Source organism: Urocitellus parryii, chromosome X, assembly GCF_045843805.1.
Source record: "Urocitellus parryii isolate mUroPar1 chromosome X, mUroPar1.hap1, whole genome shotgun sequence".
Lineage (NCBI taxonomy): Eukaryota > Metazoa > Chordata > Mammalia > Rodentia > Sciuridae > Urocitellus > Urocitellus parryii.
Genome location: NC_135547.1, coordinates 59,464,423 through 59,527,646, shown reverse-complemented (window position 1 = coordinate 59,527,646; position 63,224 = coordinate 59,464,423). Strand labels below are relative to the sequence as shown.

Here is a 63,224-nt window from a genome sequence, read left to right as displayed (position 1 = left end):
GCAAAACAAGGTGGCAACCATTTCAAGAAATCTTCCAGCAACTGTAAATCAAAAGTAGAGGCTTCCTCAAAATCGTTTGCAACCTCAGTTGCACAACTCAGTGCCTGATGTGGAAAGTTTAAAAACTGTGCTTATCTGGTCAGACCCCAATTCTTCTTTAAGGGTTCTGTGGGTATCCTGGTCCTGATGATTTTTTCAGACTCCCCAAGCAGCCATAAGGTATAATCAAAGTTGACAATCACCATAACAGTTTAAATGATGAGAATTCAGGTATTGTACAAGATTTAATTTAAAATTTTTATAATTCTATTTTGGAATAATAATGTTCCATTCACAATAAATGTAAAGGTACACTGGAAAACATGAATCAAAATTCTCATGTAGAAAAAAAATAGAGAAAAATGGCTTTTTAAAAGAGAAAGGAAATGGTAAATCACAGTGATAAAGCACAGACCAACACAGTTTGGATGTGAGGTAAAGCTAAACTGCTTGCAAGGCCAGAACAGGGTCTGGATTAAAGCCAAGTATCAACAGTTCCAGCGCAAGAGACTGTCAGAAATCAGGATCAGCAAGGAAGGGAATGGCACAAACAACAAATCCAGTGACCAATTCTGAGGGAGTAGAAAGCATGGAAAAATCTGGATGGCCTTGAGATAATATTTCCCCAGAGAGATAAAGTAATGAAAAGGTTGTAACCATTATAAAATGGTACGAACTGTCCAAGGAAGATGACTAACAAAAGCATTTACTTTCTCTCCCTACTCAAACTACACTGAAACAACCTCAAGGGTAAACAAATTATGATCTCTCCATATGATGGAATATGTCTCAGCAGTAACAAGTCCAAAGCAGGGATGACTCCAACAACATTATGCCAATTTAAGGAAGCCAGACACAAAGCAGGAGAGACTGTATGATTCCACTTACAGGAATCTCTATAACAGGAAAACTAATATATAGTAATCTAAAGCATATCAAGGTCTGCATGGAGTCACAACCTTGGCTTGTATTATTTTTTGTATACCATGATTGAGGTGGTGTTTAGCCCTAATCCTTGAGTTTTACATGTGAGGCACCTGGCATCAGAAGTTGGGTGTCTTATCCTAAGTGATGCCACTTATTTATCAGTGACAACATACTGACATATAATAATATATTGCTATTATTTTGTACAGTGGATCCATAGGAATAGTGTTGTATCCCCAAGCATCTGTCAAAACCCCTACTTGGCCATCAGCATGCTTTTATACAAGTAAATCATAGATGTGAAAGCATAATTATTCTGCATTATAATCATCCATTCATATACACAGTTGACATTCCACGTGTTCATTTTCCTAACTTCTTTATGTTTAAGTTCACACAAAAATGCTAAAAGTCTCATTAAATGCTGAAAGTCTCATTTCTCTTCTGAGAAATAATGCCATAATATACAGTTTCATAAACTAACTTTTGTCTCTGCACAAATATTACTTCTTGCTTCTTGTAGTCTGCCACTGAAACCTGAGCCATTTCTTGAACGATAATACATTTTTTGCCCAAAGATTGAAAATGGGAAGAAGGTAAGCCCCCAACTTAATCCTTTCCCATACTTGTTTCATTCTTGGTGCTTTTTATTTTGTTTCACTCAATCTATATATCAGATTATTTCCCATGAGAGCCACCATGATTTACTATTGCCATTTTGTAAAATATATTAATAGCTGACATGGCAGCCTGCCCCATTCACCCATCTGTTTTTCTTCTTGTTGCCAGGAGGACTAATATGAGCAAGTGCAGTGAGTACATATGTATCCCTCACTAAACAGCAGACGATATACCAAGTACTTGACCTAGTAATAGCTAACTTACTTTAGTGCTTATTAGGTTACAGACATTTCTCCAGGTGCCTTCCACTTATTTCCATATGTTAACTCACATACTTTTCAAAATGACCCTAAGGACAATGACAACAAAAAAATCCCAAACCGAAAAAACTTTAACACTGAAGCCAAAGTTACATGCCCTAGAGCATAGAATTACGCACCAGGATTCAAACACTGATCAATCTAACATCAGTCCCTATGTCCATAACCAATAGCATATGACTCTGTGTTTGAAATGAACACTGGACAGGACTCACTCAAAGTCTGGAGGGCAGTGATGGGTTGGTGGCTGGAGAGCTGAGATCCCCAGCTTTCTGACCACGAGACCCATCATCATTGAACATTGTTTCCCTGCAATGCCTCTCCTTTCTCAGAATGTGTGGGAACTGTTTCTCTGGGGTTCAACTTGAAGTAACAGAGACAGACAATATATGCGTGGAAAGGAAGGTTTTCGAGGAGTGCATATCTCCAGGATGAATTCACTTCCTCAGAGGCTTTCTTAGTGTGTGTTTCATGGTCTTTCCAACACTCCCCTCATCTTCCTGACCCATACATCCATCCCTTGGCTTTTTCATTCTCTATCAGGTACTCTTATTTCTTCTTTCCCATCTATACTTTGTTCCAAGAACAGTCATTTCTACTCCTCTCTCGACAATATTAGCCACTCTCTGACCTCATCATCCTTCTGTTCCAAAGAGCCTGAAAAGCACAGACATATAATCATGTGGATATATTAAGGCAGATATATTTTGCATGATAAATAAAGAACCTGAAATGTCTTCATCAAAGTATAAGTTCTGGATTGTTAAACATATTGTAGGAAATTAGTCACACATGATTAGTGGAAATGTGTCTGGGTGTAAACATCATTTAATCTCCTTGAGAAAAAAATTACTTTTAAAAATATTCATGTGCATTTCCTGGGAAACTGTAGAGTAAGGATACAAAATTCCTGAGCCCACTCTGAAGACCAGGCTGTGCTCCACTGTGTCTTTAAGCCTTCTCCAATAGGGATATTCTCTAACTCTAGCTAAACTATGGATTTTGCTCTACTATATTTTGATACAGAAAACTCTAATACTTTCTTAATTAGAAACATTCTAAATATTAAAACACCAAGATTTTAAAAACACACCAAGATTAAAGAAAATATCACTAAAAAGCACATTCACAACAAGGAACATGCTGGGCTCAGTGGCACATGCCTGTAATCTCAGTAACTTGGGAGGCTGAGGCAGGAGGTTTGCAAGTTCAAAGCCAGCCTCAGCAGATTAGCGAGGCACCTAATAACTCAGGAGGACCCTGTCTCTGTCTCTAATTAAAATATGAAAAAGGGTGGGATGTGGCTCTGTAGTTAAGTACCCCTGGGTTCAATCTCCAGTACCAAAAAAAAAAAAGAAAAGAAAAATGAAAAAAAACAAGGAACATAATTTGCCCATATATAATATGTAACACATTAAAAGAAATTCTGCAGTGAGATCCAGTTCTGTGTGGCAATGCAGTTACCAACATGATTTGAAATGTGCATATCTGTAACCTATGTATAGAAGCACATCACACAAAGCATTCATACATGCCCATGTGTCCATATGCATACACACTCATACCCACACACACATGTGCACTTTCCTTCCTCTGTGATAAGGATGGTCCTTTATGTCTGTCACGAGGCTGAGTGACCACAGACATGCCTGTGGGGCCAAAACATTCTTCCTACACATACCATGTGTTCAGAAAGCTAGTGTCTGCTGGATTCAGGGAAAGCCTCTCCTCATTTTGGTCAGCAGTATTTACAAATGCCTCCTTCTCTGACATTGTCAAAGCTACAGTTTTAGGATTAGTATATAGGGAGTTACTTAGTTCTATTTTTCACTGCAGCCCAAATTTGGGATAGACAAACAGATGGAGGTAGAAACAGGTGCGATGTATGTAGTCTTCTCAAAAGTGGTTTTGTTGATGGTCCCAAATTTACATCATGTGCTCTCATAAAATAAATATTAGTTAGGGTCCTGCCAGCCCAAAGTAACTCCTAATCTGCAAACCTATGGCCCAAATAGATTCCTCCCATCCGGTCCAAGAGGGCTTTCTCCACTTTGCCCTAATCATCTGCTTCTTACCCCAAGAGGAGCAACTAGCACAAAAACTTATCCCTCACCAGTTCCTAGAAATCTTTCTTTGAGATCTGGAAGTTCAGAACAATGCAGTTGTTGGAGAAGCGCTTAAACTGTGGAGGCAGACCAGAGGGTCCTGAGAACAATACTTGTTCTCCACTTGCTGGGTTAGAAATCCAGGTAAATGTTCCTCATGTCTGTGGGCTTCATGTTCATGATCTGAAAAGGAACTGTGGATATAATTCTTGTGGCATTTCTGTGAGGAGGTCAAATCAAACCTAGAGTCCGCACAACACTGAGAAAGTTTTGGTTGGCACTGGGCAAGTGCTAGTTTACTTCTTGCTCCATTTTTCCCTACCACACAGCAGGATGAAGTTGCCATGTATTGGGGGGAATTGGAGGGGGTGTGGTTCTAAAATGACACAGTAAGTAGCATGGGAACACATACCATGTCATAAAGGATCCTCACTAGTGTTTTGATGTGGGAGGAAACACCTGAGGGGGACCTAGGCAGACCCAGGCAGAGAGACTCTGGCTCCTTTCTCATACTCTTGTCAGGGCTTTTGGTTCTGGCAGCAGGGCCATGAGCCAGGGACTGGGCTGAGATGTGGGAGTTCAGCAAGTGGATGTGCACCTGTGTGTGTTTAGTCTTCAACATCTCTGACTGTCAGGGCCCATGGTGGCTTTCTATCACATGTTCACTGTCCCCTGTGATTCACAGCACAGGGCCTTGCCTGAGATTGTAGCTATAGGCATTTTCTAGCTCACTTTTATATTTTCCCCTCAATTCTGTTATCAATGAAGTCATATTCTCAAAATGACTCAGACTCTGCCTGAACTCCATACCTGGACAAAGTGCCCTATTAACCTTCAGTTTAATATCCAGAGTTTTCCTTTTGTTTATGAACATTCATGGAAATGGGCTGGTTTCCTGGCATTCTCCAAATATCACCAATAAGGTTCCCTTTTGTTGTCATTTTGGACTCATATCTCTTTAACATATTGATGGGCTCCAACCCTCTGTTACAGTATTTTGAGCAGAGGAATGACAAGATTTGACTTGTACTTTAAAAAAAAAAAATCACTCTGGTGGCCAGGTGTAGGGGAGCATGCCTATAATCCTAGTAGCTCAGGAGGGTGAGGCAGGAGGATTGCAAGTTCAAAGCCAGCCTCAGCAAATTAGCAAGGATCTAAGCAATTTAGGAAGACCTTGTCTCAAAAATATATAAACAAACAAAAAGGCCTGGGGATGTGGCTCAGTGGTTAAGTGCCTCTGGATTCAATCCCTGGTACAAAAAAAGAAAGGCAGGGAGGGAGGGAGGAAGAAACAACAAAGAAGAACAGGAAAATCCCCACACCTTTGGGAATTGTATTTGAAGCTACTCATTCCAGTTTGTCGTTCAGACTCTTGTTACAGAAGAGTAGAGTTTAGGAAGAGTCCTGTTCTGGGCTGAAAGCATTGCAGGCTGTGCAGAAGGAAAGCTTGCTCTGAATGTTTCAAGCTGAGTATTGTTGAAGGCGAGGGCGGAAGTGTCAGGGACAGTGTAGCAGGATGTTAGATTAGTCCCAACTTGCATTAAAACTTTTACTATACCAGCAAAGGAAGCTCAGCTAGCTGATTATTCACAGTGAGTTCTGGTGGGTGATTAGAATCAGGGTGTGTTACAGAGGTTGCCTCCCAGAAATTGGTGGTGATTGGAGAAGCCTCAGAGAAGGCAAGTGTAGAACAGCTGTCTGGTGTGCAGATGATGTCTAGCCTAACCCAAGGACAGACACATCCTTGATCCTTACCAATCCTGCTCCACTTATTAAAAGGTCCAACAGAGTTACTTCTTCGTCTATAGTATCTCCCTTGATTGTGTCACCTATGAGAGAAGGCTGTTGTATCTGGACAAAGGAGTTTGTTTTCTGGAATTTGTGTGATTGATCCTTAGGGAAAGTTGGCATTTCGCTTGCCTTAACTCACTGTTGGGCCATGACATGGTAAGTGGATAATTAATGTTTCCTTAAATTTGTATTTTTTATGTTTTTATTAGTACATTATAATGTACATAATGGTGAGGTTTATTGTGACATGTTCATATATGTACATAACATGATTTATTCTAATTCATCCCCTAGGACTTACCACTTCCATTTCTTCTCCCTCACCCTATTCTTCCTATAATTTTCTGGCCTTCATTTTATTTATTTATATATGTATATTTTTATCAGTATATTATAATTACACATGAAACTGGGATTCATTATGATATGCTCACACCTGCACATAGCATAATTTGGTTGATTTTATTCCACAAGTTCTTCCCCTTTCTCTCCCTTCCCTCCTCCCTCTTGGTCTACTGCCTTTCCTCTACTGATATCCCTTCAAATTTGCTGAAATTCCCCACATTTTTATTCCTTTAATCTCTCTAGCTTCTGCATATAAGGGAAAACATTTAACCCTTGACTTTCTGAGTCAGTTTGGCTTATTTTACTTAGCATGAAATTTCTTCTCATCCCAGTTAGAATGTCAATCATCAAGAAAATGAATAATAATGCTGGAGAGGATGGGGGGAGAAAGGAATATTCACACATTTTTGATGGGATTGAAAATTAGTACAAACACTGTGGAAATCAATATGGAGATTTCTAAAAACACTAGAAATAGAATCATCATATGACCCAGCTATTCTACCCCCTTAGTATTCATCCAAAAGAACTGAAATCAGCGTGCTATACAGTTACATGCATTCCAATGTTTATAGCAGCACAATTCACAATAGCCAAATTATGCAACCAGGCTGGTTGCCCATAAGTAGATGAATGGATAAAGAAAATATGGAATATATACACAATGAAATTCTACTCAGCAATGCAGAAAAATGAAACAATGTCATTTGCTGATAAACAGATGAAGCTGTAGAACATCAGGCTAAGTGAAATTTATACTTGCATTTTTGTTACCAGTTTCAGAAAACAGTGATGATAACAGTGCTGTTCAAGGAAAAAAGAAAGGTGGAAAAATTTCCCAGGGTAATCTTGGCAGGAAGAATCTTCATTATGAGCATACTGGGTATGAACTGCTTCCTTCAAAACTCCAGGAGGGAGATCGAAATGTGGCAATAAGGTATGTCCACAAAGACCCACAATAAGACAGGAATCAGGCAGCCTGCTTTGCAGATAGCAGCCCCTTGGACAATGCAACTCTTTTACTCTCTGTGGTCTTTTTTTTTTTTCTTCTCTCACTGGAAAACTGAACAACAGTGGAAGTGGCATACTGGTGGAGCAGTCCTCATTGTGACCCTGGTATCAGTGAGGGGAGGGGTATAGAAGGCTTTCTTAGCATTGATGGACACCCTCCTTCTCTCCATTTGCCAGCACTCAAACCACCCGCCGCAATAAGAAGAGAGGGAAATGGCGTAATAAAGAGCAAATCCATATTACTGTATGGAAAGATACAAAACCTGAAGAGAGAGAAATGGGAGAGGACACAAAAGGAGAAGCAATGGGCAACTGGTTCAAGGTTACGGTGAGTGTCATGGAAAGGTCTGCATTAAGTAGGATATTTTGGAAACTAATAGAAGGAAGATGACATTAAACACCATACATTGGTTATTTGGAGAAGAGCTTCTGAGAAGGAGGTTTCAGAAATCCATATTTGGCACAGAAACAAGAAATCATGTCAGTGGTCCCTTTAGAAGTACTTTAAAGCTAGATAGAATGTTGAAAAATAGCACTTGGCTGGGTCTGTCCTCCATCCTATTCCTTGCTGTCTCCTCCTCTCTGACTCTTTCTTTTTATCCTTAGATTCCACATGGGAGAAAGTATGACAAGGCATGGCTAATGAATACAGTCCAGAGCCATTGCATTGTCCCCTTCACCCCAGTGGATGTAAGAGAGGATGGTGAAGCCAGCTGAGTGGGCACAGGGGAGGGGGAGAGGCCTGGCTCAGCAGGGGCCATTGTCATCTGACACCATTGCTTCTGTCTTCACTGTAGTTCCACTACATCAGAAATCAGGCCCGGTTCTTTGTACAGGATGTTAAAACTGCTTCTGCATTAAAGGATATCAGCTACAAGATTTGTGATGAGGAGAACCGAAAGGTGTGTGCTAGGGGCTTTCCCTGTATCATGTTGTCTTGGAGTAGGAGGATGGTTGTTATCTTTAGGATTAGAACTCCTGGTGTTTACCCTACCTCTCCTTCCCACAGATATCTGTCTTTGTCAATACTTCTGCTGTACCCTACTCTATGCAGAATAAGTTCACGCCAGAACAAATGGAGCAGCTAAAGGTAGTGTAGACTCAAAGCAAGTTATATGCCCATTTCTTAGAAACTGCCCACTCCCCTACCCCCTGATATCACTGTCCCCATCCCTATATACTAAGAGCTGCTGTTTCCATCTCTGTCTCTGCAGCTGACTATGAGCAAACGATATGATGTCTCCCAGCAAGTTCTCAACCTCCAAAAGCTCCGTTTTGACTCAGGTATTGCTGACCACAGTAACCCTAGGGCAGGTGAGGGCAGAGGGTTCTTCCTGGGAGGAAGACATAGGGATGGAAACTTGGGGAGTGGTTTTGCTGACATTGATCTAGCTGGACCCCTCTTAGCCTTCTGATTCCCTTGTCTTGGCTTCCCAAAGACTTGGTGGGCCATGACATTCACATGATCCTGAATCGAAGAAACTGCATGTTTGCCACCTTGCAGATCATTGAAAGTAATTTCCCTGAGGTGAGACCTTAGGCCCAGGTTTGGTATTTAGGTAGAGGGGTGGAAGGGATGGTGTTCAGGGCAGATGTGTCTCCCAGGTGCTAGATAATCCCCATCACTCTAACACTTCCTCCCCAAAAGCTGTTGTCCTTGAACATGCAAAACAACAAACTGTACCAGCTGGATGGCCTGTCTGACATTATAGAGAAGGCTCCCAAAGTCAAGATACTAAACCTTTCCAAAAACGAGGTGAGAAGAGAGAGCCAGGTGAAATTTGGGTTGAGGGTGGCTGGTAGTGCACAGCAGGGTGTTGGCAAGAGGCAGACAAAGGCACTTGTGGGTGAGGATTCGAGGGGATGGCATGTAGGATCCCAGGTGTCCCTCTCTTCCCTGGGCCTCCTTAACTGGTTCCCTCCCCATCTTTCTTAGCTGAGGACCGCCAAGGAATTGGACAAGCTGAAAGGGCTGAAGCTGGAAGAGCTGTGGCTAGAAGGGAACCCCTTGTGCAGTACTTTCCCAGACCAGTCTGCCTACGTAAGGTAGATAATGCCTGGTAACACCTGTCACCCTTCATGGGGACCTTTGCTTCCTGGGAGCCGGAGCTGCCCCTGATGTCCCCGTCTGCAGGAGGATGCAGCCCTGGTCCTCTGAAAGGACCACAGGCCACACCCTATCCTCTATCTATGTCCCTCAGCTATGCTCACAGGTCTGCTTTCCTTCTTCTGACCTGCCCCTCATTTTCACCTGGGCTGGGGTGTGTTTCCCACCTCTCTGTACTGACCTCCTCCAGCAAGCCCTCCGAAGATGGACTTGGGCTTCCCTCCTCTCTCCTAAGAGTGGCTATTCTTCCCTTGCTCCAGAAAAGCCCCCCTTCCTGTCCCAGGCTGACATGGAAATTTTATGCCAGTGCTGAGGACCAGGGTGGCTACCATCTCAACATCTGTTCCTCTAAGCCATTGGTGGGAACTGTTTCCTCCTTGGGGAGAAACTTGGGTTCCCTGAGTCAAGGAGCCAGAGGTGGGCCACTGACAGCGAGCAGAGGCCTTCCCAAGACAGGAGGGGAAGGCACAGGGCAAAGGAGGGGCAGGAGGAGGAGGAGGAGAAGGCGGGAGCACAGGCCACTCAGGGGCACTGCTGCTCTCTCCCCCACTCCACATCCCACATCCAACCTGGTCCCTCAGAGCAGCCCTGGGTAGCCCAAGTCAAGATGCTTCCTTGGGCAAGACACTGACTCAGACAGGCACAGGTGCACAGGGACCACCATGAGGGAACCTAGTGCTCATAAGAGGGGGCCACAGACCCTCTGTCACATGCTGAGCTGGTGCCTGATTCTTCACTATTGGTGCTGGGAATGACACCTCTTGTGGGGGCGGCTCCTTTTCCCATACCTGGCCCCCTCTGGGCCCACACAGGAGACAGAGGCTGAACCTGCATCCTGTGGGCCCCAGCCCAACAGGTACAAGTTTGCATTCCTGCCTGAGGCTGCAGGGCCAGCCAGGGGCAGGTGAAGGAATGGGCTGCAGTAGGGCAGCTGGTTTCTTCTCACTTCTGCCTTGACCTCCAGCACCAGGGGGCAGCATCTTCCCCTTCCCTTTGCTTTGCTTCCTCTATCACCATCTCTCCCTCCCCTGCCTTCACTCCCTTTCTGTGGCCATACCCCTGCCTTCCCCTGCCTGCCTCACTCACCAAACCCCCACCCCACCCAGCATCCTATCCTGGGGGGCGAGAGTATGACCTGGTCTTGGTCTGGCCAGGCCATGCCCCACGGAAGGCTGGACACCCAGCACAGTAGCAGAACCCTGGTCTCCCACCCCATTCCCTGCTCCCTTCAGAGCCTTCCATGGGGGGACCTGGAAGAAGGTAAGGGAGGCAGGGTGGGCCCTGGAGGAGGGGGCCAGGCCAGTGTAGATGGGAGGTACCCAGGGGGAAGGAGAGGGAGGAGAGCAAGAGGGAGAGAGTGTGCACAACCCTCCACTGTCACCTCACTTCATTAGATTTTTCATTTGCACAGTGCTATCCAGGATTGTTTCCCCAATTTGTTACGCCTGGTAAGTACACACTTCCGGTCTTGTCTCCTTACTCACATGCCTGACCTCCCCGCTGGCCCCAGGCCTTGTGGGCCTTGCCTAGATTACGTGTGCACCAGACCCTCATCCATCTTAAAGGGCATGGATTCTCCCTGGCATGGACATTTTCCCTAGGGAGAACACACATGTATGTGTGCACACATGCATGTACACCCACCTACAGGTTGCATATAATGGCAGAGATTCCCAACAGCTCATGATGTAGATGCCTAGTGTGATCTCATCCACAGAATTTCCAGGGCCATTTTTGAGCTAGCATCTGGCCCTTGTTCCCCCTTGGGCCTGTTCAACTCCTTGTTCATACTGTGCCACCACCCTGAGCTGCACTGCTGACTTCCTCTTCCCTTCTCCAGGATGGCCAGGAGTTATCCACACCAGTTGTCATTGACCCTGATGCCCCCAAATTAATAAAACCCTGCAAGGTGAGGAAGAAGGACCAACAGAGATGGGGGTGTTGCAGGGGAGACTTTATCCATCACAGAGTCTAAAATGAATTTTTATTCCAGGAAAGCTATAAAGGATCTGAGACCTTAAAGAATCTAGTTCTGCAATTCCTACAGGAGTAAGTTCCCCCTGAGACTTTGAGGAGAGGGAGGCTTGGGACAGGCTTGGCTTCCATAGCACCAGACTGCTCATAGGAGTTTTCTGGTCTCATTTGGGGGTTAGGCCACAGAGATAGCCTGTTCCCTTTGCTCCCCAATAGATATTACCTGATCTATGACTATGGAGATCGACAGGGTCTACTTAGTGCTTACCATGATGAGGCCTGCTTCTCTCTGACCATTCCCTTCAGCCCCAAGGACCCAGCCCCGTGAGTATCACAGTTCAGGCTCTGGTCCAGGATGGTGTGACTCTCTCACAGACACATATGAGTTCTGGAAATAAACACACTGGCTGACCCACCCTCTTATTCCTCTTTTTCTCCTAGAAATAGCTTGTGCAAGTACTTCAAGTATAGTAGGAATATGAAGAAGCTCAAGGATTCCAGTAAGTGTGAGAAGGGGAAGACTGGGTAGCATAAGGGAGCATGACAGGCAACAATTTTAAGGACCAACGGCCAGGGTATGGTATTGCTCCTATCTTCGTTTCTGTTTTCTCTACAGACATGAGGAGACAACTGCTGAAACACACAAAACATGACATCGTGGACTACCTCAGTGTGTTGCCCAAAACTGAGCATGACTTCAGTTGCCTTATGGTAGATATGTGGTTCCAGACGGTAAGCACCTGCTTCCTCCCTGAACACTGGAGGTGGGAAAGAGATTAAGCAAAATCCTGAGCTCTTGCATTTTCCCCCTTTAGGAAACAATGGTCTGCTTCTCTGTGAATGGGGTGTTCAAGGAAGGTGAGTGTCTTTACGACCCCCTACTCAGATCCCCTACTGCTTCCTCCTTCTCAGAACTTCTCCAGCTTCTCCAGTTGTGGCTGGGACTTTCCTTCCTATTCTTCTCTCTATGTTCTCCTGCCTACACTATCCCACAAACCATCCGGGCATGAATATTGTCCATGATTATCTGTCCCATAGCTCAGGTGTTAGAGACATAGGTGTTGGATGTTGATGGCTGTCCTACAAGGTCTTTACTTTATAGTCTTGAATCCGTTACTCTCTGCTTCCCCATTTGCAAATCAGAGCTAACAGAACCCATTTCTCTGGTAGATGTGAGAGAAGGATCAAGTAAACTTTTGAAGTGGTTTTCACATGGCCCAACATGTGATAAGGGACTCATCACTGGGAGTTAATTTTTCCAGTTGTTGTCCTCCATTCCTGTCACGCCTCCCAACTCCAAGTGAATGATTGTCTGAGTCTGGCCCCCTTCAGCAGAAGACCCTGATTGGGGAATATTGTTTGAATTAAAGTATGTGCATCTCTAAAGGGGTATTGTTTGCTGTCCTTAAAGCAGAAGGAAAGTCTCAAGGATGTGTTCATGCCTTCACCCGGACCTTCATTGCTATCCCTACCAACAATTCCAGGTAAGTTCTAAGTTATGGGTGGGAAAAACCACACCATCATGGGGCCAGAATTATAGTACTGTGATGGTGCAATCCCCAGAGTATTCTTAATACTGGGGAAAGTCAACAGATTAGTTCAAGGATAAGTCTAGCCTAGTGTTTAAGAGCATTGACACTTGGGATAGACCTCTCTTTCTGACCTCAACACTTGCTACCTATATAACATGGGTCAAGACACATGACTTATCTCTGATTCAATGTCTTCTTCTGAAAACAGAAATTCGAGTGTTGTGCAGAATAAATGCAGTGGAGTTAAGTCTAAAACTCTGGTCAGGCTGGTAGATAGTCCCTCCAAAAGTAGGCAGTGTGGGAGGGATGGAGGCTTCCAGACAAGGAAGCCATGCAGAGTAGGGATATGGAAAGAATCTTGTTTACTGAGTGGCGGTGAATATAGGATTGTCATTGGTAGTGAGGGATTGTCCATCTCTACTATTGTCTGAGGGTCAATTTTTCCTCCAGTATATGCATCATGAATGATGAGTTGATTGTGAGGAATGCCAGCCCTGATGAGATCCAGAGCTCTTTCTCCATCCCAATGCCTGCACTGTTTTCCACCTCCATGCCTACCCTCTCCCAGGAGCAGCAGGAAATGGTGAAGGTTTTCTCTACACAGTCTGGGATGAAACTTGAATGGTCTCAAAAGTGAGTGCTGGGTATGTACAGGAATGGGTTAAACTGGAGACTGGGTGAGTGAATCATGGGAACTAGCAGAAAATTTAAAAAATAATTATTGGGATATTTTACTTCCCCCTACAAAATGGGCTCATAAAAATGTATCCTAATTTTATACTGTAAAGAAATGTTAAAACAGTTTAATGTTCAGCCAACAAAGTCTTGCATATGGAAAATCCTAAAGAACCCCCAAGAAAATATCAGTGTTGATTTAAAAATTACACAAGATTGCATGATAACATATCTATATACATATATTATTTGCATTTCTGTGCACTTGCATTGAACAATCCAAAAAGGAAATTAAGAAACCATTTCCATTATAATAGCATCAGCAAGAAAAAATAACAAAAGATAATGGGAGGTAGAGCAAGATTACAGCCTAATAAGATCCTCCTGTAATCTCTCCCCAAAGATTTACCAAGTTGAATAGCTATTAATGCACCAACTACCAGGACAAGAACTAATTAAATCAGGTGAGAGGGCTGATTTACAAAATCAGTTTTTACAAAATCAGAGAGACCTAATTTACAAAAAAAAATGCATTGAAGAAGGCAAGAAGGAAGGAGGATTTAAAATTTAACAAGCTTACAGGATATTAGACAAAGGGGAATGAAGAGAAGGGAGGGGAATAGGAAAAGGAAAGATAGTGGAATGAATCCAAAATAACTTCCCTATGTACTTATATGGATACATCATAGTGAATCCCATCACCATCATGTACATCCATAAGAATGGGGTCCTAACTAGAATAATGCCACAGTCTGGCTAGGCGCAAAATCACGAGCCACTCAAGCAGGAACAAACTTTATTTTTGAAACTGCCACCAATGCCCCCGCTCCAGGGAAGATTGCCGACCGACCCACGCAGCCGACCCATGCAGCCAACGACCCACGCAGCGACCCACACAGCGTTTTCCCAGACCCCAACAGGAAGTCCGTCCTCCAGAATTCCCTCCTACCGCACTTCCCCAACCAATGGGAACTCTCCAGGAGTCCTGTAGCAGGCCAAGGTGGACAGCAGGAGTCCAATATCCATATGTATGCAGATCTTAACATAATCATATCATCTCAATGGCTTGCTGGCTCACCTTTCAACCAAAAATGCCATGCATCATATTACTTGGCTGTGGCTCTTAGCAGAATAAGATATATTCCATGATTTTATCAAAATGAATTCTACTGTCATGAATAACTAAAAAGAACCAATTTTTTAAAAGGTTGCAGGATAAAAGGCTTATCCTTACCTTCTTCCTCCAACTCCAAGCAGCTCAGAGCATAGAGAAGCACCTCCCACTTTGGGGAGGGAGAAAGATGTTCAGGTATTGACCTTGAAACTCAGTATCAGGCCTGCCACAGTGAAACCCCACGCTATGTAGAGCACCATGACCCCCTACCACAAGGCCAGTACTCCTGGACTGAACACTGAAACTACATTAGACAAAGAGACTACCTCTACCTCCGCTCCTCAATTCTTGGGCAGCAGAGTGGAGAGTAGGACTTTACTTGCTGGGGAGCAAGACAGGAAAGCTAGCGTAGGGCTTTGTCTCAAGGCCCAGTGCCAGGCCTGCCGAAGTGAGACCAAGCACCCAGTAGAAATTGAAAGTCCCATATGCAGGCCAGAACTCATAGACAGAGCCTCTAGACCAGTCTGGCATCAGGAAAAGACTGTATGTCTTCATGACAGACTTGAGTTTTGACCACATCAGTTCAGCCTTTGAGTGGACCTAGGGAGCATTCATTCTCCTGAGATTGTGCAGGCCCCTGCAGTTGTAAGACTCAGGTGGGACCAGCTTGGTACCAACCTTTGTGGCCAAACAACTCTTTCCACCAACAATCCCCCGTACTAGACAGCACAGCTATCACCAGGACAATGCTCACAGACTGGACCCTTAAACTGCCCAATACCAGGCAGATCTGTGTTTCAGTGGGACAGATTGATGTTTCAGCCAGTATTACCACACTGGCTTTGCCATTGGACTGGGTGTACTCCTGAGACTGTGTGGATTCCTGTGGCTATGAGAATCTGCTGCAGCCCAGCTAGAGTCAACCCAAGTGGCAAAGTACCTTGAGCAACACTACTCTAACCTTGGTCATTGTAGTGATGGAAGACCCCATTCACTTTGGGTAGGAAAAAGCAGAAAGCACAGGACATTATTACTAGCTCTTAGTGCTGAACTGATGAAACTTAACACTGGGCAGATCCTAATAGTCCTCTCCTCAGGACTGCCTATGAACAGAGCCTCTGGAACAGTTCCAGTGCCAAGGAAAGGCATATGTCCCCACTCAATTATACTTCTGTTCCAACTACATTATCTATGGATGGTTCCAGCAGTCTTAAGCCATGAGTCCTCCTCAGTAATAGCCCATAACATTGTGTACCTTGATCCTAACCTAGTATCTCGGTGGTCTTAGTGAGGTGTTGGCTCAGGGTGTGATAGAATTTGGTGGTTTTGATGGCCACAGGTGTAATATAGGAGCCTCAGGCTGATTCATCCATGGTGATTGCCTACAGCTGGGAAGAATCTTACAGTGTCAGACTACAGTCCAGTAACTATGGATTAGGGATATAGGCCTAAACACACACATGCCCACACATGGCATTTTACACATCCATAAAGAAGAATGAAGTTTTGTCATTTGCCTGTAAATGGATGAAATGACAGAACATAATATTAAATGAAATATGACAGCCTCAGAAAATCAGGGTCATATTTTTCTCTTATATGTGGAACATAGAAAAAAAGAAGGGCAAGGAAATTTTCATGAAAATAGAAGGGAGACCAGTAGAATAGAGAATGGAGATTTGGATGAGGGAGAAGACAAGAGCAAAGGGAGGTACTAGGCAGTGAAATTGAACAAATTATTTTATGTTTATGTACAAACGTATCATAATGAATCCCACCATTTTGTATAATTATAATGCATCAATTATAATCTTGTGTGTTGCAAGATTAGACTTCTGTTCCAACTATATTACCTATGGATGGTTCCAGCAGTCTTAAGCCATGAGTCCTTAGTATAAATACTAAAACAAATTATTAAAAACTAGTAAGTGATATTAATGTGTTAAGTGATAGGCAATATTGAAAGATGTAAAAATGGGATATAAAAATTTTTAAATATGAGGAAAAATGGAATGCAACAGGAGAGTTTTCTTGTGAGTATATTTTCTCCTGTTCTTTTTCCATTTTGTTTCTTTCTCTTCTTATGCTCATGTTAAATTACTGTCATTCAAGCTAGCTTGATATGATCAGAAGATTTTGTTGGTGAGCCTTATGGTAATAGACAAACAAAAATAAGCAAGAAATCAAAACATACCAGTAAATTCACTTAACCACCAAATAAAACTACAAAAGAGGGAGGGAGAAAGAAAGAAAAAACTACAAAGAAATTAGAAAACAAGTAAGAACTTAGGTATCCATAATTACCTTGAACATAAATGCCTTAAGTTTTCCAATTAAAAGATATAGAGTGGCAGAATGGATTTAAAACAATGGCAATATGTTACTTAAAAGAAACTCATTTCACCTGTAAGGACACACATAGATTTAAAGTGAAGGAATAGAATAAGGTATTCTATGCAAATAGAAGCCAAAATAAAGAAGTATCCATATTTATATTGGAAAACAGAGTTTAAATCAAAAGCAGTAAAATGAAACAAGGAAGGTCATTATATAATGATGAACCAGTCAATTCATCAGGATGAATGAACAATTCTAGACCACAGATAATCAGGGGGCACTCCTTATAACTCTTCAAAGAGCAATTAGGTGCCTAGACATGCCAAGGAACTGTGTAACACATCTCTGCCTTGGCTCTGAGATATACCCCCAGTAAGAGATCACTCCATGTTAAATAACTCAGCAAGGAATATTTTTAGAATCTTTAATGTAAGTTTTTTATTTCATTGTTATTTTCTTCTGTGTTGACTTCACAGTTTTCCTCATTTTTTGATATTGCATACTTTATTCCAATTTTATGTATTTTAATGTATTAATTGGATTTACTCTTCTGTCTTTCTCATTGTTATACTCTGCCCTCTTTTTTTCTCTGTGTCTGCTCACATTATCTGTTTTAGTCTCTCTTCTGCCTTTTCCTCTGCCTTTTTTGTTAACTTCCTCTTTACTTTTCCTTGTCATGCCCTATATCATTTAATGGAAATCTTTCTTCCTTTAATACTTAATTTTTCACTTTATTCAAAATCAAAGAAGAAATAAAAACCTTCCAAAATAAGCATGAACTAAAGGAGTTCATAATCATTAAACTAGCATTGTAGAACATACTCAAAGAATCCTACACAGAGAAGAGCAGAATGGAGGAGAAAGAATAAATCACATTAGAAAAATAAATAAGCTGCTGAGAAATAGAAATGATTCAAACCTTAGAAATAAAACACAATTACAGGAAGTAACATATACCTCTGTATATTAACAGTGAATGTAAATGGTCTTAATTCTTTAAGTACATGACCAGAAATTTTGAAACTGACAGAAGGGAAAAAAACTGTGGAAATACTTCAATATAGGTGCAGGCAAAACTTCAAAATAGTATCCCTATAACTCAGGAAATAAGAGAAAGAATCAATAAATGGGATGGCATCAAACTGAAAGTTTCTGCATATCAAAGAGAACCTACTCAATGGGAGAAACTCTTTGCCAGCTACTCCTCCAACAGAGGACTAATATCCAGAACATAGAAAGAACTCAAAAATCTCAACATTAAAAATGCAATCAATTAAGAGATGAACTAAACAAATATGTCTCAAAAGGAGAGTACAAATGGCCAATGATTACATGAAAAATATTCAACATTTTTGGCAATCAAGTAAATGTAAATCAAATCCATTTCATTCCAGTTAGAATGGCAACCATCAAGAATACAAATTACAATAAATGCTGGTGAGGATATGGTGAAAAAAGAATCTTATATACTGTTAGTGGGAATGTAAATTACTACAGCCACTATGGAAATTGGTATGGAGGTTCCTTAATAAACTAAAAATAGAACTACTACATTATCCAGCTTTACCACTCCTTGGTATTGATCCAAAAGAACTAAAGTCAGCATATTTTAGAAATATATACATACCCAAGTTTATAGCAGTACAATTCACAATAGCCAAGTTATGGAACCAACCTAGGTATCTGTCTACAGGTGAATGGATAAAGAAAATGTGGTGTATACATGATGGAGTTTTATTCAACCATAAAAAAGAACAAAATTATGTAACTTGCAGGTACATGAGTGGAACTGAGATTATAATTCAAAGTGAAATAAGTCATATTCAAAAAGAAAGCTATCATGTTTTCCCACATCTGTGGAAACTGGAGGGGGAAAATAGGGATGCCATGAAAGTAGAAGAGAGACATGTAGGGTAGAGGAAGAGAATCAGGGGAGCTGAGATGGGATGTTGGGATGCTATCAGGAAGTGGAGTTGATCAAATTATATATTTATTTGTGCACCAATATGCCACAATGAAATCTACCATTTTGTGAAATTAATATGCACCATACAAATGAATAAATAAATCACCTTTGAAACATAAAATATGTATTGTTCAGTATTACACTGAACTCTATTAATAGGTACAAATAATACATACTAATAAAAATAAAATAATTAAAAATAAGAAAAATTGGGAAAAAATGAAATCAAAATGTCACAGTTACAGATGACATGACCTTCTATGTAGCAAACCCAAAATCTCAACAAAAAATTAGAACTAATAAATGAATTCAGCAAAGTTACAGGATACAAAATCAACATAAAAAATCAATAGTGTTGCTATATACCAGTAGTGAGTTATACAGAATAGAAATCAAGAAAGGAATACCTTTTACAATTGCTACAAAGATTAAAAGAACTAGAAATACAGTTAACCAAAGAGGTGAATGATCTCTACAATGGTTATTATAAAGCATTTATGAAAGGTTCAGGGGACAAAAGAAAATGGAAAGACATACTGTGTCATGAATTGGAAGAATCAATATTGTTAAAAGGCCCATGCTAACCCTAAGCAATTTATGGATTCAGTGTGATGTTTATTAAAATGTCAATGGAGGGCTGAGGCTGTAGCTCAGCGGTAGCACACTTGCCTGGAATGTGTGAGGCACTGAGTTCGATCCTCAGCACCACATATAAGAAAATAAAAAAATAAAGGTCCATTGACAACTAAAAGAATATTTTAAAAAATCATTAAAATGTCAATGGAATTCTTCACAGAACTAGAAAAAAACATATAATATTTATATGGAACCACACACACACACACACACACACACACACACACACACACAAACACAAAAATAGCCAAAGCCATTTTGAGCAAAAAGAACAAAGCAGGAGGCATTATGCTACCTGACTTCAAAACATGGTCTCAGAATAGCCACAGTAGTCTTTAGAGAGAAGAGAAAATTAGTAATCTCATACTTCCCTGTTTCAAAACAGTACAAAGTTACTGTAATCAAAACTGCAGGGTGGACTGGGGATGCAGTTCAGTGAGAGTGCTTGTGTACCATAAGAGAGGCCCTGTGTTCAATCCCCAGCACTACAAACCAAAATAAAAATTTAAAACACTGCATGGTACTGGCATGTGAATAGATATGTAGATCAATGCAATAAAATTGAGAATTCAAAAATAAACCCTGACATTTATGGTCAATTTATTTATTTATTTATTTATTATTATTTTTTTAATTTTTATTGTTGGATGTTCAAAACATTACATAGTTCTTGATATATCATATTTCACACTTTGATTCAAGTGGGTTATTATGAACTCCCATTTTCAATTGATTTTTTTAAAAAATTATTTTTGTTGATAGAACTTTATTTTTATTTATTTATATGTGGTGCTGAGAATCAAACTCAGTACCTCACACATGCTAGGCAGGCACTTTACAACTGAGCTACAACCTTGCAATCTTAATTTTTATGATTTTTATAATCTTAAAAAATATTTTTTAAAGAATTTTGAAAAAAATGAAGAATACTCTTCCTTAAAATAAATGGTGCATCTATTCGGTGGACAAATAGATAATTATATGTATATAAAATTGTAAGATAAAAAATTTTGAACCCTTCCACTTACCACATACAAAAATTGACTCAAAGGATCAAATATAAAGATCTAAAAGTAACACTAAAACTAAAAAGCTCTGAGAAGGAAATAGAAGTTTATATCCTGATGATCTTGGATTAGGCAATAGTTTCTTTCATATGATATCAAAAGCTCAAGCAACTGAAGAAAATAGATATGGTTAACTTCATGAAAATTAAAAAGTTGTTTGCACCAAAGGACAATATCCAGAAAGTAAAATACAACCCAGAGAAAGGGAGAAAATGTTTGGAAGTAAATAGTACTATCCAGAATATATGGAGGACACTTACAACTCAACAATAACAAGACAAAAAAAAAAATTGAAAGTGGGGAAATCATTGGAATAGATGTTTCTCCAAAGAAGTTATATAAATGACCAAGCAAATCACATAAAAACATACTCAACATCATTGGTCATTAGGGAAATACAAATTGAAACTATAATGAAATACTGCTTCACACAAAAATGACTTTAATAGTTGAAAAAGAAGATAAATGCTCGTGAAGTTGTAGAAAAACTAAAAACCTCATAAATTACTGGTGGGAATGTAAAGTGAAGCTGTTACCATTAAAACATTTTAGTGGTTCCTCAAAATTTTAAACATGGAGTGGCCCAGTAATCCCATTCCTAAGCATATACTATGCGCAATGATAATGTATGTTTTTTCAAAAATTTGTATGTCCATAGCAGCATTATTTCTAATAGATGAAAAGTAGAAAGAACTCAAGGGTCTTTTACCTGATGATCAAACAAATAAATGTGGTACATACATGCACTAGAATTTTATTCAATCATTAAAAATAATATAGTCCTGATACATGCTATAACATAGGTGAACCTTGAAAATATAATAAGTAAAAGAAATCAGTCACAAAAAGACACATGGTATGATTCCACTTATATGAAATGTCCAGGATAGAAGGCAGAGTTGTTGTTGCCAGGGTCTGGGAGAAGAGGGAGAATAGTTATCTCTAACAGTTAAGAGTTTCTTTTTGAGGAATTTGATAGATGAGGAAATCACACAATATTGTGAATATGCTAGAAACCATTAAATTATACACCTGAAGAGAGTAAATGTGTCTTTTATCTACAATTTTAAAGGGATTGGAATTCTTTATTTTTGAATTTCAATTTGTTATATTCTTGAGCATCTTTTTATCAGTATGATTGATGCTTTTGAACATCCCTATTTTTCTGCTTTGAATTTGGGTGAGCATGAATGTTAGTGACAGACATTTTGGTTTTCACAAGGTCTTTTTTCATCATTACAGTGGTCTTCATTCTGGTACATGCATCCCAGAAAAAGAGCAGCATAGGTTAAGAGATGGCGTTTTGTGGCCAGCATGTCTGTACTATGGTAATAATGGAGATCACCTGTTCTTCTCTCACTGAAGGTGCCTTGAAGACAATGAGTGGAACTACACCAGAGCTGGTCAGGTCTTCATTATGCTTCAGGTGAGACCTGGGGACCAAGAGGGTAAAAAATGTATGTCTGTGGGCCTTCAGTAAAGTAGAGATTGGGTGGATGGAACTCAGGGCACCTAGCTCTTCTGACATTCCAATTCCTTCCATCCAGATGGAGGGCAAGATCCCAGAAGAGGCCTTCAAACAGTTACCCTGAAAGGAGCCCTTGAATGCCATCCTCCTTTTCATCCACATCATTGTTTCTCTGTCACCAACTTAAGTTTATGATGCTTTGGAGATCTAGCTGACCAAGAAGCCAAAGTTAACCTTCCAAAGGGCCAGTTGTTCTGTTTTCCCCATTGAAGGTGGCTGTTTATTTTCATAATAAAGATTGATATTCTACTTTACATGTTGTTGTGCCCAGGATTGATCTTCTTTGCCATAGCTGTAAGCCAGTGAGGACTTGGGCACCCCTGCTCCCACCAGATGTATGGAGAATAAATTTGGTTCAACACTTGCCTGAAATTTGAAACTGCTAACTGCCAGTCATTGGGAAAGATCCAACAGAACTGACCACATGATATGAGAGTCTGTGCTATTGTTATTTGAATGTGAAAATAAGTGGCTGAAGGCCTTCAAGAACATGAAGAGAGAACATCAATATCACTTCTGTGAGGGATGCTGTCCTGGCTGTCCTTAAGCAGATCTTTTTAGGCTTTCTTCCATGGGTACTTGTAAATAAATTTTCATGAGAAAGGACACACGTATATACCATGTTGGCCTTTTATGATGTTGAGACTGTGAGATGCTCTACCCAGCGCTCTTCAGAAGCAAGGGTGTGACTTGGCACAACAGAAACTTATCAAAGGATGCTTCCTGGATATCAGAGGCTGTGGACGGATGGAAGGAAGGAAATTAGGTAGGTGAGGGCTCACATATTTTACTTCTCATTCCTAATCATGTGAGCATTTTCATAGACCGCACCATGCTTAGCTTTGTGAGATGCACATAGGTAAATGGGAAATGGGCTTTTCCACAGCTTTTCCCACCCTTCCATCTGTCTCCCTACCCAACTTTCCACCCTTTCCCTTTCCTGAAGGTGCTCTGGGAGGAGTTTGCAGTCAGCACTTGCAGGGGAAGAATCAGCATGTCCGCCCAGTGCATCCCTCACAGAGCTGATAGCAGGTGCTCAGGGCCATGATCTTGAGTGGCTTTAACCACATGTGTTGTGTTCATTGACAAATAACAACAATGGTGTGGTCCTATGGGATATTCCTATTGACTGGCAGTTAGAAGTTCCAAATTCCATGCAAGTGTTGAACATGCCATCTGCATACTATATTCTTCACACTTCTGGAATGCTTGCACTTTAGAAAACAGGCATAATTTTTTAAATTAAAATAATAACAGTACAAGATTTTCAAGTTGTTATCCTATAAATGACATGGGTGAAGCACCACCAGTTGGCAATAATTGCCTGTACTTCTTGTGTGTTTGGCGGAAATAATTTCTTACCACTTGACACTTTTGGATTTTTGATATATGCTTCCAATAGGGAGCCAGATATTGAAGTGTGGATTTATGAAAAATTGGTACTGAGGCAACAGTTGGCATTACATAAAGAATAATGACAACTGTTCTTCCAAATAGGACCTCAGTGGTCAGAGCCAAGCTCCTGTAACTCACTAAACTTTGGCATTCTTACATTGGGAGCAGAGATTACACCACATACTTCTTGGCCTCATAGGAAGGGATAGAGATGGCCTCACATGGTATTGAACAATCGCAGTGTGTGGCTCAACTCAGGCTCTCTCAGCTACCTGGGTTCCCTAGTAGGCAGGAGCCATGGAAACCATGGCATGGCTCCTCTACTTCCTCTACCATCAGGCTTCCACATCCTCAAACTCCTTCCCTAGCCAGATCAGAAAACATGGTTTCCTTCCACTCACCCACCTGCTAATTCCCACAGCTATCATTAGGCCCATGCCACAAGGCAAACAAATGCTAACCCTGAGATGCCCCCCAGGTGAGTTGGTATATAAATATGTACACACACAAACACGCACACACTTCTATCTACAAATATTCCCTTAGGATATTTCTTGGAAGAGTAAATGATGATTCTAATATTGTTACTGAAATTTGTGGTTTGGGGACAGCAGGTATACTTATACATTGTTTATGAACATCTACTTAAGCATATTTATTTTTAGTGCCCACACAGAACAATTGCATCCTATATACATACATATTTACACATATAAATATTTTATATAGAGATAAATATTTTAGAGAGATTCATCATGCATGTACCCATTTATATCCATTATTGACACAAAGTTGTTTACAATCACACATGCTATCGATTTTATAGGAATATGTGATGATTTTCTTTTATTCTTGACATTGTTAATTTGGGGTTAATTGCATATAGTGTCTGGTGAGAGAACTGATTAGTGTAGGAGTCAGCAAATGGCAGTTGTGGCCAGCAAGGTCCATCTACAGCTCCTCTGTTCATTTCCCTGGGTCCTTAAACAGTCTGCTTAGGGATAAGGTGAGAAAGATGCTGAAACTACAGAACTCACATGAGCTTAGATCTAATAGTGGTATTATTTCCCATATGTCACTTCCCTTCCTGTCCATCACGTACAAAAGCATCAAGTTCATGGACACCTCCAAAAAAGTGCACCTCTTACAAAGGTTACATGTGAGGGTAGGTAGTAGACTTCCGCCCATGACCCATCAGGGCCCAGCAGCCTCTGTGGGGAAGGGGACCCAGGAGTGGCTACAGGAACACCAGGGACAGTGGCCCTGATGATGCTCTTTTCCAGAACTCACTCCAATTGTGTGCCTCTCCTCAGAATACCCCTGGGTCCTGCTTATTACTCGTCACTCCTAACTCTTTGTTCCAAAATCTGTTTCTGAACTGATCCCCATACTCCTGGGACGCTGCCCATAGCTCCAACCCTCAGCCCTATGCTTAACTGCTGATTATCATTGTAAACATGGATTCCTTTCCTCCTATTTTGCTTCTCAGAAGGCTTAGCATTATTCCCCTCCACACAGACTTCCCCTTCACACATCACCCCTTGTGATTATACCCTCCCATAACCTGTCTACTGGAGAAAACCAGAAGGTAGTTGTGAACCCTTCACTCCCACAGTGAACATACAAAGGCACGAAACTCAGACCCAGAACAGGAAATGTTAGACACTAGTTCCCACCCTCACCAGAATATAAAAACATAGAGAAAGTTGGGGCTGGGGTTGTGGCTTAGTGGTAGAGTGCTCGCCTAGCATGTACAAGGCACCAGGTTCCATCCTCAGCACCACATAAATATAAAATAAAGATATTGTATCCACCTAAAGCTTAAGAATAAATATTAAAAAAAAAACACAGAGAAAGTGTCTGGGTGTTTTAGCATCCTAAACTGCATCAAAGGAATGTGATGATGAAATGGTAGGAGGCACACTTTCTGGGGGTTGGGAAAGTTGTGCCAAGGCCTTAAAATCTACATTTGTAACAGGATCCAGGTGTGATACTTAATTTTATAGGTCAATTTGGGTAGGTGACAATACTCAGATATTTGGTCGAACATTTTTAATGTTTCTGTGATGGCATTTTTAGATGAAATCAGCACTTAAATCAGCAGGCCTTGAGTAAAGCAGATTACCCTGCCTAGTATAGATGGGCCTCATCCAACCTCCTTCAAAGATATTGGAGGAAGAAATGACTGACTTACCCCAAGGAAGAGAGAATTCTGCTACAGACTGCCTCCAATTGGAGCTGTTTGTTCAGTGTTCAGTCTGCTGGACTTCTCTGCAGATTTGGGACATTCCTGGCTCCATTCTTTCATGAGCAAACTCCCAATAAATACACACACACACACACACCTTATTGGTTCTGTTTCTCTGGAGAACCCTAATAAACCAAGTAATTCTGAAGCTGCTATTTAATGGATTGTACTTTGAGTAACAGGTAATTATAGAATATCTGGCATGTGGGCACATGGCCTGACTCATATATAATAATATTCATTGTTGTATTGTTTGTAAAAGAATGAAAAACCAAAACATCCATCAAAGTTATCCAAATAATACATTTAGATGAATTCTTTGAGTATAATATTACATAGCAGAGAGAAAGAATGTCCCAGACCTATAAAAATAAGGAGATTATCTATCTATCTAGATATCTCAGAAAATGTAATGTTAAATAAAATTATCAAATGAAAGATAAGAACACCTATAGTATGAAATAAATAAATAAATAAATATAAAACATATACATATAACATTTTAAGGATCTTTCCATTCACAATACAAATATAAAGCAACTTGTGGAGAGGATGAACAACTTATTCTGGTTATGTTATATCTTCAGGGTAAAGGAAAAGACAATGTACAATTTAGGGGAAGGGCCCAAAGCATTTGTCAAGTTTATTACTTAGTATGAGTATTGGGTACATAAACCTTCATTTTATAGCTCTCTGTAACACTTGTATATTTGGTATGTTTGATAAGTATCAAAGATTTTAGAGGTTAGTTTTTATTATAAATCTGATGTATACTCATTTTACCAACTGATTAAAATATGGTTAATTATACAATAACCAGCACTTCCACCATCACTGAAAAAAAATTAATATTTGTTGTGTTTCATTCCTTTATTTTTTGTTTCTTTGAATATGTGCTAATACATGGTATATATATTACATCCAAATTTCATGGAACCATGATGTATATGTAATTTTATGCTATCCTTCTCCTGTTGACTTTTAATATTAAATCATGTGACATGGGAAAAATATTGAGTTTTGATTTTTATGCACCTGTCCAATTTCTTGAACTATGCCTCTGAATGCACTGGATGGCAATGTACATCAATCAGTCTGTTCTCAACAATGATGAAATTGCCCCACTACCAAATAATTGCACTGCCTGGCAATGCAAACCCCAATGATTTATCTTTTGAATGGCTGGGAGGGGTCCTGGTAATCATAATGAATGATGCAAGCATACACTTAATATTAGAAGGTGCTAGACATTGCTCTGATTGCCTTCAATGTAGTCATTCGTTTAATTTTCACCACAACCTCAAGGGGGCAGGTACCATTACAATTCCCCTTTAGCACAAGAGGAATTTTTGTTTTGTTTTATAATAAATGTAATGTATACTTGTTTTACAGAGAGTAAAGAAAGTAAATTACTTATTCAAGATCACAAATCCCACAACAGAGGGTTCCTAGGTCAAATCCCTCTGTCTCATCCCAAATCTTGCACCCCTAACAACTAACTGTTTTTAATTTGAGTGTTCTTCTGTGTTAAGGCTGAGGCCAGTGTAGAAGAGGCTCACCCAAGATCCTGTGGTTTTGCATTGGGCACGGATATTATTTTGTTCACATTTATACTCTTATCTAAAAAGTCTTAGATGGAAATTGTTCAAACAAGGAGGAAAATAAGGGGACAAGAAATTACCTAAAATAAAACTGAGAAGTTAAGCAAATTTCCTGGAGAAAGAATCTTGTCAATTAATTATCAGGAATTCAAAACCTGTAATTACACAGAACCAATATTTTTATGCTCTGTTATCTTGGAAGACAATCAATGAACTTAGGAGTATTGATTAGGATTTTTCTTTAATGATGAGCTTTACTGCTTATCTATCATCTACCCATTTACCTATCATCTACCTAGAAATTACTAAATGCTTAGCAAAATTTAAAAATTCAAAGTATATAAAAATATTTGCAACTTTTACTACAGATATGAGGTTAATATCCTCAAACTCATAACAGAGAAATAGGCCAAAACTTACAACAGAGTATTCACATAAAATATAATATAAAATCCCAATAAAACACTTGAAAACATGCCCAATGATAGAACTGATTAAATGCTAAATAAGCTCTCAGACTACATGAAACAGGTAAATATCGACACAATATTTATAGGGCAGTCACAAGTTTATAAAAGAATATTGGACTTACATTTGAATAAATATATCTGTATTATATTAAGATATACACAAAAATCAGATGAATATACATCAAATTATTATTAATATTTTCTGTTGGGGTGGGAGGGCAGGCAGGATGATTAATATCCTGAGGCTTGCATTTGGCAAAATGAATTAACCCCCAAATATCTTTTCAAAATACTGATTATGAAATACTTTTCAATAAACAATGATTACCCCATTCTGAAATAACCATTTATTTCTTTCTTCTTTATTCTTTTAAAATATATAATTCATAGTAAGAGATACTGTATTTAAGTGGCTACAACCCTGTTCATATCTCACAGTGTTGGTGAGCAAAAGTGTCTAGGGTCATAACAAAGAGGTCACAATGTACACAAGTGTAATATTCCTACAGCAGTGGTCAGGATCTCAAAAGTAAGTAAAACCAGTATATGTCATCTCCCTTATACACATCTCAGCAGTGATAAGTCCAGTATGAATGTTCAGAGTACCCCTTCCCAGGAGACCATTCATAAAGTGTCCGTTCATATTAGGATACTAGAAGAAGTGCTTGAATTGGACACATTTGTAACATAATTTACAGACATAATTAATCTGCCTGACAAAGGGAAATCAGACTAGCCAAAAGAGTCATGTTCACCTATGACAACAGGTAATTTAAAAAAGAAAAATGAATGGCAATCGACATATGTTAAATTGCTCAAACACACCAAAACTTCAAGAAATATAATAAAAGCACTGAGTTATATAAATATATAAGCAATATACAGAACATGTTGTACAAAGATATCTGATTTCTGAAGAATACATATTTTCATAAGAATATACATATTTTTAAAAAAAATATTTTTGATTGTAGTTGGACCCAATACTTTTATTTTATTTATTTTTATGTGGTACTGAGGATCAAACCCAGGGCTTCACATGTCCTAGGCAAGCGCTTTACCACTGAGCCACAACCCCAGCCCCTATTATTATATTTTTAAATATAAAGAAACCCACATAAAACATCTGGAAAGTATTTAAAAATCAATTGAGTGATTATTTTGAGGCAAGATACAATAAGGTAGTAGGCAAAGATAATGCCTCCTTTACATTTATCCTTCTGCAGTTTTGCCAAGGGCTAAGAGAACACTTACACAGAATTTTAATTAGCAAATTACTAAGATAAAACTATGCCAGCATATGATAAAACTGATTGTAGTTTGATTTCTAAAACTAATGCTGCAAAAATATATGGATAGTAAAAGATGCTAAATATATTGTAACATAAAAAGGAGCTTGATATTTATAACCACACATGCACATTAACTTAACTACATTGAATCGGAGAGAGGAGCCTAAGGAAATATTGTATCACAAGATTAAATGTCTGTGGGCCCTGTCTGCATCATCACCTAATGCTTCCTTTGTCATACAACTTCCAGAAAGTTTCTCCTCTGAGCTTCCTTGAGGATAGTCCTCTTTCTCCCCCTCTATATTTCCTAAGTCTCTTTTTAAAATTTGTTCTTTTTAGATATACAAGACAGCAGAGTGTGTTTTGACATATTAAGCATACATGGAGTATAACTTACTCTAATTCTAGGACTCTTGGAGGCAAGAATAGCCAGGGAGCCAAGCTGCAATTCTAAGTTTGATCACCAGATGGCACTGACCACCAATTTCAATCTTATTTTTCCATGTAAAGATATTCATTTGGTAAAACCAACAAATTCTACTTTGGAAGTTATGAAAAAAAAAGTGAAATAAAATAATTATTAATTAATTAACTCAGCAATTAACACTTTACATTTTCTATATTATTTAAAGAATTTTCAGAGTATGGGTCTCAAATTTCAGTTTACATCAGAATCACATGATAGGCTTATTAAAGGATTGCTAGAACTCATCCCAAGAATTTCTGATTCAGCAGTTCTGGAATGGAGCCTAAAAATTAGTATTTTCTAGAAAGTTCCCAGCTGTTGCTGGTGTTGGTCTGAGGACCACACTTTGAAAACCACCAATGCAGATCAACAAACAAAACAGTATTTAGCCTTTACAGAGTATTTAGAGAATCATACTGTGTTGAGAGTGCTAGTGGGGGTACATGATTTGGGGTTGAGGCAATGGAGTTGCAGTGTGCAGTGGGACTACAGACTGAATCAGTGAATGTTGTAATGTCACTCTCTCTAAAGTATGAGGGGACCAGTCATAGATGTCCTATTCATAGATGAATAGGACAGCATAGATCCCCCACGTGGACATTGGTAATTTCATCATGAATTTCCAAGGAATAACCTTCTACTTCTGGGGAAGTGATGTAATTACAAACAGGTCAGGTCACAGGTATTCCCTTACTGTAGCCTTCTCTCCTGCAGATCTGCTATTAGGATTGGTTCCCTGTACTGTCTCTTCCTTGAAAGGGAATCTACTCTTATAACTCTTTTTTAAGCATTCTTTTTTTAACCTTTATTTTACTTATTTATTTTTATGTGGTGCTGAGGATTGAAACCAGTGCCTCACACATGCTAGGCAAGTGCTCTACCACTGAGCCACAACCCCAGCCGGCCCTTCTCTTATGTCTCTTACAGTCTTTCTTCTCTTACAATATAAAAAGCAAAATGCCAAGGGCAGGAAAGCATGTTAGATGGCAGAAAATGGTATGACAATTTTTTGTTGTATTCCCAAGCCCCTTAGGTAATTTATCCTACAAAACTAGAGTCATCATGGCTAATACATCAAGAGAGTTTGCACATATTTGCCTCCCTACTTTCAGGGTCCCAATTTCTGAGAGTTATGCTATTTAGTTTCTATCACAGTCATCTCTATTGCATGAGAGAGAAGGCAGGGTCGGGCAGAGACAGTAATCAGTAAAGCCTCCATGGGTTTTTTGTTGTTGTTGTTGTTTCCCCAAAACAACTGTGTGAAGAAAGCACCCTTATTTCCAATTCACTGATGATCAGCATCAAGATTGCCAAGGATAAACCACATTTCTAGGAAAATAGCAAGTAAGAGATTCAGCTTTTTCACCTCCACATGGTATTCCTAGCAACCTTCATTGCGGAGGATAGCTTCCAGAGAATATGAACTGGCCATTGTAAACTTTTATGGTTTTGTTCCTGAATTATGCCATGCACATAGTGTATGTGCACATAGACTCTGAAACCCAAGCTTTGCCCACTGTGTTGTCTTCCTGGGCTTTGAATGATCTCTACCTTAAATCTTCCCAGAAAATGGCAATCTCTGCACTCCTCCAATTCTTTGAAACTTTGACAATGAACTATATTGTTTTATTCATTATAAAAATCAATTACATTTTGGGCTGGGGATATGGCTCAAGCGGTAGTGTGCTCGCCTGGTATGCGTGCGGCCCGGGTTCAATCCTCAGCACCACATACAAACAAAGATGTTGTGTCTGCCGAAAACTAAAAAATAAATATTAAAAATTCTCTCTCTCTCTCTCTCTCTCTCTTAAAAAAATCAATTACATTTAAAATTTAAAAGATATATAAAAATTGTGGGGGAAATTTTCACATATACCTCAGAAAACACTTTGTATATCAGAGACTTTTAACCAAGAGAAAGAAAAATACATAAAAAAATGTAAATCTCATAGAAAATTATGCAAATGCAATTAAACTATGACGTGTCCAACAAAAATGAACACAAAAATAAAAGTCAAAGTAACTTTATCCTGAGCTAATAATGGTAAGTTGCATATACAGTTTAGAGTCATCACATTTTTATAATATATGTGTGTATACATCTATACATGTATTCCCATATAAATATATTCTCACAAACATTTTCTCTTTTTGGAGAAAAAAGATCATCAATATATTATGCCCCACATGATTAACAACGGATATCTTAGGTAGGAGAGAGGAAGTAGATACAGGATTATTTTACTTTCCACATGTACAAGTCTTATTGTTTGATTTCTTTCAATTGCAAACATATTTTAGTTTTGTGATTTAGGAAAGCAACAAATTTTGTAAGTGAGGAAAAAAACTTGTTATGATTTGACTTCAGAACTAATTTCATATAAATCTACTAGCCTGTAAAAGAATTCATAGTTAACAGTTTATTTTTTAAAAGGCAAATTACATGCCATATGTACAGTATGTTCAGTCACATTAATTGTTGATAATAACAGATATGTATGAGTAGGTTCATGTTATAAAGCAAATGTGTCTAAAAGGATATGACCAAGAATACAAAATAACCTCCCTCACCTACACACAGGCACGCGCGCGCGCGCACACACACACACACACACACACACACACACACACCTCCTTCAGATACACTAACACTGTTTTCTTTTCATGAGAAGACAGGAATGGAACTTCCTGCCAGGAGCTGTGAGCCAGGCAGCAACTGATTCTGCAGGAAAGGCTGCCTGTGTCATTTAAGTCTCCAGCAAGCCCGGTTTGTGGGGTCAGGTCTTAGGCTGGTTTTGAACTCCTGATTCCCCTGCCTCAGTCTCCTAAGCTGCTGGGATTACAGGCATGCACCATCACTTCCAGATCTTGAGACTATTTTTTAGCATACGTTTCCTAATGGAGTTTGAAAGAGGAGAGGAGATATATGCATTTCCTTTTATTATTATTGCGTTATCCTGTCAGATTCCCTCCCTCTCCCGATTCCTTGCATAAGGGCCTCCAAGATATCTAGAGTTGTAGTTCTAACTTTGACCAACTGGTGGCGACAAGCTCACTAGTCTATCTTTGCTGCAATAGAAAAGCATCGATTTTTGCTGAGATAAAAAAAAATATGCAATGAATATTCCTAAATATATTTAAAATTTTCACACGGGGAGGCAAAACTAAAAGTGTCTATGCAATTTCATTTGTTGATAACAACTCCCAGAGCTGAGTCCTTCACCATCTTTTGTTTATTCAGTACACATTCATGGGGCACCTCCAGGTGGAGTCTATTTGTCCACCTCGTTCTTATCTCTGATGCCCAGATACCCATTTCCAACTTCTTATAAACATGTTCCCTTGAAGAAAGATGACTGCACTTCCTTTCTGCATGTTACAGTGAACGTGTATTTCTCTGTTACACTGAAGAGTAAAAAATTTGACAGGATAAAGCATTAAATAATAAAAGGAAATGCATATATCTCCTCTCCTCTTTCAAACTCCGTCAGGAAACATATGCTAAGAAATTGTCCCAAGATATGAAAGTGATGATGCACGCCTGTAATCCTAGCAGCTTGGGAGGCTGAGGCAGGAGATTCAGAAGTTCAAAGCCAGCTCAGCAATTTAGCGAGCTCTAAGCAACTCAGTGAGACCCTAAATACAAAAAAGGGCTGAGGATGTGGCTCAGTGATTAAGTACCCGGAGTTCAATCCCCAGTACCAAAAAAAAAAAGTCCCAAGATCATAAATTACATAAGTGTTTGTACAGTGTATGTCTTGTGTATCTTTAATATAGTTATGCTATTTATTTTACACCCAAATACCCTCATTTATGGAAGAAATGATTCTGGGAATTGCAATTCTGATATCTTAAAGGCCATATAGTACATTCCAAACACTTTGTATAATTTCTCTGATATTCTCCTTTAAAATGCGGTTAGGCAGAATTTTTGCTACTTAGCAATAATCTATTTCTTATGTCATTATTTTACATTTATTTTGACATATATTATATATATGCATATATGACAATAAAGAGGTAATGTACTAGTTTTGAAAACATTGTGGTGATTAAAGAGTTGGGGACCCAGGAAAAAGGTCATGGTCAATATCTGTTATACCTCAGCATTCATGAGTGCGGGGAGCTGCTTACCACCACAGGGACAAACTACCACTGTTCCTTGTCTGTCCACTCCACAAACACCCACATGCCCAAACCTGTAATGCAGAATGTCAAAATGGAGGGCAAGGTCAACCAGAAAAACTCTGTGTATTCTCAACAAGACACAGATAGTGAAGATGCAGACAGAGCCAATGAAGACAATCTGTAAAGTCACGCAGAGATAAAGGTGCTACATAGTTTTGTACATCTGAGTGCATGGTGGGCAAACTTTGGCACCACTGTGCTAAAAGATTATCAAATCAGAATTCTCAGTTTATTTCTCAGTGTGTAAGTTCATCTTTTCAACTGAAAAGTCTATTGCCTTTCCATGTAGATATTCACCTCTTCACTTTAAAATAACACCCTCTGTCAAATCATTTCTTTTCCCAGTGTGTGAAAATGGATTGTCTCAACAGGAGAACAAGTATTCCTTTGTATTCAGTCATATTTATTTTGAGAGCTTAAATCAGAGTATTTACAATGGTTCTGGGACTTTTTTGTCACATATTCCTTATCTAGGAATCAAAGCAACCTAATTTTGTTCTTAATTTGTATGATTTGAATTTACACTATCCATAAGCAAACATATTGTTGTGCAGTCTCATATTGGTGTTTGGATTAAAATAAAAATATTGAATTTTGAGAAAAATCATTCAGTAGGAAATTATGTATTCTGTATGCTTTCTGCCTAGTTTTGACAAAGAGATATTTTCCATTGGTGGGTATCTTTTCAAAGTCAAATGATAAGTAGATTTCTCTCTCTTGAAACACTATCCACATATTAACAGATAAAACTTCACAAATGCTGTTAAACTGAGTACTGTTTTTTTCACATTAATAGGATTTTAAAAATAGTATTCAAAGCTCAGCAAAGACTAGTAGTAATATTCTGAGTCCTAGACATCCGGTTGACATTTCCTCCTTCACTATGTGAAGTTGTAACTGAGATTTGCATGAAGAAAAGACTACTTACTCCCTGTCTTCTCTGTGAAATATGTTCTATGCCCAGGGTTTCTTGATGTATGGAATTTAGATCATTACTCATTGCCATAAGAGATCACGATCATACAACAACAGTCCATATAAACTGAAAATCCCTGTAAAATAAAATAAACTGGTATTAGTGTGGCAGGCAAAAACAGCTGTTCTTATTTTAGGAAGGCTCTTGGGGCCTGACCATAGTGTCCCCATTTTTCTCATTGGATATTATATTTAACCTTGATCGTTGAAACTTTTTGGTAAACATTTCCATTAATGTCCATAATAAATCAAGTAATAAATAACTTCTTGTTTCCTATATCTGGACAAAGCATGTAAGGTCAGTTTCTTTGTGTTTTTGCTGTTGATTTAATTCCCTTTTTTTCTACTTTTAAATCTTTAATTGGACTTTGTTTATATAAAGATACTTGTGAAATATTAATCATATCTCTTTCATCTTGATTTTATTTATCTGGTTTTAGATGTTGTATCTTTCAATAAATATCAGTTTACAACAATTAGAAGGTAAAAACTGATGATTCAAGGGATACAATTTTGTCTACACACTGTTTAATTTTTAGATAGTTGCTAATATGTAAAAATTGGAAGATTCTCTCCCCCCCCTCTCTCTCACACACACGCACACACACACACACACACACACACACACACACACACACACATCTCCCTGCTTTATCTTGAAAAGTGGAAAGTTCGGCCACATGGCCACATGGGAGGAATACCTTCCCATATGCCCTCAAGGAAAAGGACTGACTGGAGCTGAGTAGCATCTTCTTTATCCTGTTCACCACTGTACTTCCCTCTCCTATTGTACGACTGCCCAAATGACACAGAATGCTGTTTTTTATTGTACTATTATTACTATAGCTTTTCTTACAGTAAAGAGAAAAAATGAACTATTTCGTGCCAAAATAGTATATTTTAAACATTCTCACCATAAAAAGTAAGTAGTTGAGTCCATAAATATGTTAATTAGTTTGATTTAATTATTCCACAATGTATACATGTATCAAAACATCATGTTATACCCCATAAATATATACAATTAGTATTTGTCAATTAAAAATAAAATTTGTAAATGGGCAAAAGAAGACTAGAGAGAGCACTTACTTGTGGTAGCAATGAATTTTCCTATATTTTTAATATCTGTCTGCTTCCATTATTTACATAATCAATTTAGCTCCTGTGTGCCCCATACAACCCTTCTGAGAATATGATAAGTACACACATTTTAGCATTTTGAAACAAATAAAAGCATATTTGAAGCAACATTTAATGACATGTTAGAAAAAATATTCAATAAGACACGAGAAACTTCCATTTGTCTTATTGGTGTTGGCATAGTCTCTTATGTGACCTCCTGCTGGAGGTCATAATGGAGTATTGGAAGATAATACATCTTAGATGAATTCATTTCTGTGCCAAGTTACCTCTGGCCATGGTATTTTTCTATGACCCTATGAGTGATGTGGGAACAGTATTTCAATCATACCACCTCACATTAGAGATAAGATAGTGGTCTGGACAACCTTTGCCTGTTTTCAAAATGGTTTGCTTTATGCCCTTATATGAATTGTATGGCAAATATTCAACATGACTCTAAGTGCCTGAAAGCTTAGGGAATGAATTTGATGGATTTAGATTGCAGGTAACCAAATCAACTCCTGCTGCCTTCTACATTTGTAATTTTTATTTGTGAACCACAGGAAAGCATTAACTTAACTGCTAAATGTGCTCTTTGAAAATTTCAGGTATTTTATTTGTCCATACTCCCTACAGGTCCTTGCTCATATGCAACCATTTGGTAACACTATGAAAAGAGGGGGTTTTTATTCATTTGTTTTTTTTGTTTTAAATTGATGCATATTAATTGTTAGGTAATTATGGGGTATAGTGTGTTATTTCAAATCATGTATACAATGTATAATGATCAGATCAGAGTATCTGGCATGTCCATCACCTCAAGCATTTATAGTTTCTTTGTGATGAGAACATTCAGAGTCCTCCCTTCTATTTTCATATACACACTACAATACTGTTAACTATAGTCACCCTACTGTGCTATAGAACACCAAAACTTACTCCCCCTATCTAACTGTAATTTTGTACATGTTGACCAATCTTTTCCTATTATCCCTTCCCAACACAGCTTTTAAGTGGGCAGAATTGCAATGGATCTTGGCTTCTAATTCTCTGCTCTTAACTATTTCTATACTGTGCCTCTCCAAATTAACTATAGCATCTCACATACTCTATAGTTTATATTTTGTTTATTTTTTATCAACACCACCATAACTTGAATTCCAGAAGGGCAAGAATTATGTTCATTGGGTTCATGGCTATAACGTAAGGCAGAGGTACAGTGTCCTATAGCCACCAAGTAAAAAACCTGATATAAACATAAGCACTCACCTTTCTTATGTTTAATGTTTGGGTGGTGCACCTTTAGCTATCCTTTAACTTTTAGCCTATTTGGCTATAATATTTATATTTAGATCTTGTTTTGTACATTTTCATAATCTGTACTTTGGGTGGTCTATTAGCATTCAATAGTCTATTATCAATAAAATTTGATTTAATACCAACATTTTATTATTTTGAAGGTCTTCTTTTACATTTTTTTTTGTTTTCCCTCATTGACTTCTGTGTCAAATGAGTTTATTTTAGAATTTCATTCTACTCTATTGACTTTATAGATATGCCATTTTGCATTTTTAAGTGGTTACATTAGGGATTGGAATGTAAATAATTAACCTGTTGCAGTATTCTTAGAGTTCATATTGTACCACCTCACATAAAATTAAAGAAGCATAATGTCATATATTTTATTTTACCAGCCCTCTCTTTTATGCTACACAGATGGTTCTTAACTTGTGGTCTGGCTTACATTTTTTTTACTTTACAATGGTTCTAAAGCAAAATGCATTCTGTAGCAACTCTACTTCAAATTATTAGATCTTTTCCTGATTGTCTCACATGATGCTAGGCAGTGATAGTGAGACACAGTTCCCAGTTAGCCATGCCATGATGAAGGGAAACAATTGATACTCTACAGCAAACTGTTTTGCTAAGTTCTAATATTTCACAGGTTAGTAGATCAGATGTATTTTCACCTTAGGATATTTTTCATTTACCATAGGTTTATTGGGGCACAACCACATTGAAGTCAGGGATCATCTATCATTGCCATATTATTAAACACACATGCATTAAACCTCAAAATGTGATCATTTTTGCCTTAAACAATTTTTTTATATTTCAAGTAAATAGAAATAAAAGTGTTTTATATTTACTCACATATTTACTACTTATTATATTTTTCATTCTTTCCTATAGAGTTGATTTTATACCTGGCATCATTTCTCTTCAGCCCGAAAAATATATTTATGGATTGATAGGGTTTTATTTTCCTTTCTGTATTTTCCTACTGTCTTCCGGCTTCTGTTGTTTCTGATAAAAATTTAGTCACCATTTGTACTGTTGCTATTCTACATACAATGGGTCATCTTGATCTGACTGCTTTCAAGATTTTTCTTTTTAACTTTAACATTCATCAGTATTTAGGTGTGATTTCTTTATTTTGTCTTTGTCTTGCTTGGAATTTTCTTAGCTTCTGGAATCTGTAAATGTATGTCTTTCACCAAATTGTGTCAATTCCCATCATAATTTTTTCAAATACATTTTATTCCCCATTGTCTTTCTTGATTTCATATGGAACTCTAGGCATTGTCCACAGGTCACTGTGACTTCTTAAATCTTTCAAATATTTTATCCCTTTTTTTCAGGTTGTATAATTTCTACTGATCTAATTTTAAGCTCACTGACTTCCCCACTGTTTTCAGTCCTCTGTGAACTTATCCAAGATTTTTTTTCCTCTTGGATATGTTTTCCAGGTCTCACATTTTAATTTTTAAACTGTTCAGATTTCATATGCTTACAAAATTAAGAGTTGTTTTCATTGAAAAAGCAGCAGGATTGTTCAAAAGGAGCTTATGTTTTAGGCTTGGATTAGTATTACACAAGCTAACAGTCTTTGTCCTTGGTTTACTTTCTAATCTGTATAACAGGGATTATAGGTTTGGCCTCCATCAGCTATGATTAGGATTAAAAGGTCTAAAATATGCCAGCATGAGGTGGGCTCTGAAATTGTTGATTTCTTACCCCTTACCCTGACCTTTCCCCCACTGTATAGTCTGTGGTTTTACAAAAGTATTTCAGGAACTTGGGGACCAGCTTAATCATGAGGCCTTTGACCGCTTGTCTTCACAGCTACCCATGAAGCAAATACAGCAAGTTAAGACTATCAATCTTTGAGCCTGGAAGCCCATGAGACTTCCCAATGGGAGACATGGTTATTTTAGGTCAAGATTCAAAGTCCTTCTTCTGTTTCTTACAGGATGGATGATCCTGTGTGCCTCAGATGGATTATATATAAAATAAGACTAATGGCATCTTTCTGATAGTATTGTGGTCTATAATGCTAGGGGAAATTAAGAAAATCCATAGAAAGTATCTATCATACAGAAGATCTACAAAAATGACTGGCCCAGGCCTTAACCTGTCTCCTCTATACTCCCATAAAAGAGATTCTTAACAATGTAATTCTTTGAAAATGTGTCTGGAAATCTAACCTTGAGAAATGACATAAACCTGTTGTTAATGGTTTGAGTGTGACATGTTCCTCCAAAAGCTCATTTTGAGACAATGCAAGAAGTTTTAGAGGGAAAATGATTGGGTTCTGAAAGCTTTAACCCAATCAGTGAATTAATCCCCTGATAAGGATTAACTGAGTGGTAACCGAAGGCAGATAGGGTGTAACTGGAGAAGGTGGGCACTGGGGGCATACCTCTGGGGTATATATTTTATATCTGATGAGTGGAGTCTCTGTCTCTGCTTCCTGATCATCATATGAGCTGCTTTCCACTGCCACACTCTTCTGCCATGATGTTCAGCCTCACCTCAAGCCCTGAGGAATGGAGCTAGCTGCATATAGACTTAGATGTCTGAAACCATGAGCCTCCAAATAAATTTTTCTCCTTTTGTCCAGTCTTTTAGTAACAGCAGCAAAAGAGATGACTCAAACACCTATTGTGTTATTGAAGATCAGGGCTATTTCTGAATTGTAGGGCAACTTAACCAAGGGTTGGAAGAAGAAAAATAAATCGTCTGCACCTCTGACATCATCATTGTGTCAATGGTAAAGAGATGTCTCTGAATGAAAGGTTTGAATAGTTGCAGAGAGAAGGGGGAACTCTACTCAGAACCAGCAGTGTTTTGGGCATACATGATGGAGAAGAATTTCAGCATATTCTAGTCAGACGCATAGACAGAGGTTTGTTTAGGAAACTGGACACATAAGAAGAATGTGGACCACCTCAAGAGCAAGAGATATGTTTTTACAGTTCCTATCTCTTCTTTTAAAGTAAATTTGGTGAGGAGTAGGTATGGAAAGGTATATAGGACAATGTCAGTCTGGTGATCTCAAGATGATTTCTGGTGGTGTGGTCAATCTCCAGATCCTTAGGCTGACATGATCTTCATTATCTGATTAATATATTGCTGCAAAGTCCCCTAAATTATTATAGGTTCCTCAAGTTTTAATGTGTTTATTGGGGAACCGATTAACAGTGCACATGTAGACTTATAGATTTACTGAGAAATTGGGAGTTACAGGCCTGCAAGAGAGAATGGTCGAGGGAGTGACATGCCTGGAAAAATATACAGAACTTCTGAACTAAAATATTTTATTCCTTGTCCTTCCTGTATGTCTCCTTCTACCTATTTCTTATTCCTTCTATCCTACTTCAAATTGGAGTACATGGTTGTGATCATCATCATTAGTGCAGGGTCGCAAGTTTTCCATAGACTTTTTGGCCTCTGAACTCTTACATCTGCCAGCTTCTTAGTACAGCAACAAAAGAGGTACACAATCTATGCCAATGACATTGTTTATACATATAATATGTAAATGTTCATACAAATATATATATAAATCCTCACAATAATAAGCAAGAAAAAACTATTACTAAGTAAAAGCAACAATCATAATTTTTCTTCTTTCTGATAATATCTCTATTTTTGCACATTTTAAAATTTGAGTATATTTCTCAAACATAATATTAAATATATTAGAAGAGTGTCTTCTCATTTAAAAACATAAAATGTGAAGGACCATTGAGCCTATAATATTTTGGGAGAATTTAGCCCTCTCTCATTTCCAGGATTTTTGTGATAAATGATACCACTATGTACCTTATGCTGTGGTGTTTTGAACAGTGGCTGAGACAGAAGGAAGTTAGGATGAGAGATTTGAGGAAAATTGTAGGAAAGCAATTGAAGCAATGGTTTGTCATGATATTGAGACTTCCTGGCAGAGGGTAAAGGTTAATATGCTATGAGATCATAGAGCTTATAAAAGGGAGGTATCCAATCTGGAGGTTAATGTTAAGGTCAGTAAGAGTATTGGTAATATAATGAAGAGCCAAATTCATACTGGCATTAGTTTCCCCCATAGGAGCTTCCCTCCTGGAGTAATATTGTGCCTTTTCTTTGTTTAATCACTGTGTTGGGGAAGGAAGGCACAAAAGACTGAGGGGTAGGGGAAAAGCAGAAGAATCCAAAAATAGGAGATGCAGCTTCTTCCTGCTTGAGAGCTGAGGGAATTCTGAATGCCTACTGTGTGCTTGGTAATGTAGCTACATCCCTGCCAGTACTGTCAGACTTACCCTCTATATTCTTGTGATGCAAGAAAATTATCACATCTATTTCCTAGGTGATGAGACTGGGACACAAATTGATGGATTATCTTTTTTTTTTTTTTGGATCACACTGTCACTAAGTGGATAAACAGAGATGAACACCAATGTCCTTCTGATTTTCAGTTCTGTTTCTACTAGGACACAATGGAATCTCAAATGTAAATCCCATGGTTACCAATCAGGTGATATAAAAACATTAATTTACTATACAAGGTAATAGATATGCTTTATATCTGATAATCTGGTCAGACTTTTCTCTCATTAATTGACTGAACATCTTGGATGGTTTGTTGGACCTCTCTGAACTCCAGTTAAACTGCATGTGAAAGACCTGGATTTGTGGTGGATCTTTAAGTTCTTTTTGACCTTTTTACGTGAGCGTTATGTTTCAGTGTCTCCTCCTGTTGGAACTGAAATGCAGATACTCAAGTACATCAGGCATAGACTTTTTGTAAACTAAATCTTAACTAATGAATATGTGATGAGAGGTCTGGTTGAAGTGGGTTTCCAAGACTTGGATCTGATTAATTGCACAGAAGACATATAATCAATCTCTCTCTCTCTCTCTCTCTCTCTCTCTCTCTCTCTCTCTCTCTCTCTCTCTTCCCAATGAGAGTGTCAAGGATAAGGAGGAGAGGACTTGGATGTGTGAAATGTGTGACATGCATGTGGCTCCATCAAAAGAGTCAGCTATCTGAACAACCATAAACCCACCTCCTTCACCAAGCATAAAATCCCTTGCCTCTCATGATCATCTTTCCATCTGTATGACTACGTGTCTGTAGGGAAGGTATAAACTGAATATTTTAGTGTGGTAAAAGGAGCATTAGTTTCAGCAAATGTAGAACAGTCAGCCTGTACTTTACATTCTTTCAATTCCTTTAATTATTAGGAGATTTGAGGGCTGGGGTTGTGGCTCAGCGGCAGAGTGCTTGCCTAGCACATGTGAGGCCCTGGGTTTGATCCTCAGCACCACATAAAAATAAGTAAATAAAATAAAGATATTGTGTCCAACTACAACTAAAAAATAAATATTAAAAAAAATGTTAGGAGGTTTAAGAAACTATTCACACCTTTGATTCCCTCACCATTTTACCACCTGGTTGAATATTAAAGACACAGATTTTCATGAGCATGAGACTGAAGAAACAGATAACTCAGTTTACAATTACTGAGTGCTCACATTGTGCTAGGTATTGTTAAAGATCAGGAGAAACAGTGGTGAAAAAAACTGACAAAAATTCTTACCATCTTAAAATTTATATTATACAGGAAAATTTAAACATTGAAGAATTACCAATGGAGATTCATTGGGTCCAATAAATGGCAGTTACTGTTCTAAGTGTAGCAGATATTTTGGTAAACAAGCATGAAGAACCCAAGCATGATGGACCAAAGCATTCCTTGTATTGAAAAATTCAGTAATCAAAATGAATAAACTCATGTGCTTGTTTTAAAAAGTACATTTTTGTGACAGTATATAGAGCTATAATTCACAAAGTGTATAATTCACCTCTTTGAAGTGTACAATGCAATCTATATGATAATATTTTCAATATTTATTCATATTGTATCATGTATCACTGTATTTTATTCAATAATATTCTAATGTGTAGATATACCACTGTGTATATTCACCAGTTGTTATGGTTTAGACATGAGGTGTCCCCAAAAGCTCATGTGTGAGACAATGCAAGAAAGTTTAGAGGAAAAATGATTGGGTTTGGAGAGTCTTAACCCAATCAGTGAATTAATCCCCTGATGGAATTAACTGAGTGGTAACTGAAGGCAGGTAGGGTATGGCTGGAGGAGGTGGGCATTGGGGGTGTGGTTTTGTGGTATATATTATCTGGTGAATGGAATCTTTCTTTTTTTTTCTTTCTTTCATCATCATCTCCTCCTCCTCCTCCTCCTCCTCCTCCTCCTCCCCCTCCTCCTCCTCCTCCTCCTCTCCTTCCTGATCATCAGTGAGTCACTTCCCTCTGCTGTGACCTTCTGACTCACCTTGAGACCTGAAAAGTGGAGCCCACTGTCTATTGAGACTCTGAAACTGTGAGCCCCCAAATAAACTTTTCCTCCTCTAAAATTGTTCTTTTTAGGTATTTTGGTAGCAGAAGTGAAAAAGATAACTAGAACACCTTTTGATCAGCATAGGATTGTTTCCATCTTTGTTTATTATGAATGTTGCCAAAAATATTCATGTACAAGCTTTTAGTTGGAACAAATGTTTTTAAATTCTCTGCGTATATACCTAAGAGTGTGATTGAAGATCATGTGTTCATTTTTAAATGAAGCAGATATTACCTGTGCAAAAATTATAAGCCAAGCAAAGACAGACACATACTTCATGATCTCACTCATTCGTGGAATCTAAAAAATCTGATCTCATAAGATTACAATAATGTTTAGTAGAGGTTGTGGAGGGGAAGGGAAAGGATGATGAAGAGAAATTGGTCAATGGGTAAAAAATTATGCTTTTATAGGAGGATAAATTATGATGTCCTATAACACAGTAGGGTGACTAGAGTTAGCAATATAGCAATCTGTGTTTCAAAATAACTAAGAGAGGGTTCTTACTGTTCTTGCCACAAAGAAATGATAAATGAGGTGGTGGATATACTAAATACCATGATTTGATTATTACATAAAATGTTGAAGTATCAAAATATCACAGTATACATATTATTATCATGTGACATTAAAAACAAAATAAAGCCTTTAAAAACTAAGATAAAATAAAAAGATAACTGACCTTATTATGGAAGCTACTTAAACCTCTCAGTGCCTCCCTTTGCTCATCTCATAGATGAAATATTGATGATGATGATGATGATGATACCTCCTCTCCCTAAATTTTGATATGAGAAATAAATGTGTTAATGGATATGAAACACTGAGAAAAATGATTGGCTAAGAGTGAGAATTACCTAAGTTTATACTATCATTTTTTATTTCAGAAATATTAAAGCTGGGAGGAAGGATGAGGAATGCCTGGAGGTATGTGAACTTTCCAAGCAGTGTAGGAATTGAAGTTCTCACTGATGAAGGTGACACTTGAGCAAAAACCTATTTCTATATAGAGGATTCGTGAATTTTACAGCAGAGACCAGCACCAGGGAAATGGCTCACTGAAAGTTCTATGATCAGTGATAGATCTGGTATTTGGGGCCTACATATCTTGATGCCAGCCTTCTGGCTAGTAGATACATGACTGTCATTTCTTTCTCAGACTTAATGGGAAATTGCTTCTTTAATGTGCAACTAGAAGTTGAAATCACAGAGGCAGAAAAACCACATAGAATAAAAAGTTCCAAGGATGAATTCTCTCTCACTGAGGATTTTAACATTTCATTCTAATTACATAATACTCTTCTTTACATTAGCTTCTAAATTTCTCCTTCTTGACACTCTCAAAAACATCTTTATTTTCCAATTTTAATTTTAATTAAAATTAATCAATTAGTTAATTTTAGTTCTAAAATCCACTACATCACACACTTTAAAGACAAAATCCTCTACTTATGTACATTATCAGTGGAGTTACAATTTTTTAACAGAGATCATAAGTGGTAAATACACATTGATTGGTTCCAAAATTTTTACAGTGAGTTATATTATGAATTTAAAATATAAATATTAAGGGTAAGTTAAAAGAGACTTTATGTATCCAAAAAGAACCAGAAAACATGACTTTAAGGAAACATGAATTGTAGGGGAAAATCCCAGTATAATATACAGATGGATATTTAACATTTCTATTATGTCTAAATACCTAAAACTCTTTATTAGAAGTCTACAAAGAAACAATTCAAATAATGTTGTATTGCAAACATATAAAGACTAAAGAACAAGCAATTATAATGAATAGAAATAAAAAGTGATATTAAAGAACAGAATATACACATATATGCAGTATTCTGCATGTACAGTGATCAACATTTTAAAGAACAATATATATAAGTTTATGTGAATTTAACTACATATTTCTATACACATAGAAATAAAGCTAGAAAATATAAACTAAATTATTAAGAATGAATACCTTACTATGTAATAAGATGAAAAATAGAAAGATTTTCTCCAATAAATGAATATATCTACACTGTATTTATTTGGTTAATAAGTACAATAATTTTGAAATCAGAAAAAAATAAAACATAAAACATTGTAACAGGCACAATCCCAGTAGCTCAGGAGGCTGAGGCAGGAGGATTGCAAGTTCAAAGCCATCCTCAGCAAAATCAAGGTGCTAAGCAACTCAGTGAGACCTTGTCTCTAAATAAAATACAAAACAGAGATGGGGATGTGGCTCAGTGGTCAAGTACCCCTGAGTTCAATCTCCAGTACCAACAAAACAAAACAAAACAAAACTTTATAACATTGTATCATTGCTAACTGGGATTTGATCACAAAAATAATTTTGTCAAGATTTTCTGGACATGAACATATATGAATAAAAACACATATTTTAATACACATACACACAAATAATTTTTAAATAAAACCTTTTTGATACTAGAAATTAAACCCAGGGGTGCTTATATCCTCTGAGTTATATTCTCAGCACTTTTTCATTTTTTTATTTAGAAACAGGGTTTTGCTAAGTTGCTTAGTTAGGGCCTCACTAAGTTGCTGAGGCTAGCCTTGAACTTGCAATCCTCCTGACTCGGCCTCTTGAGTCACTGGGATTACAGGTATGTGCAACCATGCTTAGCACACACACAAATAATTTTTTAAGAAAATACAGCTTTTTCCACATGGTAAATTGCTATTTAAGTAATGCATCCTGAATAATTGTGCATTTTTGGCAGATTTGGTTTAGGGAACTATAGGTTTCTATGTTAATGACATTGAAAAACAAAATACAATTTTCAATGCATATCTATATGCAGGCATTATCTCTCTCTCTCTCTCTCTCTCTCTCTCTCTCTCTATATATATATATATATATATATATATATATATACACACACACACACACACACACACACACACACATACATACACACATGCACTCACGATCACTCTCACGTACTCAGACACACATACAGAGCTTTCTTTTTATCATGGATGATGCCAAATAAAACTTTATACCACATATTTTAATGTGATTTAACATCCATAGGCTCTATCTGAGTCACTCCACTTGCCACATAAACTTCCAGAACCTTTCTCCTTATTTGGAAGTGGACTCCTTCCCATTTCCAATTTTTTCCAGTGAAAAATATTATTTGGTAAAATGAAACAAATATCGTATCTAAGAGAAGTTACTTTGCATTCATGAGTGTATAAAACAAAATTATGATAAAATTTATTTGTTCAGCATCTTTTTTCTTTTCTGTAATTCCACAAATATAAATCATAGTAATAATGGTAACATGATCCAGGCTGATGGATATTAGAGGCCTGAGGCCAGAGCTAAGAAAAAAGAAAGAATTCAAACACTTTCTCCAATTGTCCTATTAAGTTTCACATGGTTTTCTAGACATGCCAAACTGCCTGGTAGTGGATTTCCACACAGGATTTCCCCAGGGATGAACTAGGTCAATAGAGCATTTCCTGTCTGCATATCTGGATAGAATTTGGGCATAGTTCCTCTTTCTACTCTTTGCCTGGCTGATGCATTCTTTTCCTTGGAGTCTCAGTTTAACCATCCATTTCTGTGGGAAACCTCTACAACACACTCAAATGTCTTGATGAATTTAATCTTCTAATAAGTCACCGGCTTCTCTATTTTCAGGTACATATTTTCATTTAAAAGGGGTCCAGTGAATTTAAGTTCATAATTTCTCATGGCTGTGGTTTCAGATAGTGGAAGTCTCTGGAACTTTTAAGTATCTAACGACTGGCTCCAGAATTCGCCTTTTCCACTTTAGAGAGGAATGCCTGGGACATAGGTCAGATGTGCAATAGAATTCCAGAGATGTTCCATAGAGGAACAGCTGGTGTATACTTCAGAGAAGCTGTCAAAACTACAGAGGACTGTGGATTAATGCTTCCTCCTCTGAAAGATTCCATGAGAGATTAAAATGACAGCCACTTTTTTTATAGCAGACATGGTTTTGCATAAGAAAGTTCATGTGAACTTCCTAGAGATGCAATCATAGAAATGAAAGTTTTTAAAAGATTTATTTTGTGGAATTCTCTTTTAAATATAATTCTAAAATATTTATATTAATTTTGAAAGAAGGAAAAATTTTAAAATCAATAAAAGTTTTCTTTAACTCCTCCTTAGATATTCTCATTAATTGTGTACATAATTTAACTCTCACTTATCTTTGAAACTACACAATATTTAATCCCTTTGACATAGCTACAAGGTCAAAATGATGTTTCTCTGTTTACAGTCCTAGGCATGACTGATAACAAAACATCTGTGTGACTTTGGCTGCCTATTTTTATCAAATTCCAATAATAACCCTATAAGGAAGGGAATCCTCACTCACTAAATGCAGAACCAGAGGTTCAAAGCATTTATGAGTTTCTTATTACCATGCATCATATGCCCAGCCATTGGTAGAGTCAGGATTGAAACCTGAGTCTTTCTTGCTCCAAAGCTCTTAATCTTCCCCCTGTTTCCTTGATTATGGGCTACACTTTTATCATCTTTGTTTCTGAATATAATGGGAATTCACCCTCAACTTAAACAGTATGGAAATACAATCATAGATACAGGAGAAAATATAAATAAGCAACTCACTCACAACAGAATCACAAACAGTTTTGGGGGGTTTCCTTTTTTTTTCTTTTTGTCAATTTTTTTCTTTTTTTAGTTGTCAATAGACCTTTATTTTATTTATTTATTTTCATGTGGTGCTGAGAATCGAACCCAGGGTCTCAAACGTAGTAGGCAAGCACTCTACCACTGAGCCACAACCCCAGCCCTTGAAGTTCCCTTTCTGATGCTTGAAAACTACTTTCAATTTAATGATCATTTAGGAAAACTCTGAATTTATTTCTGCAGCTGTAAACCATATTTTAAAAAGTATTAATTTTGCTGGGTGCAGTGACACATGCCTGTAATCTCAGTGGCTTGAGAGACTGAGTCAGGAAGATCACAAGTTCAAAGCCAGCCAGCCTCAGCAACTTAGTGAGGCCCTAAGCAACTTAGAGAAAACCTGTCTGGGAGTGTTGCTCAGTGGTTAAGTACCCCTGGGTGTTCAATCCCTGGGGGAAAAAAAAAAAAAAAATATATATATATATATATATATATATATATATATATATATATATAATTTTAATACAGAAGGAAAAGTATAATAATTTGCTTTGAAAGTGAACCATTGCAGGAAAGTAGTAAAACGTTATCAGACACATTCAAAGAACATAATTCCTTTCTCTCACAAAATTAAAGATTTCATTTTAAATGAAAATGCAATTAGAGTCTGCATATCAATGTATTTGGTTATAGGTAATGCAAATTCTAGGCTAAAGAAATTGAGGCCAAAGGACCTGAACAGACACTTCTCAGAGGAGGACATACAATCAATCAACAAGTACATGAAAAAATGCTCACCATCGCTAGCAGTCAGAGAAATGCAAATCAAAACTACCCTAAGATACCATCTCACTCCAGTAAGACTGGCAGCCATTAGGAAGTCAAAGAACAATAAGTGCTGGAGAGGATGCGGGGAAAAGGGCACTCTTGTTCATTGCTGGTGGGACTGCAAATTGGTGCAGCCAATTTGGAAAGCAGTATGGAGATTTCTCGGAAAGCTGGGAATGGAACCACCATTTGACCCAGCTATTCCCCTTCTCGGTCTATTCCCTAAAGCCCTAACAAGAGCATGCTACAGGGACACTGCTACATCGATGTTCATAGCAGCTCAATTCACGATAGCAAGACTGTGGAACCAGCCTAGATGCCCTTCAATAGATGAATGGATAAAAAAAAATGTGGCATTTATACACTATGGAGTATTACTCTGCATTAAAAAATGACAAAATTATAGAATTTGGAGGGAAATGGATGGCATTAGAGCAGATTATGCTAAGTGAAGCTAGTCAATCTTTAAAAAACAAATACCAAATGACTCCTTTGATATAAGGGGTGTAAACAAGGACAGGGTAGGGACGAAGAGCTTGAGAAGAATATTTACAGTAAACAGGGATGAGAGGTGGGAGGGAAAGGGAGTGAGAAGGGAAATTGCATGGAAATGGAAGGCGATCCTCAGGGTTATACAAAATGTCATATAAGAGGTAAGGAGGGGTAAGTCAAGAGAATACAAATGGAAGACATGATTTACAGTAGAAGGGGTAGAGAGAGAAAAGGGGAGGGGAGGGGAGGGGAGGGGAGGGGGGATAGTAGACAATTGGACAGACAGCAGAATACATCAGACACTAGAAAGGCAATATGTCAATCAATGGAAGGGTAACTGATGTGATACAGCAATTTGTATACGGGGTAAAAGCGGGAGTTCATAATCCACTTGAATCAAACCGTGTAATATGATGTATTAAGAACTATGTAATGTTATGAACGACCAATAAAAAAAAAAAAAAAAAAAAAAAAGAAATTGAGGCCAAAATTCATGATCAATCTGAAAAATAAAACTTTGAATTTAATTTGGTGATGCATGAAGATATGGTTAAAATACATCCATTACACTCTCAAAATAGCTGGACACAAAGCAATCTTTTTTTTAATTTTTAATATTTATTTTTTAGTTTTCGGGGGATACAACATCTTTGTTGGTATGTGGTGCTGAGGATCGAACCCGGGCCGCACGCATGCCAGGCGAGCGCGCTACCGCTTGAGCCACATCCCCAGCCCAGCAATCTTTTTTTTTTTAAGAGAGAGAGAGAGATAATATTTTAATATTTATTTTTTAGTTTTTCGGCAGACACAACATCTTTGTTTGATGATGGTGCTGAGGATCGAACCCGGGCTGCATGCATGTCAGGAGAGCGCGCTACGGCTTGAGCCACATCCCCAGCCCCAACAAAGCAATTTTTTGATGAATACAAAGTACTACTTTAAATTGCAGAGAAATTGATAAGTATGTTAGATAGAGAACCTGTTAATTGGCTTGATTTAGCCATTCCACAATGTATATACACTTCAAAACAATTTTGTAATATATAAAACTCTTGTCAATAAAATGCAGAAAGTGTCGACAATAATAGGGAAATTTACTTTATATTAGAAAATACAATACATTTATTCCTTAATATATTGAGATGAAATAAAGCATGAGAAAAAAAAATGTTGAAAACTTCATTCATGGCAAGCTTTCCCCTGAAGAAAACCCTAGGGGTGTTTATAAACAAACATCCACAACTCACTTTTTCAAAACTTAATGTTCTCAGCCTTAACTTTCTGCCAGTCTAGGATCTATCTGCTTTATCAATTCCTTACATAAAAACTGCCCCTGGATGAGTTGAATTCCTTCCCCTGTGCTGGCCTCACTAGTAAAGAAGCATTAAATCTTAGTGTTCAGGAGTAGATAACGAGGAGTATAGCATCTGGGTTTCAACTCTTGTTCCATTACCTTCAAGCACAATGTCGTCCATGTTTCCTTGCCATGAACACATATGTGCAAAAACATGTAGGGTCTTTGCCTCTATAATTGGTCTGGTTGTCCTTATTGGCTCCAGTTACACCTGGATTTACCTAGTTCAGCATTTTCTGGGTGTCCTATTAAGAATACTAACAATCTCTTAGGTTTGCTTTGCCCTCCACTTAATCATTCTCCATCATAAAGTGGCCTGGTATTCACAAGTGGATAGTGGTATTCTGCTGTTGAACATAGACCATCTCAGAACACCAACATTAGACGACGTCATTCTGTGACTGTGATAAAGTGAAACAAAGAACAAGACGACTATAAAAAGCACAAAAATCGCTAAATATCTCTTGGCCAATTAGGGTGGCTATTTCTTCAATACTGATAATATTATTATTATAATTTTATTAACCTTGTTCTATTTTCTTCTTCCAGATAAAATGCATTAAGATGCCCAATCACAGAATTATTCCAATTTTCTGAAAGCACCTAGTCTTGACCAATAACCCATTTCCTTATATTTTCCAAAATCTCAATACAAACCCAAATATTAAGTCATTTTGAACACTGTCTCACTGGGACCCTCCATTAAGCTCCACGGTATGCATTTTTCCTCAATGAAAATCCCAAATTTGTTGGCTATAGGTGTGTGTTCCTGGTAAACTTTTGGCTAAAAAACACAGCAGGATTTTCCTAAACTGGTTCATCACTAATTCATGATGGCAATGCAGTTTTTCTAAGCCCAGTCACTCCCTGTTTCCAACAGCTCTATACTGACCAATTATCTGCAAGGTACAAAGTCACCACAATGACAGTACAAATGTGGGTAGATGGTCTGTGAAATAGTATAGTGTGGTATGGAGTGTGGGGTGAGAGAGCTGATTAGTGTAGGAGTCAGCAAATGGCAGTTGTGGCCAGCAAGGTCCATCTACAGCTCCTCTGTTCATTTCCCTGGGTCCTTAAACAGTCTGCTTAGGGATAAGGTGAGAAAGATGCTGAAACTACAGAACTCACATGAGCTTAGATCTAATAGTGGTATTATTTCCCATATGTCACTTCCCTTCCTGTCCATCACGTACAAAAGCATCAAGTTCATGGACACCTCCAAAAAAGTGCACCTCTTACAAAGGTTACATGTGAGGGTAGGTAGTAGACTTCCCCCCATGACCCATCAGGGCCCAGCAGCCTCTGTGGGGAAGGGGACCCAGGAGTGGCTACAGGAACACCAGGGACAGTGGCCCTGATGATGCTCTTTTCCAGAACTCACTCCAATTGTGTGCCTCTCCTCAGAATACCCCTGGGTCCTGCTTATTACTCGTCACTCCTAACTCTTTGTTCCAAAATCTGTTTCTGAACTGATCCCCATACTCCTGGGACGCTGCCCATAGCTCCAACCCTCAGCCCTATGCTTAACTGCTGATTATCATTGTAAACATGAATCCCATTCCTCCTACTTTGCTTCTCAGAAGGCTTAGCATTATTCCCTTAGTGATCATAAACCTCACAACAAAGAAAAGCCTAGGGCCAGATAACTTCATTAGTGAACTGTACCAAATACTTAAAGAAGAATCAACACCAATCCTTATCAAGATCTTCCAAAAACTTGATTAGAAGGGAACACTTGCTAATTCATTCCATAAGACAAATATTAATCATATAACACAACAAAACTGTAGCCATGAAAAACTTGGAAGACAATATATTTATTTCACACATAAGGTTAACTCCATTTGAGAGAATACAAATCTCATTAAAAGTAAGAGTAATGGGGGCTGGGGCTGTAGCTCAGTGGTAGAGTCCCTGCCTCACATGTCTAAGGCACTGGGTTCCATCCTCAGCACCACATAAAAAATAAATAAAGATATTGTGTTCATCCACAACTAAAAAAAAAAAATTTTTAAAGTAAGAGAAATGCCAAATGTAATCATCAATATCTTCCCAGCCACAGTATGGCAACTATGAAGTACAAAAATACATTGTATATTTTTAAAAAGTAGGAAGGAAAGGAGTTTGAATATTTTTTACCTTAAATAAATGGTAAATGTTTGAAGAGATATGTTTACCCTGATTTGAACATCACCCAATGTATTAATGTATCAAAACCTCACATGTATACCATTAATATGTACAAATTTTATGTCAATTAAAAATAATTAAAATGGGGATTAGTATAAAATCTATTCAACCATAATGACTACAGAAATGCAAATGCAAGTTTTGACATAATATAAAAAATAAATTTTGGAAGTATAAATTCTGGGGCAGAAAATAAATTATTATCCTGTATTTTTAAATTGTACTCTTAGACAGTGCTGGAGGGAATTCAAAATGGTATGACTTTGGAAAGCAATTAGGCAGTTTTTATAAACTTGAGCATAAACTTAGCATACAATCCTGGGTATTTACTCAAAAGATAACAAACATGAGTCCACACAAAAACTTATACTGTTTTTAAATATTTGCAGTGCCATAATTCATAATATACAAAATGCAGAGAAACTAAAATGACCATCAATTGATGAATAGATAATCAGCATATGATCTATCTATAAAATAAAATATTCATATTTCAGAAAAAATGAAAAATTGATATATGCTATACTGTGGATGAACCTCAAAACATTATGCTAAGTGAAAAACAGACAAAAGATTTAAAAAGATATTTATTGTATGACTCCATTTATATTGACATTGTGGGAATTTAAAATTATAGGAACAAAAAAAATCAGATCAGAGGTTGCCAAGGACTGATGGGCGTGGGGAGGAAATTTACTCCAAAGAACAAGACTGAAATTTGCCAATGATAGAAATGTTTTTGACTGTGCTATGGTAGTGGTTGCCAATTGTATTCATTTTCCAACTTATAGACCTGAACACTTGAAAACAATCGGATTGGCTATTGGTAAAGCATATGACAAAAATCTTAGTTGGGGAACAAAAGGACCACATTTAAGACCAGTGCAGAATTGATGACGCTGGTGGAACACTCAGAGAAGAATACTTATCAGAAGCCACAAGAAACATTTAAAAATAGCTAATACAGCAACTCTTCACATTTGTTATTTCCTTTTCCCTCTGTGCAACCTTTTTTGTTTTAAAATAAAAGGAGCATATTGTAAAAGAAATTCTTAAATTTAAGACTAAAATGAGTAAGTTAATGCATACTTTTTGAAGGAATAGAATTAAACTAAGGAGTTAAGGAGGGGACCTTAAACAGTGCAAAAGATGTTAGGAAAGTAGGGGGGAAAGAGGATCAAAGGTAGGGAAAAAAAGACACAAAATAAAATGACAGAGAGAAATACATATATATATGAAAGCATACTAATATACACTAATCCATTAAGTTTTTCAAAAGATAATATCTGATTGATGTGATTTTCAAGAAAGCCAGCTAATATACAATGAAACAGAAAGGAAAAAGTATTTCCAAATATGTGGAGTTGATAAGATTAAAACTGAAATAAGACAGCATAGAAATGTTGGAAGTAATGGGCCTGGAAAAAAGATATACTAGGCAAATACAGAACAACAGAAACCTAGTGTAGCTATATTATTATCAGAAAAAAATAGCCTTTAAAGCAAAAAGCATTATTAAAGATAATGAGGGTCAGTATAAAATGATGGAAGGTATAATTCTCCAGAAAAGTATCTCAGTTATATGCTTTTATGCCTCCTAATAACACAGTTTCAAAACCTACAGAGCAAAAATTGACGAATTACAAAGAGAAATTGACAAATCTACCATTACAGTGAGAGTTCTTAACATTCCTCTCTCCGTAATTGATAGATCAAGCAGGCAAAAAATCAGTACAGATATAGAAGATTTGAAAAACAAAATTAACAAGCTTGATCTAATGGACATAGAAGTCTACACCAACAATTAGAGAAATCAATTGCTACTCAAGCATTTTGTAAATGGAACAGTTATAAAAATTGACACTATACTCGCCCATAAAACAAGTATCAAAAATGTACATGCTGATTCTAAAGTATAGTGTCAGCCTTCCATACTTGTGGGTTCTGTATATGTGTATATAACTTGCAGATTGAGATATTCAAACTAAATTTCATCTGTACTGAACAAGTGTAGACTTGTTTCTTGTCATTATTCCCTAAGCAATACAGTATATCAACTATTTACATTGTATTATTAAAGTATAAAGATTATTTAAAGTATTCAGGAGGATGTGTGTAGGTTATATGCAAATGCTCAGCCATCTTTTTTTTACTTTTTTTTAATTAGTTGCTCAAAACCATACAATGTAAGAAGGAAGAGCTCAGCCATCTTATATATAGGTCTTGAGCATCCACAGATTAGGGTATCCAAGGAGTAACTGGAACCAATTCTTTTGGTAAATACCAAAAGATGACTGTATTTAAAGGAACAGAAGTTCTAGGAGCAGCCAAAATCATACTGAATCCCAACACAAGTTAGGGAGACTTTCACTACAGGACATCAAGACCTACTACAGGACATCAAGACCTAGAAGCTATAGTAACTGAGAAATTGTTGTATAGGCACAGGGACAAATAGATTTACCAGATAAAATACAGGAAGCCAGTTAAATTGGAATTTCAGATAAACAACAGGCATGTATTTATGTGCTAAATCTGGCCACTCTATAAATAAACAATCTAGTGGAAACTAAGAGAGAGCCTAAAAACAGAACCATATGCCTATGGACCCTCAACATATCACATATCAGGTCAGTAGGTAAAGCAGGGTTATTCAGTGTGTAGTATTAGGACTATTGTTTATATGTAAAAACTAAGCAAAATCACATGTGTTGTCTCACACCAATTAAAATTTGGTTCCAGGTGGATAAAAGATATAAATGTGAAAAATGAACTTGAAACTTTTAGAAGTAAATATAGAAATTAACTTTCTGACCTTGGGGTAGGAAAACTTTCTAAAATGAGACACAAAAAATACAAACCATAAAAAATGATTGAGAATTAAACTATAATAAAATATAAATCTTTGGTGTATCAAAACATTCAGTTAAAAATACATAAAACAGCAAACCTAAATAAGAAAAATACATTTGCAACAAATACAGTGGACAAAGGATTAATATCAAGAATTCATGAAGAATATGTAATATATTACACGAATCAATAAGAAAAAGATACCATCCAGTCTATGGAAGGCTCTAGAAAATTCAAATATCTTCACTGCTTCTGAATTTAAGGTGACTCTTTATCACATAAGTCTGATCAGGAATGGACTCCAAGAAGTCCTTTAGTCTGAAGAAGTCTGGAATGCAGAACTCTTTTCTCTGAATAGCTGCTGTGAGTGGGAAAAAATGCCTTCACATGGGCCAGGGAAACATAAGTCTCCACTTCACTTTTGTAAGCAGGAAATACTTTTGCAAGGTAGAGTCCTTATAAAAAGAGTCTGAATTAGTCAAATGATTTTACCTGCAGGCTTGCCAAAGCAGACATATAGAATCACACAACAGGGTCTTGACAAGCAAGGGATACTTTGAGATTTTAACTTTATAGTCTTTATTTTTTGAGTTATTAAAGACACATATAGCAAATAATGTGATGGTTTTATAACTCATACAATATAATTATAAAATGATCTTATCATGTATTTCAAAACTTTCCCATTTATCTTTTCCTTCTAACATTCATCTCTGTCCCCCTTTAAGAAGGTACATTTTGTGAGGTATCTCACTTTAACACATTTAACCATTAGGACCCCTATATATTTAGTGGATAAACATACAAACATAATGCTGTATATCCAGGCATATTAAGAAATTTAGATTTCATTTAAAAACAAAAATAATTCATCACATATGAAGGTGAATTCTGTAGGGTAGCGCATAGCAGTCCAGAATGATTAGGAGCATAGGAAGACTTTTATAAATTTTACTTTAAACATGTCTGTATTGTTGAAAATTAACAGGACAAGTACTGTTTTATTATTGAAATATGGATATAAAAGGAAATGAAAATCAAAATTCTAAAGTTAGAGTTTTATCCTTTTGAAAATGGTGTTGTTTATATCTTCCCTCTGCTTTTTTTTTCCAACCAGAATTTTAAAGCCCAACCAAAATCATTTATTTTCTACTTTTTTGTAAACTTCCCATGTCTTTTATAAACATGCCCTTTACAAGGTTTTGCTTGGGTTGTTTCCAACATCCTGGCACTTTTGATTTACTTCTATATGTATGTGTTCTGCATTAAGAGAACTCCATATATGGCAATGTGGAGCCTATTAAGTAGAATAATGAGGGGTAAATCCTTTACATAGCAATGCTACCAGAGGCATCATTCAAAAAGAACACCCTCCACCACCCTACTGCATTACAACCAACCCTGGCCCTGACCAGAACATATTCAGGGAATCTTTTAAAATTGTTCTGTTAATAAAATAGGAGGAAGAGAGAGTAACAGAAAGCTGAGTGTCAGGCAAGTGAGGATTTTAGATAATAAAATATGAATGGCTTCAATTTATTCTGGTGTAAGAGTCCATTTCTTAATACTTTGAGCTCAGGAAATTGTGGCACATAGACATGTAGTGACTTTTCCAAGTTCACACAACCACTATTCAGGAGGGAAAATCAGCAACTAGCTAACAGAAAAGAAGATAAATATTTCTATTGTACCACACAAAAGGACAATGGGAGAAGGGAACAATGATTTGTACAAGTCTAACTTATTATTTAGGTTTTGTATTATGGCAAAACCATGGGAGTTTGATATCAGAAAGAAATATATTCCTTCAATCTCAACTTTTTTATGTGATGGATACCTTATGCTATGGAAGCTATTATTTATCACCATACACAATCTATTTCACAGATTCTAAAACACTTTGTTTTCACTTTTTAATACCTCAGTCATTGGTGTGTTACCATTAAAATAATTTTATTAAAATAGCAAGAGTTTTTTAAATTTTTTTTAGTTATACATGGACACAATATCTTTATTTTGTTTGTTTATTTTTATGTGATGCTAAGGATCAAACCCAGTACCTCACATATGCAAGGCAAGCTCTCTGTCACTGAACCACAACCCCAGCCCAAAATAGCAAGAGTATTGTCTCCCTTAATATTACCTAAAATAGCACGTGTCTGAAGAGTAATAGCATCTTAGTTTTAATGAAATACAGTTCTTCTCTTGTCAGAGCCTAAGTTTCCTCATTTAGGAAATTAAACTGAAAATGTTCCCTTCACAGAACTGTGAGGATCAAAGGAGGTAAAAACTGCATATGGTAGTAATCTTAGTGCCTGACACAGAGCAGTGCTCAGAGTTCAGTGGTGGCAGGGCAGGAGGTGGCAGGGGATCAACCTTCCCCTGAGTCTTTTATTTTTTCCCAAAGTGTCAGGTCCCTTAAATTTGCGCTCTCCTTTCTCATCCAGCCAAGAGTGCATGATTCATTGCTTCACCTGTTTTGCTTCAGTGAACCTCACCTCTCTTCTCCCCTGGTCCTTCTCCTCCAAATGCAGGATAAACAAAGGCCCTGCAGTATATACTTTTGATCAAATTATCCTGGTGGACAAAAAGGAATTGCCAAGTCAAGTACATAAGCCCCCTTTTAACTGATGAGAGGACTATGGGGAAAGAAGTATGGTTATCCATTGTCAGTGGGACTAGAACTTCAGATTGAACATTTTAAATCTGCGTTTGGCCATGCCACATGCTTTGGTTGAAATTTTCACTTTCAGGAATTTATTCTATGGACTTTCTAACACAGGTTCCAAAAATATATGAACAATAACCTATTGTTTCAATAGGAAATTCATAAAATGTATCTTGTTGTAAGATAAATTCCTCAGGGCTCTATGGCTGAATCAAGGCTTCTTGGGATATAAAATATTTAATTAAATAGAAGAAAATAAGAATCAACATTCATTCTTTCACTGCCAGTCAGAATCAACCACCTCTTTCTTTTCTGAGGACATATGATTTTTATGGAAATAGTTACCTGAGTGGTGTGTGCCTATTATGGCACTCACTATGCTTGAGAGCTAATATGCATAATATTTTGAAATCAATATTAACACTGTATTTAAAGATGAAGAAACTGAGATTCAGAGGGTAAAGTATCCTGTGGGAATAAACAGTAGAGCTGGGATGGTATCCTAGGTATACTTAAAATAAAGCGCATCACATTAATCTGTATGTCAATAATTCCATCCATTTATTTTAAGAACCCAGTAAAGAAAGAAATACTTTCCTCCTTTTCAGAACAATGAAATAAAAGCTTAGGGGGTTAAGTATCTTAGCTTTGGGGTGCTCTCTAGTAATAGGCAGAGCGCTATAGGAACACAAGGTAAATATGACCCCAGAGCCTTTTCTCTTTCTAACTCATTACACTATCTTGTGTTCTTGTAACTATAAAAGATTTTATGGGTGCTATTTCTGATTATAAATTTAATTCATGCTTCACTACAAATAAATTTCAAACATTTGAGATAATGGATATGCTAATTACCCTGATTTTATCATTACAGAATGCACATATGTATCAAAACACCAGATTGTACCCCATTAATTTGCACAGTTGCTGTGTCAATTAGAAAAACAAAAAAATAAATTTTATGAGTTACTCTGATTTTATTTTCAGAATTGAAATCACCAAAACATGTACAGTTTCAAAAGTCTTTACTGGCTGGGAATGGTTATATATCCAGAATTTTGAAATCAAATGAAGATGTAATACATTCAGAATAATATTGATGTATGGAATGAAATTTTATAGTTAGATATCTGAAAATGTTATTGTATTGCTTGAAATTATAAGGTTCTTAGCAATTCAAATCTAATACTTCTTGTGACTTAAAAAAATTTTATTTTGATAAGTTTTTTATTGTGCTCATTAGTTCAAAGTCTTTTAGCAATTTCCATGCTACATGAAATTTTATCCAGTTACAAATAAGATCAAAAGAAGATTCCCATGCATTATTTTTAATAAAATGAAATTGAATAAAATTTTATGGCACTGCTAACAATATGAAACAAAAATTCAATCTATAGTACATAAAGTAAATCACTATTAATGTTAATTAAAATTAATATTTTATACTGTTGTGAAAGAGTAAAAAAATTAACAAATTAAAAAAGTAATTCATGTTCATTTAGGATATTATCAAAAGTATATACAAGTATTAAAAAATGCAAGTAACCTCCAATTACACTCTCATTGATAAATAGTGTTCATAGTTTTCAACCAGAAACATCCACATATATACACTACCTGTAGAGCTTTATATGCATTTTATGTTACTGGAATCTTGCTGGATGTCTATATGGTGTTGTGTAGTAACACTTGTATATCATATGGCACAAGGATAAGATCTCCCATTCTTTTTGATAAACCATTTAAATGACCCAGCACCAATTCTTATTGTCTATGAATTCTCAATAGGAAATACTATATTTATGAATTATTCAATGATTCTATGCACTTGATTCTACTTCATAGTTTTCAGTTCTGTTCCATTAGTACATAATGTGAGTTCTCGCACTAGCATTGGACTAGTTTTATACTGTGTCTTCATAGAACCATGTTATCTAAGGTGATACATTACATTCTCCCTGGCCCCAAGCCCTTTTCTTCTTCTTCTCCTTTTTGGCTTGAAAGGGCTAGTAATAAAGGAACATGAAGATGACACTTATTGAGCACTTAGTGCCAGATATTTTACTAAATATTTACATGAGTTTTCTCATTTAAAGTTCGGTACAACCTAATCAGGTCATTGCTGTTATAACAGCATCTGAAAGATTTTTTTAAATGGGGTTCAGAGAAGTTCCCAAATTTGCCAAAATCATGAAGCCAGAAAATGGTAGCACCCAAGACCCAAATCCCCTAATCAGTTATGGCGCATGTGATTTCAGGTTAGAGGTGAGGCCAGCTCAGGGGAAGTGTGCTATGGTCCTATGGTCCATTATACTTGTTTGCCCTGTATTTTTCCTTTTCTGGGGCTGAGCACAAAACTGTTTCTATGTATGCTCAATTAGCAAATAAAGTAACAAGAACAGAAAATCAAATGAAATAAAAGAAGTAGAAACATGTTGTCTTTTCTTTCTCCAAATTCTTCAAATAATCCCACAACTCAAAAAAAGGCACCCAACATAATAACATTTAATTTACTGTTGCTACACTTTCAAATTATCTGACAGTTCTGCTCTTTGTTTTGTGTCAAAATCTCTTTTATGGTGGAGAGGAGGCATGGTGGACAGTACAAACATTCGTAGAAGTGACATTATGTGCCAAATATTTCTTTATATTTTCTCATTTTCCCCAACATAACTCTGTGGGGAAAGTATGGATATTTTTCCCCATCTCCAGTGGTCAATTTCAGGCTCACAAAATAAATCAGTTTTCCAGACTAATACATCTAGGAAGAGACAAGAATTTAGTTCCATCCTTCACCCTCCATAGAGATCACGGACCAAAATCTCTATTAGAAGATGAGCTTCTAGGACTTGAGGTGTGGTAGATGACATTTCTCTGCTACTTTTGTCCTGTGGGTGCCACTCAAGAACCCAAATTGGTGATGAAGATAACAGAAGAGAAAAAATTCTACCCTTCTTACCAGGACACCTGGGCATAGGGCCACCTAATAGCTGAACCCTGCAGTGGTAACTCAGGGTTCCCTTACTGGGAAGCTCAGAATTTTAAAGACTGAGAAGGGGATCTCGAATACGGAAATATACATAAAAATAAAAATCATTCAATACCATGGTATCTTTATATTTCATCTTCTTTAACCTAGGAAACAAACATTCCACATAGAGATTACTGTCTTCTTCCTATTCTATAGTGAAAGCCAATATATCCAGGTCACCAATATTGTAAATTATAGGCCAGGGACTTAAGCCTGGAATTGTTCTAAAATGCAAGCTTTTACCACGGCATCCTAAGGTCTCATGGGTTTTAAATGCTTTCTGTTGCTAATCTTCCAGTAGGCTGGCAATTATTTCTCTCCCATGCGTTCTTTAAATATTTATAATTTATAACATTTTCTTTTAATAATAAAAATCATTAGAGTTTAAAATACTTGCATTGTAAAACATAATACAAAGAAATACAAAGTGGTAAAACTGTTCACATTATATTATACACATAAAGTTAATGTTAATGTTATATAAGAAGATGAATGTACAATTTAGTATGCTCTCAATTTACATCTATAGTTTAACAGTGCATCTTTCATTTTTTAAAGTACCTAGTTAAGGGCTGGGATTGTGGCTCAGCGGTAGAGGGCTCGCCTCACATGTGCGAGACCCTGGGTTCGATTCTCAGTACCAAAAATAAAAGAAATATATATATATATATATATATATATATATATATATATATATGTGTGTGTGTGTGTGTGTGTGTGTGTGTGTGTGTGTGAAATAAAGGTATTGTATCCAACTACAACTAAAAAAAATATATATATTTTTAAAAAGTACCTAGTTAAAAAATAAATAGAAGTAAGATGAATGATGAGCAGAGTAGCGAAAAGAAAACAGGAGGAGGGAGGAAGGGAAGGAAAAATGAAGTACTGGTGACTGAAGTAGAGCAAATTATATGCATATATGATTATGTCAAAATAAATGCCAATATTATGTAAAACTATAATGCACTAATAAAAACATTAAAGATTATCAATTTAAATAATAAGTTATATGATCATTTTCTACATGAATAATTCTTTTTTTAAAGAGAGAGAGAGAATTTTTTAATATTTATTTTTTGGTTTTTGTGGAAACAACATCTTTATTTTATTTTTATGTGGTGCTGAGGATCGAACCCAGTGCCCCGCGCATGCCAGGTGAGCTCATTACCGCTTGAGCCACATCCCCAGCCCATGAATAATTCTTTTTGATTAGTATAAGATAAATAAAGGATTACTTCCAATTTTAATTGAAAAACACTTTTTATTCCCAACAAACTTATGCAATAACTACCCAAATGAAAAGCAACACAATTTAAAAATTATATATTTCATGAGTGAAACAAGGAAAGGAGCAAATTAACATGATATCACTTTTTTGTTAAAGAATAAATATGTAGAAGTGAACATCTATATTGTGCATGTAAATGAATTCAGAACTTTTTGCATTAAAATACTTGAATCTAAAAATATATGCTGCTACATTATATGGGGATAGAAACACTTTGAGAAAACTGTATATAGCATTCCACTAGGAATGTTTATCTTGGGACGGTAAACAAAGCACAATTTCATTTTCTGTTTACACATTACTGTGTGGTTTGGTGTTCTTAAAGCACAAATATG

General features: G+C 37.2%; 1 protein-coding gene across 1 annotated transcript; it reads left to right on the top strand.

Moving 5' to 3' along the window:
- Window positions 1–7,118: 7,118 nt before the first annotated feature.
- On the top strand, window positions 7,119–22,254 carry LOC113175668 (nuclear RNA export factor 2-like). The gene is made up of 19 exons (XM_026379975.2): window positions 7,119–7,487; window positions 7,766–7,849; window positions 7,957–8,061; window positions 8,169–8,249; window positions 8,374–8,443; window positions 8,599–8,687; window positions 8,808–8,915; window positions 9,096–9,205; window positions 10,678–10,714; window positions 11,107–11,175; window positions 11,260–11,315; window positions 11,457–11,564; window positions 11,682–11,740; window positions 11,857–11,972; window positions 12,056–12,098; window positions 12,652–12,724; window positions 13,223–13,405; window positions 21,933–21,993; window positions 22,115–22,254. The coding sequence occupies exons 1-19, from the start codon at window positions 7,437–7,439 to the stop codon at window positions 22,157–22,159; spliced, it is 1,548 nt and encodes a 515-aa protein (XP_026235760.2). The 5' UTR covers window positions 7,119–7,436; the 3' UTR covers window positions 22,160–22,254.
- The last annotated feature ends 40,970 nt before the right edge of the window (window positions 22,255–63,224 follow it).

Coding starts and splice junctions, on each gene's coding strand:
- LOC113175668 (XM_026379975.2), top strand. CDS start 7,437: ATGGGAGAGGACACAAAAGGAGAAGCAATGGGCAACTGGTTCAAGGTT. Junction 7,488..7,765: donor GCAACTGGTTCAAGGTTACG/GTGAGTGTCATG, acceptor TTTTATCCTTAG/ATTCCACATGGGAGAAAGTA. Junction 8,916..9,095: donor TAAACCTTTCCAAAAACGAG/GTGAGAAGAGAG, acceptor CATCTTTCTTAG/CTGAGGACCGCCAAGGAATT.